Source organism: Eutrema salsugineum, unplaced genomic scaffold, assembly GCF_000478725.1.
Source record: "Eutrema salsugineum unplaced genomic scaffold, Eutsalg1_0 scaffold_5, whole genome shotgun sequence".
Lineage (NCBI taxonomy): Eukaryota > Viridiplantae > Streptophyta > Magnoliopsida > Brassicales > Brassicaceae > Eutrema > Eutrema salsugineum.
The window spans coordinates 4,536,980-4,606,158 of NW_006256612.1; the positions used below are offsets into that span (position 1 = coordinate 4,536,980).

General features: G+C 36.4%; 11 protein-coding genes and 1 long non-coding RNA gene across 15 annotated transcripts; 8 read left to right on the forward strand and 4 right to left on the reverse strand.

Moving 5' to 3' along the window:
* Nucleotides 1-6,090: 6,090 nt before the first annotated feature.
* On the reverse strand, nt 6,091-6,696 carry LOC18992076. Its single transcript, XM_006415433.2, has one exon. The coding sequence runs from the start codon at nt 6,618-6,620 to the stop codon at nt 6,333-6,335; it is 288 nt and encodes a 95-aa protein (XP_006415496.1). The 5' UTR covers nt 6,621-6,696; the 3' UTR covers nt 6,091-6,332.
* Nucleotides 6,697-10,815: 4,119 nt separating this feature from the next.
* Nucleotides 10,816-11,357, forward strand: LOC18992077. Its single transcript, XM_006415434.2, has one exon. It carries the CDS (start codon nt 10,904-10,906, stop codon nt 11,198-11,200), a length of 297 nt encoding a protein of 98 aa, XP_006415497.1. The 5' UTR covers nt 10,816-10,903; the 3' UTR covers nt 11,201-11,357.
* A 2,298-nt stretch (nt 11,358-13,655) lies between these two features.
* LOC18992078 (proline-, glutamic acid- and leucine-rich protein 1) lies at nt 13,656-18,710 on the forward strand. Of its 2 annotated transcripts, none has more exons than XM_006415435.2 (13): nt 13,656-13,984; nt 14,108-14,224; nt 14,312-14,376; nt 14,771-14,876; nt 15,335-15,406; nt 15,631-15,690; nt 15,783-15,915; nt 16,002-16,186; nt 16,478-16,662; nt 16,899-17,026; nt 17,114-17,391; nt 17,582-17,825; nt 17,913-18,710. In XM_006415435.2, the coding sequence occupies exons 1-13, from the start codon at nt 13,730-13,732 to the stop codon at nt 18,533-18,535; spliced, it is 2,451 nt and encodes an 816-aa protein (XP_006415498.1). In that variant the 5' UTR covers nt 13,656-13,729; the 3' UTR covers nt 18,536-18,710. The 2 variants fall into 2 exon arrangements, with proteins under 2 accessions (XP_006415498.1, XP_024009175.1); XM_024153407.1 differs by having other exon boundaries at nt 13,851-13,984; nt 14,112-14,224.
* A 281-nt stretch (nt 18,711-18,991) lies between these two features.
* Nucleotides 18,992-20,788, reverse strand: LOC18992079 (elongation factor 1-delta 1). Its single transcript, XM_006415436.2, has 7 exons — nt 20,710-20,788; nt 20,306-20,413; nt 20,084-20,200; nt 19,891-19,984; nt 19,684-19,804; nt 19,313-19,588; nt 18,992-19,207 (listed from the first exon to the last, which is right to left on the reverse strand). Coding segments are annotated over exons 2-7 (693 nt in total). The 5' UTR covers nt 20,389-20,413; nt 20,710-20,788; the 3' UTR covers nt 18,992-19,205.
* Nucleotides 20,789-24,176: 3,388 nt separating this feature from the next.
* LOC18992080 (probable inositol transporter 2) lies at nt 24,177-27,128 on the forward strand. 2 transcript variants are annotated; one of them, XM_006415437.2, is made up of 6 exons: nt 24,177-24,371; nt 24,495-24,565; nt 24,998-25,333; nt 25,641-25,748; nt 25,848-26,450; nt 26,535-27,128. In XM_006415437.2, exons 1-6 carry the CDS (start codon nt 24,236-24,238, stop codon nt 27,018-27,020), a joined length of 1,740 nt encoding a protein of 579 aa, XP_006415500.1. In that variant the 5' UTR covers nt 24,177-24,235; the 3' UTR covers nt 27,021-27,128. The 2 variants fall into 2 exon arrangements, with proteins under 2 accessions (XP_006415500.1, XP_024008746.1); XM_024152978.1 differs by lacking the exon at nt 24,998-25,333 and having other exon boundaries at nt 24,179-24,371.
* Nucleotides 27,129-29,872: 2,744 nt separating this feature from the next.
* Nucleotides 29,873-30,310, forward strand: LOC112083977 (glutathione S-transferase T2-like). Its single transcript, XM_024152207.1, has one exon. The coding sequence runs from the start codon at nt 29,873-29,875 to the stop codon at nt 30,308-30,310; it is 438 nt and encodes a 145-aa protein (XP_024007975.1).
* A 3,946-nt stretch (nt 30,311-34,256) lies between these two features.
* Nucleotides 34,257-37,984, forward strand: LOC18992081 (transcription factor TCP24). Of its 2 annotated transcripts, XM_024152659.1 has the most exons (4): nt 34,257-34,291; nt 34,478-34,661; nt 35,171-36,438; nt 37,779-37,984. In XM_024152659.1, the coding sequence occupies exon 3, from the start codon at nt 35,392-35,394 to the stop codon at nt 36,409-36,411; it is 1,020 nt and encodes a 339-aa protein (XP_024008427.1). In that variant the 5' UTR covers nt 34,257-34,291; nt 34,478-34,661; nt 35,171-35,391; the 3' UTR covers nt 36,412-36,438; nt 37,779-37,984. The 2 variants fall into 2 exon arrangements, with proteins under 2 accessions (XP_024008427.1, XP_024008428.1); XM_024152660.1 differs by lacking the exon at nt 34,257-34,291 and having other exon boundaries at nt 34,316-34,661.
* Nucleotides 37,985-38,257: 273 nt separating this feature from the next.
* Nucleotides 38,258-40,251, reverse strand: LOC18992082 (F-box protein At1g30200). The gene is made up of 2 exons (XM_006415439.2): nt 38,946-40,251; nt 38,258-38,646 (listed from the first exon to the last, which is right to left on the reverse strand). The coding sequence occupies exon 1, from the start codon at nt 40,118-40,120 to the stop codon at nt 38,972-38,974; it is 1,149 nt and encodes a 382-aa protein (XP_006415502.1). The 5' UTR covers nt 40,121-40,251; the 3' UTR covers nt 38,258-38,646; nt 38,946-38,971.
* A 6,328-nt stretch (nt 40,252-46,579) lies between these two features.
* Nucleotides 46,580-47,771, reverse strand: LOC18992083. Its single transcript, XM_006415440.2, has one exon. The coding sequence runs from the start codon at nt 47,708-47,710 to the stop codon at nt 46,835-46,837; it is 876 nt and encodes a 291-aa protein (XP_006415503.1). The 5' UTR covers nt 47,711-47,771; the 3' UTR covers nt 46,580-46,834.
* A 13,089-nt stretch (nt 47,772-60,860) lies between these two features.
* LOC112083978 lies at nt 60,861-62,771 on the forward strand. The gene is made up of 2 exons (XM_024152208.1): nt 60,861-61,718; nt 62,010-62,771. The coding sequence occupies exons 1-2, from the start codon at nt 60,861-60,863 to the stop codon at nt 62,769-62,771; spliced, it is 1,620 nt and encodes a 539-aa protein (XP_024007976.1).
* A 141-nt stretch (nt 62,772-62,912) lies between these two features.
* Nucleotides 62,913-63,439, forward strand: LOC112084133. Its single transcript, XR_002898119.1, has 4 exons — nt 62,913-62,955; nt 63,043-63,105; nt 63,252-63,311; nt 63,406-63,439. It is a non-coding gene; the product is annotated as an uncharacterized LOC112084133 (long non-coding RNA).
* Nucleotides 63,440-63,643: 204 nt separating this feature from the next.
* LOC112083979 lies at nt 63,644-64,423 on the forward strand. The gene is made up of 3 exons (XM_024152209.1): nt 63,644-63,783; nt 63,852-63,936; nt 64,022-64,423. The coding sequence occupies exons 1-3, from the start codon at nt 63,644-63,646 to the stop codon at nt 64,421-64,423; spliced, it is 627 nt and encodes a 208-aa protein (XP_024007977.1).
* The last annotated feature ends 4,756 nt before the right edge of the window (nt 64,424-69,179 follow it).

A 69,179-nucleotide genomic window follows, 5' to 3' on the forward strand; every position in this document is an offset into this window, starting at 1 on the left:
AATTAATTTCATTTGTATTTTGTCCTAAATCATTAGAAAATAACTCTATATATTTTTTCATATATATATATATATATATATATATTGGCCATTTTTTCTGACTAATCTGGTGACCACTACAAAGATAATTATGTGGTAAAACTAATTTGTAGTTGGAAATACTATTTTAAATAAAAATAAATTTAAAAATTATAGCTTATTTTATTAAATAAATAAGAATAATTCAAAGTTATTAACTCGTCAGATCGTGACACATATCAACTATGTTATAAACTATTAAAGAAAAATGGTTGTCTTAGGTTATGGTGTAGCCTCTCTCTCAGAGAAATATCACCAATTGTTGGTTCAATCTCGCCGGCAATAGTTAAATCTGTTGCGTTGAATCTCACCGGCAATAGTCAATACTGACCAAAATTAACCACAGGAAGTTCCGCTTCATACGCTTGATTAGCCACAACTACATTAACTTCACCTTCCTGACCAGGGTGAGCCATAGGAACTGCAACATTTCCTTCAGCATTAGCCAATTCTACATCAGCAACTGGAACATCAAAATAAGCATCGAGCAGAGTCTCATCTAGTCTTGGGTCATAGTACAGGTGATACAAGGCTTGGGTTTGGAATTGGTTAATGTTATCCTCCAATTGATTCCAGTATTCGCCTCTGGTTTCAATTATCCTCTTATAATAGTTTCAACTGTATAATAACAATCCTATGAAGCGGGATTTTTTTTTTGCCCTTGAATCATATATATAGGAGGACAAAAAAAGTAAACACTCACTACAAGAAAACAGAGATTTAACGACCTCATATACAGTTGCTAATTAGTCGCTAACACTAAATTTACGACCGAGTTCCGACTAATAGCATCAGTCGCTAATATTGAGTCGCTAAATCAATTAGTCGCCTATCAGTCGCCAAATACCGACTGAATAACGACTAAATGTTGACGAAGTTAATCAGTCGCAAAGTAGTCGTTACCTTAGCGACTGATTGACGACTGTTGTTGCGACGTATTTGCGACTGAATGGCGACCATATGGTTCGATAATTGAATGATATTTGGTGCAATTTAACGACTGTTTTGCGACGTATTTATGACTGTATTCCGACTGATTTACGACTGCATTGCGACGGCTTCAATAAATGAAAACAAAATCTAGTTTTACGATTAGATTCTTCCAAATCTGATAATTTGAATCCATTCTACATTTTAAATAACAATTTAACAGCAAAAAAATATTCAAATGCAAAATGCAAAAAGTCATTATATTACATAATACCATTGTTTTAAAAAAAGACATAAAACCATTGTTCCAAAAGGTACTAAACAAAGATCAAATGGTTACATACTTAACCATTGAGATAAGTTCAAAAGAGTGAGCCGAGATACTTAAAAAAGAGACATAGAAAAACCTTAAGAGTGAGTTTGATCACTTGGAAGAGTTTGATTTGCAGCCAAAAAATCCATGAAATTTGGATCAGTTTCAGTCAAATACTTCTCCACCATAGATAACTTGTCCAGCTTGGCTTGTTGCTCTGCTTCACGCTTGGAGTTCTCAGCCGCTTGTTCTTCTATTTTGCGATGAGCTTCTTGTAGCTCCTCTTCCAATCCCTTGTATGTTGAAGAGCTTCCTGGGCTTTTCCTCTTTCCATTGACATGTGTCTCTGAAAGACTTCCAATTCCATAAGGAATACCTCGCTCATTTATGAAAGTCGACTGCAAAAACAAAATAAGGATCAAAGCATCAATGCATATATATTAACATCAAAGCATCAAACAAAATAACAACTTGAAAGCTATAGAAGCAAAGCATAATATAAAAGAACATATCAAAAATAAAAAACGAAGACTTTACCTGAAGAAAAATCTCATTCTCCTCTTCTATGGTTAGCCCCAACGATGGTGAAGTACCATCTGAAGTCTCTGAGTCTATCCCGCGAGTTGCCAACTTGGATTCCAGGTTCTTCCTATAAGCCTCAGCCACAGTCTTGGACTTTCGGTCTACAAATGTTCCATCTCGTTTTGTATGAACCTTGATGAAAACTTCACCAAGGCTCACCGGTCTTCCCAACTCTTCTTCCTGAAATGATACCAATATAAAGAAAGAGTTAGTTCCCATCTGACTAAAGATGATATATAACTTATGAGAAAGTTAAAAATTGATATACTTACCATTTCTTGTTGGATTTGGAGGCATGACTTCTGCCCTGAGAAGTGAACATGAGGACCAAGTCCATTACGCTCAGACATCCGAGCAGCTGATGTGGTGGAACTCTTCTCTTTGGCTTCTTCAGTGTCCCAATACTCTGTCATTTGTTTCCAAGTGGTATCTCCAATCCAGTTTGGTTGTTCTCGAGAAGCCCTAACCTTGCTGACCATGTCTTTCATCCGGAGGAGACATACTCTCTCAAACCTTTCTTGAACCACACCGGTTAATAAAGGATCCCAAGTGTGGGTTTTCTACCAAAAAAATAGAGAAGATGATGTTAGTGAGCAATAAAAAACAAATGGCTCATATGTATCAACACAAAAAAGGAGAATATGGATAGAGAACCTTACCGCGAATTCAATAAAGAATCTTTCCTGTCTCTCCCGAGGCACACATGTCCAGCTATAAAATGGGCCATCGAACTTGTTACAGAAACTTTTTGTTATCTTCCGAGTCAGGGAAGACTTGTCACGCCCAAACCTGCAAGCACACAATAAAGTAAAGAAACAGTTACAATCCTAAACCCAATACTAAGATAAGAAAATAAACAGTCCATAAACAAATCTAACAAATCTAAGCCAAGTACCATAACAACTCTAAACCCTAAATCATAACAATTCTAAGCCAAGTACCCTAACAACTCTAAACAATCATACAAATTCTAGCCAAAAAACCCTAAACTATGCAATTAGATTACTTGAAATCATACCATGTTGTGTTCGGCTTCTTTATGGGAGAGAGGACTGTGGTGTATGCTTCCCTGCCAGGCTGAGTGAGCAAGGCATTGAGAATTCGTTGCTGGTCTTCCGCGAGATTCACCGGGCATAGAGCTTCTTCTTCTTCTTCCGGAAATACACGAGATTCACCGGGCATAGAGCTTCTTCTTCTTCTTCCGGAAATACACTTTGAGCGTCAGAAGCTTGCTCGTGCTGTTGTTGAGAGACAGATTGCTGTTGACCGCGTGGAGATGGTTGCTGTTGACCGCGTGGAGATGGTTGCTCGTGAGATCGAGATTCTGGTCCTCGATGTGGATTCTGCGAGTTCGGGAACAACTGCGCCAGTGGTGGATAATCCCTCACGGATACTGATGGTTGCTGCGTGGGGACAACCGGCGGCGATGGCGAGGGCGTGAAGTCGTAACGACCTGGCAGAGGCGACGACGATCTGGCTTGCGACGGTGCCACACATCCTCTGCCTCGTCCTCTCTTCCTTCCACCACGACCACCCATCCTCTAATCGTTGAAGAACAAGTTGCTAATTGGGGATTTGGGGATTTTTGGTGAGATTTCTGGGTTGGAAGAGAAAGGGGTTAGGGTTTCGTCGAAGAGATTTGGGGAATTTTTGTTAAGTGGTTAGGGTTCTCGAATTTTTGGTGAGATTTCTCGAGTGTTTAAATGGATTTGGGCTTTGTTTACATTTTTTTTTATTTTGGGCCGAAATGTAGTGGCAAAGTAGTCGCCAATTCTCGACTATCGTAAATTAGTCATTAAATTAGTCGTTAAATACTGACCCAGTTACGATTGTTTTAAGTAGTCGCTAATTAGCGATTAATTGCCGACTGAATTTTATGAGACGTAAATTGGAGGTAAATCAATCGCTGTCGTAACAGTTAGCAACTACCAAATCAGTCGCTAAATGTCGTCGCCAATTAACTGTTTTCTTGTAATGACTGTCAAGGTTTGGAACTCACGACCCGGTTAACGTAACCCAACTTTTGAACCATCAGAGCGAAGTTACTTTCAATGTAGACTGAAAACATGACCTAATAAATATATATTATGTAATCGTAACATGTTTCTTTTTCTACACCGAATAGTTACATATATCTTTTTTTTCTAAATTAAGTTACATATATCTCTCTGATCAAAATCTCAATATAGGTTAATCAGATTACCAATTAAGTTGGATTAACTAGCAGCGTCTCTCCAAATCCCACACTCGGATGACATTTTTTTATACAATATAGTTACACATAAACTTTGAGTATACAAATGAACTTAAAAGTATATATAATATATAATATAATAATACTATTAGACAAATCATATAAACCAATTCAATCTATATTTTTTAGAAGTTTATAATAGAAATAGAAATCATAGACACATTTCACTAATCCTTTCAGTGATGTCATCTTATCTCAGAAATGAATATAAGACTATGATCGCTATTTGGTTTTTGGATTTTGGAGGAAGGAAGAAGAAAGAAGCTTGCTGAGTTTGAAAATCCTTAAACGTATGTCCAAAACATGCATTTAACTCATAAAATTGTTACTTCTGTCTTTTTTTTTCTTGTCCTTCGCGTTGTACGTCTAGTCAAATTTATTGAAAGCAAGTGCATTTTTTTATCCAATTATCTCAGGAAAAAAAAAGAACAAGTTGGAAATAGATCTGGTCGATTTTTTTACTATATCCAAGGGAGTAAATTTTGAAAAGTGCATTCCAGACTTAGTAATTTTGAGTATATCATCAAGTGATATGATAAAATATCTACACAAAGTCTCTAATGTTATAATGTGGACTACGAGCGTTAAGAACATATGATAATAGATATAGAGGATTGAATAGTCTGAATAATTCCATTAATTCTACTAGTGACTATTATTTAGGAAGATAAATGAGGACAATTTTGTCTAATGCAAACTCCTATATAAACATAGATAAGCCTATTCAACATTACAACACCCAAAAAAAGATTAACTCCTCAAAGTCTAACTCTTTAGCTCAACACAAGGAACACAAAACCCTTTTTGTTGAAAAATGGTTGATACTCAAAATATCCATCCTTTTCATTTGCCCACCAGCCGAGCAGAATCTAGCACCTCAACCTCTGACTCCGTTCTCCACTGTGACCGCCCCGTGCCACAACCTCACGACCTCGCCGCCTCATCTCTGCCACAACCCTCGATCGATATGATCCTGGAGGAGGAGACGGCACCGGAAGAAGAAAATCTTCGAAGGACTGCCACTGCCAATGATTCTCTTGTGGTATTTCTTGCGACCTCTTGTTTCTTGATGTCCAAGAAACAAGTCTCTTTTCTTTTATACGGTAGCTGCACTGCAAGTGCACTTGATAATATTGAAGAAAGCTGTTTTTATAATAGTCTTGTAATAGTTAAGTTGGTGATTTCTGGTGATGTCAGATATATGGGTTGATGCTTTGTTTTTATAGAAGTTAATTAAATTTTTTCTTCTTTCATAGTTTCAACCGGATAATAATAATCATGTCAAACAGTTATTTTACATATGTTCTTATTAGGTTTCGCATCCAAAATATTTTTATGTTAGATTTGTAGAATTTACACATTTCTCTTGGTTCAGAGTTCAGACAGATCTCAGGTTACTGGATCCTAAATCAGGCATGACCTGTCACTTAGCGACCTTTCACAATGGCCATACAGTAAGATATTCACATGTCACAGACCGATTTGCTAATATATGAATATGATAAACGAAATGTATCGCAATATGAAAGTCGAGTTGCTTCATGTACTTCAATCTCTGATCTCCTTACAAGGTCTGTACAAATTCGAATCCGTTTAATTTGTAATCTTCATACTTACGTGTTCCGTATTTGATAACACATTAAAAAAGGTTTGTACATCAGATTGGTTTAGTTTAGAGAACTATGGATGATGTGCTTTCTGCAAAGTCTGTCTTCTTTTACTTATATTGTTAAATGTTCGATATTTGTTTAGCCCTCAAGAAATTGCTTAGCTTTTTCTAAACTTGAGAGTTTTCATATTGTTATGCATTGTACGTTAGTTATCTTTGTATTCATCAGACTCTTATATTAGTTTCTTTTTGTTCGACCATTTCCTTTTTTTCTATTGAATCAGGCTGTCTAGATTTTCCATCGATTAATTTTGTTAAAGTATGGATCCAGAAAAATATTTTCTTCTTCGATTTAATTGTTACAGCTTGAATCCGAGTTTGATGATCAACCCGTCGTGGATATAAAACCGATCATCGGAATCGTCGGAGAAATCAAAACCTACAAACACTTCCGATTACAACGGAATCCGAAGCAGTAACATTCGCAATCATATACATAGATACATAATTACATCTTGAAAACAAAAAAACCCATAATTGATTCAGGAGACAGAGGGAATTGATTTTCAGTTCTTGAAAACCGGAAAAGAGCTCCGGTTCTCTGTAACCGGGAAATTTGTCAGACCGGAACTGAATGAAGCAGAGGAAGAAACAGAGCAGGAGGAAGAGGAGGAAGAAGTAAACGGCGAGATCTTCGAATTGAAATTAGAAGAAGAAAATATGGAATCAGTCCCGATTTCTCTTTCTTCCTCCTTGATCGTGTCGAGCACCTTCGCCGTTCTCCGCCGCATCACCGTCACAAATTGCGGTGGTGCCACCTCCGTTATGAATCTTGCTAATCGTGAGCTCGCCATTTAATCGATCTAGAAAAGAAAGTTTAAAGATTTGAAAAGGGAAAGATTGGTTATGAGTGATGATGAGAGAAGAAGATTGACCGGGTTTGAGAGGGGTTTTATAGAGTAAGGACAATGTCTTTGCATTTCTTGAGTGACTTTGTAAAATATTAATTATTTTAATGATTTTTAGTCATTATTTCCTATGGTGGATACTCGTCGGAGAGTAGATAATTTGTTTTTTTTTTTAATATTGTTATGAAATTTTTAAAAGGACCTACTTCAAGAGTCGTAATTAAGTTCGTAACAGGTGTGTTTTTTCTAATGATAACACGTATTAAGGAGTAAACAATATATAAAACGAAGTTTTATGTGCTTCTCGATGATTGGCTCTAACTGGTGAATTGTTTTTCAGGAATAACGTCATGATATAGATAAGAAATTTCGTCCGTTGATTTTTGTCTTCTAGAATGCAAAAGTCATAGCAACTAAGCTACTAACAATGTACAACGGCTGAACATTTTTAAATGCAAACAAAAATCGTTTACTCGCTTACTTTCAGAAATCTGTAAAAAAAACAAAAATTATTAACCAATTTTAAAAGAAAATTATTGTTGTGTGACTGTGACCTGCTTTTCTCTTTAAAGTTACCAAAAAATCGGTGCACACTTGGGAACAAAAAGTTGTTGACGTCTTAACATTAGTTTTAGCAAGTTTTCAAAAAAAAAAAAATGGCAAGAGTTTAGAAACTTACAAACTTTTGGAAATTTTGATACTAAAAAAGCTTGCATGTTTTTTTTTTCTCTGTAAAAATTTGTCCACCTTCGTCATTGTTAATGCCAAAAATTTCATTTTTATTTATCAAAATCTAAATCGTGAATTTATACAAACTATAGAAAATATGGGGTCAGAAATCGCTTGATACATTTAAATTCAGTACAATATGGATCCAGTTATCGAAGAAAGTAAAGTTATACAAATTACCAAATAAAGTTTATATAAAAAAAAAACTCTACCTTTTTGAAAACTTTTGTTAAATCCTAATGCACTGAGAATGTATGTATAACCTGTAGAGTAATGCATTTAAGAATCACAGTGCCTGGAAGTCAAAAGAAATTTGGCGTCCACAATTGGAATTTCGCTTGCTTGCCTAACTTCATTATCAGTATGTTTATTTCTGTATAAACTCGGGACCACCTTACCCCATAAAGAAAGTTACAACTTTGTCAATCTTGTATTATTGCCACATTTATCATACAAAAGCTGGTATACGGATCCATATGCATAATGCATTCAGTACAAAATCCACTTAAATCTTGAAAGAGGTACAAATAGGGAAATGTAATAGGTAACACCCTGAAAGATCTAAGGACCACGCCATATCTATCTGATATATCCTTGAGCTTAAGTTTTATTTTGGCTTTCAATACTTGAGCTTAACTAAGTATATATGTCATTGGATATATACGTATATTTTGTGGCCTTATCTCATTATACGGCAGTGAAGACCAAAAACGTCACTGTTATTGACGGACCTCTCTCACGTTTGCCGTCAGAGACACGGCACAATCCACCGCCAAAAGAAAAGAGGGTTTTTGAGCTTTTTGCCGTCAATTTTTTGCCCTAATAGAGACAAAGGTTTTGCAGAAACCACCAAACAACTTCTTTTTTCTTTTCTATATATGAAGGGTCGTTTGATCCCAAAATATCATTCCTAAAATGAAAGCACATTAAAAGCGTAAAAAGAGCAAACCTTGTAATCTAGCCATCGGCCCTCATGTTCAAATTTCACGCGGTTTCTTTGATAATTAGACCGTACGTAAGCATGACGAGAATAGCAATCAATCTTGTCGCAACATCCTTTTTTTTATACCGAGTACAGTATTTTTGTATGTACATATCTATGATCAAGACGTGAACTATAGGCTAGATTAGCATTTAGCTTGGATAAATTAGCAGCGTCTCTTGAAACAAGATATTCACAAAAGATTAATAGTAGGACACTTGGAATCAGAGCCGTGCCCAGGATTATGGAGATCCGAAGCAATATACAAAAATTTAGTATAAGTTTTTGGCTAAAAAATAAATTAGTGCAAGTGTAATATTTTGTTCTAGAAAAAAGTTAAACATATTAATAATAAAATGATTGTGAGTATGATATATGCGAGTTAATTATCTTATTTTCACTATATTTTAGTTTTTTTATAATGAATTATAATTTTTTTTAAAGACTAAAATATTATCTTGATATATGTGACCTTAATATTATTATAATCACAAAAATTTAAGCATAATTTTTTATAAAAAAAAAAGCCCGTAGACCAAGATTTCCAATCTTCTTACATAGGCACGGCCCTGCCTGGAATGATGTTTATCTTTGTATTAGCAAGTTACACATAAACTTACAAAGTATCACAATGAACTTAAATATAGACACTCAAAGCAAAATAATTCTGATGGAGCATGCATGGGAGGAATCTGTTGAGATACAAGAAGAGAGGGATATGTCCTGGGAAGGAACTCATTGGAAGCTGTAATTTGACGTGGATAACCGAAAATAGAGGATAGCTGACGTTGCATTTGAAGCTATCAAGGTAGATTAACATGTTTAATTTATTAGAGGTGTCAATTTGAACACCAACACTGATAGTTTAGTATGTAGTGGTAAGCTTTATTCTTATGATGATATTACCTTTGTAGATTCTATACCGTCATCAATTTGAGTTTATGAACCGTTTTAATTATTTTTATGTGCTCAAATTTTTTTTTTTTTTTTTTTGGGATTACAACTTGAATATATGTATTCGTGGTAAAACTATGAATAATTCTTTTCAGCGTATGAGCATTAATACCTGAGAAATTAATAATTTATGCTAAGGTTACTAGCTTCTGGTTTTCGTTTAATTATGAGCAAGTAGAAGTTCATTCTAGGGAACAGGATTGTTTCTTAGGGAAATGTTAGTATTCTTAAGCTCGAGTCATGCTAAGAATATGTCAGTATGGAGATAAGCACCACGCCATATCTATCTGACGATCTGATATGTGCTTGAGCTTAATTTTATTTTGGTATTCAATTTTTCATCTCAATTAGTGTATATTTATCTGGATGTACACGTATTTGTGACCTTATCTCAATACCGAAGAGAGGGCCAAAAGCCGTCAGTGTTATAGATGGATCATTCTCACATTTGCCGTTAGAGTACGGCAAACGAAAAAGAGACAGTCATAAAGCTTTTTTTCCCATCAATATGTACCCCAATCGAGACAAAGATTTGCAGAAACCACCAAAGTTCATCTTCTTTTTTCCTATATTTGGAGGGTCCCTTGCCCACAAAATCTAATTCCCAAAAGGCGAAAATGAAACAACACTTAACGATAGAAAGAGCAAACCCTTGTAATCTAGCCATCGGCCTCTTGTTTTAATTAGATTACCAATTACGTTGGACTAACTAGCAGCGTCTCTCCAGTTACGACACTCGAATGACATTTTTCTATATATTATAGTTACACATAAACTCTTAGTATACAAATGAACTTGTATATAATACCAATCATAATTCATATACATATTTATTCAAACTATTTTTAGAAGTTTATAATAGAAATCATATACACATTTCACTAATCCTTTCAGTGATGTCATCTTATATATCTCAGAATAAAATATAAGTCTATCGCTATTTAGTTTTTGGATTTTTGGAAGAAGGAAGAATTGAAGAAAGAAGCTAGCTGAGTTTTGAAAATCCTTTAACGTATTTCCAAAACATGCATTTAATTCATAAAGTTGTTACTGCTGTATTTTTTTATTGTCCTTCGCGTTGGACGTCTAGTCAGATTTATTGAAACAAATGCATTTTTTTAATCTAATTATCTCAGAAAAAAAAAAGAGAACAAGTTGGAAATAGATCTGGTCGATTTTTTAGTATATCCAAGGGAGTAAATTTTGAAAAGTGCATGCCAATCTTTATAATTTTAAGTATATCAAGTGATATGACAAAATATCTACACTAAGTCTCTAATGTCATAATAAACACATGATAAATATAGGATTGAATAGTCTGAATTATTCCATTAATTCTTTTTTTTTTTGAGAAATAATTCCATTAATTCTACTACTACTATTTAGAAGAATAAATGAGGACAATTTTGTCTAATGCAAACTCCTATATAAACATAGTCAAGCTAGCTAGCCTATTCAATATTACAACACCCAAAAGGAAGAACAAAGAAAAAACTTCACTCCTAAGTCCTAAAAGCCTAACTCTTTAGCTCAACGCAAAGAACACAACCCTTTTTGTTAAAAAATGGTTGATACTCAAAATACCTTTTCTGTTTGCCGACCAGCCGAGCAGAATCTAGCACCTCAACCTCTGACTCCGTTCTCCGCCGTGACCGTGCGCCGTGCCACAGCCTCACGACCGCGCCGCCTCATCTCTGCCACAACCCTCGATATGATCCTCGAGGAGGAGACGGAAGAAGAAAATCTTCCAAGGACTGCCACTGCCAAAGATTCTCTTGTGGTATTTCCGACGACCTCTTGTTTCTTGATGTCCAAGAAACAAGTCTCTTTTCTGTTATACGGAAGCTGCAAGTGCACTTGAGGATTTTTCACCACAAAGAAATTGAAGAATAATAATTGTGTTTTTTGTTTTCTCTCTTCTTGTAGTAGTTAAGACTTAAGATAGTGATGTCTGATGAAGTCAGTTATCGGTTGATGCTTTGTTTTTATAGAAGTTAATTCAACTTGTTCTTCTTTCATAGTTCCATCGGATAATAATAATCAGGTGAAACAGTTATTTGAAATATATGTTCTTAATATGGTTTCGCAACCAAAATAAATATTTTTATGTTAGATTTATAGAATTTACAACTTTCTCTCGATTTAGACAAATCTCCGGTTACTGGATCCTAAATCAGGCATGACCTGTCACCTAACGACTTTTTAAAATGGCCATACAGTTAGATATCTGAATATCCCAGACCGACTTGGTAATACGTATATGAATATAAATATATGATGAACGAAATTTATCGCAATATAATGCAAAATTATGTTGAACAAACTTTCAAACGTAGACAACATAAGTTTTCATACAAATTTATCTTATATTTACTAATAATAACAAAATTTATCAACCAAATCTAACCGGTGAGATGGGTTATGGCATCAAGACATTATTAGTTAGCTAAAATAGTGGTCGGAAACAATATAAGACATGGGTCTTCTTATTTATTCCGTCCATATGGTTTTGTTGTTCCAATCTTATGGCAAGAAAACAGAAAATAAATACTGAAAAATATACATGAATTAGGAAAATAAATGTATATGTCAAACAAGACACCATATCGACACTTTCTTTAACTTCCTCAAACTCCTAACCCAAAAAGAGGACATAACAAAACTTTTAACAAGTAATTTAAAACAAAAGAAGGGGACACCAAGCAGCGGCGGTGCTAGAAAAAAAATTACGGGGATTGTTTTAATTTATAATGTATTATAAACAAATTTTACATAAATTATTTTACATTCAGGGATAAATTATCAATATTTTTTTATTTTTTTTATAAAATACAAGTATATATAAAAAAAATTTGGATTTCACCTGGGTCAATTGACCCCCTCAAAGCATGCTCCCTCCGCCACTGACACCAAGTCACCAACTAAACCTCAACTATAAGTCTATAATTAGTTAAATAACTTTGCAAATTAAAACCCAATCTAAAAAGAGTAATATCAATAGTTACTAATAGATAATAGCAAAATTAAAAGACAATATTGACAATTTTTTCAACAAAATAAGTAGGGGATTTTACCATATTATCTTTTTGTTTTTTAAACTAAAAACTACTCATTTATTCTCTATCTCTCTTCATTCACCGACAAACACTTTTTCTCAACTGTTTTTTCTCAATCTCTCTTTATTTTATCTCTCTCGTTTTCAATTTGTTTTTTCTTTTTAAATTTTGCATCACTTGATCTTCGAAAAGAAGATAATGGAGCAGAAGAAGAGGTACACTAACCATTTTAATCAGTCACCATCTAATTTTATATTCAATTAGATTATCATATACAAGATGGTGAATGTGAAAGTGGAGGTTAGAGATAATTCTATGATGATGTCGATGAGAACAATGGTGAGAGTATTGTTAGTATGTTAACTTACAATGTTAGCAAGTAACTACATAAACTTATTCTAATATAATAATAACTAGAAAACAATGATGGATTCACCGAAGACCAGAGAACAAGTATTATATATTAGCGTTAGCAAGTTAACATACTATCTTAATATGTTATAAGAATCATATATTTGTTAGCAAGCTAACATGCTATGTTAACAAATTACATGTATAAGATATTATTGTTAGCACGCTAATAAGTCAGATAACATGTTAACAAATATCAAATATTATCGTTAACTTTGTTAACATATTAACAAATATCAGATATTATTGTTAGTATTGTTAGTATGTTAACATATAATGTTAGCAAGTAACTATATAAATTTATTCTAATATAATAATTGAGTTAACACGATAATTGTGTTAGTTTTCAAAATTTTATGAGATGATAATGATGATGAATAGTGTCTTTAAGAAAGAATTAACCCAATGGAAAGATAATTAACGATAACTATGTTAGCTGAGTTAATTTAACTTAAAAAAAATATTGTGATGAATGACATTTTTATAATTAACATAAAATTAGAGGATAAATATGAGATAATTTTTTTCTCTCTCCCATAACTATCTAATTTCCAATTATTTATCTAATTTTGAGGTCAATTATTAGTTTTAATTAAACTTACCCATCTAAAAAAACCATAACACCATTTTACGTGCGTCATGGACTCATGGGCCCATGGTTACTAGTTCTATTTAGAATGAACTAGGGGTTGTTTTGTGATTCCTTTAATATATTCGGTTATATCTTGCAAACTTATTATAGTTCAGGGTTTTCTTTGCATTTTACCTTTTTGAAAAATATTGAAACAGCTGAATCTTAAAAATTATTTACCGACGAGCAGCCGCTACAAACAAGACGGCAATTTAAGCTTCAGTCCTAAAACCCTAAATTATCTCCCGAAAAACCCTTTCTCTATCTCTCTCTCTCGATTCTCACTATTTCAATGGCGTCTTTTGAGCGTTTCGACGATATGTACGATTCGAGATTGAAGTCGAAGATTCTCAGAAACCTTCTGTCCGATAATGTTCCCAACGAGAAGCAGCCTCTGACAAACTTTCTGTCACTCTCCAAGGTTGTATCAACTATCTCCACCCATAAGCTCTTATCTGAGTCAATTGACCAGAAGCTTCAAGCTAAGTCGAAATCAGCCGTTGATGATTGGGTTGAGAGGTTGCTGGCTTTAATTTCTTCAGACATGGTACGAATCTGTCTTAAACAGTGTTTTTTTTTCTATCAATCTTAAATTTGGATTGTAATTGAAAGAGGAAAGCTCTCGACTTTGGTGTTTAAACGATATTTGTTTTGTTTATTGCTGAGGTAGCCAGATAAATGCTGGGTGGGTATTTGTTTGATGGGAGTAACTTGTCAAGAATGCAGCTCGGATCGTTTCTTTAGTTCCTACTCTGTTTGGTTTAACAGTTTATTATCTCTTATCAAGGTATGTATGGCTTGCTCTATTGTGAGATTTATTCATTTTCTACCAGTTTTATTTTGAGAGTAAATGATTTGTATTTGTTTCAAGCAGAATCCAGGAAGTTCTAGAATTGTTCGAGTTGCTTCATGTACTTCAATCTCTGATCTCCTTACAAGGTCTGTACAAATTCGAATCCGTTCTACTGATTTTTTCCCTAATCGTAATCTTCATAATTACGTGTTCCGTATTTGATAACACATAAAAAAAGGTCTGTACACCAGATTGGTTTAGTTTAAGAGAAATATGGATGATGTGCTCTCTGCAAAGTCTGTCTTCTTTTACTTATATTATTAAATGTTCGATATTTGTTTAGTCCTCAAGAAAATGCATAGCTTTTCTATACTGAGACTTTTCATATTGCTATGCATTGTCCGTTGGTTATCATTGTGTTCATCAGACTCTTATATTAGTTTCTTTGTGTTCGACCATTTCCTTGGGTTTGCTTTTCAAGCTTTTTTGTAACAAAGAACTTTTGGAAATCTAAGATACTTTTTTTTTCTATTGAATCAGGCTGTCTAGATTTTCGAATACGAAGAAAGATGCAGTTTCACACGCCGCGAAAGTAATCCTGCCAATCATTAAACTATTGGATGAAGAGTCTTCAGAAGCACTGTGGGTAAGTGCCATATGTAGGCCTTGAGGTTTTTCGCTAAGTTTTGTTATTATGTCCTCTTGAGGGTGCCCTTTCTGTTGGTTGAGTGTTATTATTAAAGCCAGCCTAGAATTGTAAAAGACAGTGGTAGCTTCAATCCTACAACCTTAGTTTTGTGCCAAAACTGTTCTACTACTTTGATTTAGATGTTTTAACATGAAGAGTTATGTGTCAGTTTGAATCCCATGTAGCAGAATCTAAACCTTATATAATTGCTGATTGCTAGCAATAACATGAACGATATTCCTGTTTCGAAAAATATTTATGATAACTCAAAGTCTTGTAGCAATCAGCAATTATATGAGGTTTAGATTATTGCTGATTGCTACAAGACTTTGAGTTATCATAAATGATTATATAAGGTTTATATAAGTTATTGCTTATCGCTCAATTTGAACTTTTGATTGGTATTGGCTGTGCAGGAAGGAATCCTCCATCTGCTAAGTACAATTGTAATCTTGTTCCCTGCTGCAGTCCACAGTAATTATGACAAGGTCAGCTCTCTTCGGCTCTCCGCTGATTAAATCTATTTATATCTCATTTCATGAGTTTATTAGAGCATTTTTGATTACCTACATGAGAACAATTCATTGTCTAATGAATACATGCACATATGCCTAGGTGGTTACATAATTATTTGAAAAATGTCTAGGGATTGTGATATGTTCATATTTTATTACTGTTATATTGAGTTTATTTGAAATGTTATTCCTTTCAGGTTGAAGCCGCTATTGCCTCCAAAATATTTTCTGCGAAAACCAGTCCTAATATGTTAAAGGTATTCTTCTTTTTATATATTCTCTATTTTATATCCATCACTTAGCAATGAAATATTAACGTGCACTTCTTTCCGTCTATCTCAACCTTCAGAAATTTGCCCACTTTCTAGCATTGCTCCCCAAAGCTAATAAAGGGGACGCGAGCAGCTGGTCCTTGATGATGCAAAAGCTGTTGATATCTATAAACGTACATTTAAATAATTTTTTCCAAGGTCTAGAAGAAGGTAATTTGTTAATTTCCTTGCTTCTTTTTTTTTTGTATGCGTGCGGCTATAGTTTCCCTGATAGAACATGGTAAAATGTATTGCAGAAACAATAGGGAAAAAAGCAATCCAACGATTGGCACCTCCTGGAAAAGACTCTCCTCTGCCTTTGGGAGGTCAAAATGGGGGTTTGGATGATGCAGCGTGGAACTCTGAACAACTGATTGTATCCAGAGTTTCTGCACTTATGCTCTGCAGCTCAACGATGCTAACTAGCTCGCACAAATCCAAGGTAGTGGCATTTCTTTTTTCTTCTGTTGGATTTGATTACTCTTGATGTTGAAGCTGGAGAGAGTGAGCTTTTTCGTGTTTGGTCATAAATAGTTAAGTGTGCAATTTGGGTCTATAGATTAAGCATCCTTGCTTAAGCATCCTTGCTTAAGCATATCACTGCTTATACCGTGTCCAAAATCTGGATTGCTGCTTAGCAGACTCCTTACAGCTCTCTTGATGTGTGCTACAGTATAATCCAAACACGCCATTTGCCTTGAAAGATCCTGATATTCTTTTTTTCAACGTTCAGCTTAATATTCCAGTTCGCTCATTACTATCCCTTGTTGAGCGAGTACTGGCGGTAAACGGCTCTCTTCCACGATCCATGTCACCCTTCATGACAGGTATCCAACAAGAATTGGTTTGCGCAGAACTTCCGACTTTACATTCGTCGGCATTGGAACTTTTGGTCGCTACTATAAAGAGTATCCGCAGGTAAACCGATTCTCCTTCCATTCTCTTCAATTGCAGAATCTATTATTTCTATTTAACCTGTTTTGTCTCCATTGGCCCAAAAAAAAAAAATATATGTACATGTCAGTCTCATTAAGGCTTATATTTCAACTGAAAGTTTACCTCAATTCAATTGACATTGACAATTACGGAGTTGTTCCTTTGGTAGTTCATGTCTTGGCTGAAAACAGTTTTCCTCGTGTTGATTCATTTTGCAGCCAACTTTTACCATATGCTGCATCTGTGGTGAGCCTTATTAGTAGTTACTTCAGGAAATGTTTATTGCCAGAATTGAGGATAAAGCTGTACTCGATTACTAAAACCTTGCTCAAATCTATGGGTGTAGGTAAGTTTCACAAGATCTTGCCTTTGCCTGTATTTCCATTTCTCAGGTTGATGTGATGAATATCTGCTGACATACTTCTCTTACCAGGAATGGCTATGCAACTTGCACAGGAAGTTGTCAGAAATGCCTCATTGGATCTAGACCCGACAATTGTAGAAGAGTCTGATGCGGTATCTAGCAAAACCTTGTCACTTACTAAAGGAGCTCTTCTTCAGGCTTGCAGTAAAAAAAGGAAGCATTCAAATAATTCAGTAGTCGAGGCAGAGAACTCTGCTTTTGAAGTGGGAGTCCCTCACAATCACTCGAGTAGCCCAATTTCATTGAAGATAGCAGCTCTTGAGGCACTGGAAACTCTTCTCACCATCGTAAGCTCTTTTAACTTATCACTATTATATTTCGGCATTTTATTGACACTACTGAAAACTTAGTAGGAAGTTACACTCTGTGGATTAGTTGCTTGAATCTTACTCATAGTCACCATATTTCTTCTTTGTGATTCTGTTATAACAATATGATAGGTTATATAAAACATTCTTCGTTTCCTTCGGATTTCAGGGTGGTGCATTGGGGTCAGATAGCTGGAGAGAACGTGTCGATAATCTTCTAATGACCACAGCAACAAATGCTTGTGAAGGGAGATGGGCCAATGCTGAAACCTACCATTGTTTACCCAATAAGTCGACTACGGATCTGGTTGAGTTTCAGCTTGCAGCACTCCGTGCCTTTTTGGCATCTCTCGTTTCTCCTTCACGAGTACGCCCTGCATTTTTAGCTGAAGGGCTTGAGCTTTTCCGAACAGGTAACTAAGATTGTTGGCAAGAGTTAAACTAAGCTTTAAAAGCCAGAAACATTAAGTAGACTGATGCATTATCGGGGCTTTGAACAGGTAAATGTCAGGAGGAAATGAAAATTGCAGGATTCTGTGCTCACGCTCTCATGTCTCTTGAAGTTGTAATACACCCGAGAGCACTTCCACTCGACGGTCTCCCATCCATCAGCAGCCAATTCCCGGAAAGCAATTCTCTAGCTAGCCAAAGACACAACACACCTAATCTGAATAAGTTGAACGATATTGCTCACAATGGTGATGATCTATGCAACAGATGGCAGGCAGACGTTGATGTTCTTCCTTCTAACCCTGAGATTCAGAGAACCATAGACACAACTTTACATCTCCAAGAGACCAAAAGGATGAAACTTGGGAATGATTTAGCTACCGTCGTATCTCTGAGTGTCCAAAATCATTCAGATATGGTTGCATCAGAGAATGTTCAGCGAGCTGATGTGCCTGAGAAGGTTACTGAATCAACTGAGGAATCTCTGGGACATGGTTCAGACAAAGATGTTATGGTTTCCAAAGAGGAAGAGGATTTAGCGGTTAAAGATAGTCTCATGGAGGAAGCAACAATTGGTAAGAAGAGAGAGTCCTTAGGTGAATCTGATGATGATTCTATTCCAAGTCTTAAGGCAGATGATTATCTCTCTTCTGATTCTGGTATTGAATCATAATACAAGACAAAAGAGTTCACGAATCTGTCTTACGAGAATCTTTTTTTGTTAAGTTAAAGTTTTGACCATTGTTTTTCTTTTCTTGAAGATGTTCCATTGAATAGCTCCCTAATAGCTTCAAATTTTCAATATTCATGTTTTAAAATTTATCTTCTCTTTACCTTTTTGTAATGTAACACTGGTAAACAAAACAAAGAAAATAGAAAAAAAAAAACATTTTTGCGACATCTTAAATCTTGATATGCAAATAGAAAACAGAGTAATAGATACAAGACATTATCTACTAAGGAAATGTTTAACGTTTGTCATGGATATCTTCGTTTAGTCAGGGCTTGTTAAAAACAGTATAGTGGAATAAGATATAACTTCACAGTACAAAACATGTAATATTTGCAACAAACAAGGTTTTGCGTGGGTAACAAAATGGTTGTGATGATGTAAATGAGAATCAAAGTGTTGGACGAAGATGTTTGAGATTTGGTGGAAGAAACTTGAGCAAATCCTGAATTGCGCTCTTCATAAATATCAAAAATGAATCAGAGATGGCAATTTTGCCATAGCAGAATCAAAACAACCGTCTAAAGAAACTTGGGAAACTCAACAATATAGAAGAAGAAGAAGAACCAGACAAACACAAACACAGAGACCTTCCTTGAAGCTTTCTCCATCCTCCTGCGTTGATTCAATCCAATACATACAGTTAGTTACATACAGCATTATCTTAAGTAAAAAGATCACAGATTCTAAAGAGTTGAGGAAAGATTCATGAAAACTTACATATCTTGTTGAAGGCCACAATGTCACAGCTCTGGACGTATTCATTGATCGGTTCAACAGTGAGTTGCTCTTCGATCATGGTGTCGATAGACACAAGGTCATCAACAATGGTGGCCATGATCTGCAACTTCTTGATACCGTAACCAACCGGTACAAGCTTTGACGCTCCCCAGAACAACCCTTCCATCTCAATAGATCTCACAGCTTCCTCTAGCTTCTTCATGTCAGTCTCATCATCCCACGGCTTGATATCAATCAAAACTGATGACTTTCCAGCTGACGAAGAACAACAACAAGACCCAGATCAGAAAATTCCAAGAAAGCTTCATAAATCGTAAACTACAAGTATAGAACAAAAACACCAAACTTACATTCCTTCTTCTTTGTAGATGCCTTCACAGAAGCTGCTCTCTCTTCAGCAGCTTTCTTTTCCTCTTCGGTCTCCTCCCCAAAAAGGTCAACATCATCATCATCTTCTTCATCAGCCGCATCCTACAGTTGACAAATACCTATGAGCCTTACTGATATACAATCACAAGAGACATAACGAGATAAACCATAGAAACTATCTAAAGTACCTTAGAATCAGCTGCAGGGGGAGTAGCCACAGCCTCTTCTGTGATTGGGGCTGATCCCTCAACAATGACACCACTTCCTTCACCAGAGACACCGCTGCAAGTTTCAAGGAAACATATATTCGATTAATCCAATGTCCAAACAACAAAGAACCTTAAGTCCATATATAAGTGGGAAGACAATGATGGAGCTTACGAGATCCTCAAGAGGGCATCAATGTGGTTGTACCAACGAGATGCGTTCACATACTGTGAAGTTGGGGGCTTTGCAAGAGCAGAAAAGACAGTGATATCATCTTTTGAAGCCTGGTACCTGTAAAACACACACAAAAGGAATCTATTTGTTACTCCTACTGATCGCAAAAGGTTAGAGATTTCGGATCTAAATCTACATTAGACTATGTTCACAAAATCTTACCCAGTGATGTAACTGCGAGTGAGAAGATGCTCGTCGAGCTTCTTCAATCCAGCATCAGAGTTAAGATTGGGAAAAGCCGCCATTGTTTCTGAAGCTTGAACCTTTTCACTGATATAAAGCAGGCAGATCGTATCAAATCAGCTAAAAACCCAACGACTCAGCAAAAAACGAGAGTTTATATAGCTAGAAAAAACACCAAACAACAATTCAGCAAAACACGGAAACGTTATATAGCTAAAAGAAACACCAAACATCGATGACATCGCTTAAGAAAAGGAAGAAGACCATAAAAAGCCTCTTGATCTAGGGTTCCTAATCAACAAGATTCTGTTTGATAAATATACAAAAGTTGACTTTTCAATCAAAACTATTATAATGCTGTATACTTTGAGATCCAAACAAACCTAATCGGATTCGTATGAAAAACTGATCCAACGAGGGAAACTGATGAAGAAGAGAGCCAACTTGAAAGAGAGGAAGAGAGAGGACGGGAAGCAGGAGGAATGAATTTTTATATATACTGTAATTAACTCTAGTTTTTCCGTAGCGGGTTTGGGCCCAATAATCCATAGCTCAATAGCCCAATATAATCAGAAGATATTAAAAAAAAACTTTTACTAAAAGCAAAACCAAAAGTCTAGTTACTTTTGATATTTCTTTTTCCCAAAAACATAATAGATCATTAATATAAGTCATATCCTCACTTTCTGCTTCAGTTTCATGAATTAAATGTCAAAATCAATCCTAAGCCTCAACTTCATCTAATAGTGTGAAAAACAACTTTGATTCCACTTATGATGGATCAATGTCGTGGTTTTTGCTATATCTAAAGTGTTCATTCATGCTTTAATTATAATTAAGTAATCGAATGACAGTTGAACTCTCTGATGGTTTTGACAAGTAGGTCATTCAAACTTTTATGAATGTTTTTATTTTGATATTTCTATTTGGATGTGTATGATTTTAAATATTTGGTTTATGAAAGGGTTATGAATGTTTGTGTTTTGATATATATATAAATATATATATATATATATATGTTTATAGCACAAACTTTTGGTTATCATTAATTACTGATTTAAGTTAAGCTTTAAAATGTCGTTTCACTTGGGAATTCATTTGACTTTTAAATTTTTTTTCTTTGAGAACAAAATTTGTGCAGTCCAAATAGATTTGTATGGTTTTTGTTGAATATTAAACTAAGACTTAAAAAACTTTTAGCATCCATAACATTACACTTTACATGCTCAAATTATCTCAGCTATTACCTTGAAAAACTTTTAAAGTAAAACTTTATGAGAAATATTAAGGGAGTTAGGAGAGAAATCAACATGGAGTTGATAAGAAATGTATTTTGACTTAGATTTTGATGTAATTGGTTTATTTTTTAGCCCAACTATTTTTTGGTTTGCCCTTTAAATATATTTGTCTGATTCTATCTATTCTTGTTTTGTTTTGTTTTTTTTTTTTGGCATCACAACTAATCAAACAAATCAATATATCTAAAATTTGAAATAATAATTTTGGATTCATGCAACTATCCAGATCTGAATTACAACTATCTAGATCCATGGTTTTCATATATGAAATCTTCAAGATATTCACTCAAATATCAAAATATCTAGATATAGATCCATGAAAAAATAGCAAATTTTTATCATTTTGAAATTTCTATCAGAAAGTTCTTACTATATTGTAGTTAGTATTAATATTTCGGTTAGCAAGCAGACTTTGTTGCATATTACTCATATTTTTTCCTTTTTCTTCTTCAGTTGTATGCTATTTCAAAACATTTATTAGTCAATATACTTTTTTGATGAATGTTTTTTTCTTAATAAAGGAGAATTTTGCTCATTGTAATTATAATTTCATGTCACAAGCATTGGTCAGAATAGTCTTTGTTATTTCTGTGATATGCAGTTTTGCATATTAATGAAAGAAGATGTAAGCTTGTGAAATAATAAATATCAGAGATCATAAAGTACAATAACACGTTTTACAAAATAAATTGTAGGTCTAATCTTTAGATAGTTTAAGCGGTTCGAATCGAAATGTTTAACAGATCGAAAAAAATAATATCTCTTTATTAATAAACTATTTTTAAACAACATCGTTTTGAATTACTGGATCAAATATCCTTAATAATGCAGATGAAAGTCTAAAGTTTGGGGAACGTTTGTCGAATTTTTTATCAGGTAGCCTTTCAAAAGTAGTAGAATATATTCTATAGGTTTTTTTTCTCTATCTACTATTTTTTTATCTATTTTAAATTTTTTTATTTATAGATTCACATTAAACAATATTTTTATTAAGAATAATGTGTCATTATTAAATCTTAACTCCATAATGATTAATAAGTGAGGTGACAATACCAATATACATACATAATCATGTAGTGGATTATTTTAACAACACCCATAAGCCATAAATCGTTTTCAGTAGTAAAAGATAATATGACTATATTTTTTTAAAAATAAATATATGACTATATTTGCAAGTAAACAAGAGGAAAATATCAGCGTAAGTTATTTCATAATGTGAAATTAACCTATCAAATTTTATCAGAAAAACAAAATTTCTTTGACTTCGAGATAATTTCCCATTGTTTTTTAACCACAAAAATATTTTAAATTTTATAAAATAAATAAAAGAAAGTCTAAACTAAACTATATGTTCAGGAATATATTGCAAAGCAGAAAATTCTCACGTAGTGTATAGATAGACTACTCGTACTCATAAGGCATTTATACGACTATACGAGTAAACCCAAGAAAGTCTAAATTCGTGAGTCTATCTATAATATTCGGGAAAATAATATGATGTCACTGTTAAATTACGTATGTATGGGGTAGACTCAAATCGTATTCAGCTATTAAATTATTTTTCAAATTGAAAGACGACCATGTGATCATAGTTTACACGTTTGAAGTCGGGCCTTCACATCACTCTTTTGATTTTGGAAGAAAATATTCAAGATAACGTATTTTTAATTACTAATCCCGCATGATTAAGCATAGATAATTTTATTTTTCAAGTTTTTATAGAAATACTATTTAAAATTACATAAATGGATGACTAATCATATACTACATGCTTCAATCTAATCCCAGCATTTTCATGTCCGTGTTTTATATGTTTTTGTCTAATCAGAATGACACTGTCACACTGATCTTAAAATCCTCTTTCTCACAAAAAAAAAAAGAATGACAATGATAAGAATGACACGACCATGTGATCATAGTTGGTTACTTAAAAAAAAATTAACGTCTTTTCTCTTACAATATAAAAGCCTGTTTCCCACTATGAGCAGAACCTAAATTTTAGAAAAAAAATAACTTGGAAATTAAAGATATAATTACCAAAAAAATATCAAATTAATACAAAACAAGCTTTTATATTTAGAGAAAATCGATAAAATCCGCTTAGTCTACCATCAAATCACATAATCTCAGCTATCTATACTTATAAAATGATAAATTTAATGGGTCCACATAATACGAAACATTAGTTTTTGTTGAAATTAATAAAAAAAAATTGTGGTATTCGTTAGTCAAGATGACTAAATAGATAACACAAAAAAAAATGACCAAATAGAATACTGAGTAATTTAGTAATTTAGAAATAAATATAAGTAAATAAATACAATAGAAATAAGGAAAGCAAATAAATGAGTTATCTAAAAAGTAAAAGAAGAAAAATTTGACAAGTCAGTCATTGGATTTTTCTAGTAAGAGTGGTCGTGTGTACCATATCAATTCTCCAGTGATTAATAACCACTTATCATTTTCTCACTTTCTCATCATAAAGAAAATTACAAATAACAGAACGCAACAGAGAGACTCACACTCTTTATAGTTGGTGTTCCGTCTCATTCGACTAACACTTTAAAGAAAACTTATAAACCCAAAATAAAATAAAAATAAAAAAAAAATGGAAAGAGGAATACATGGAGGAGCAGATGAATCAGCGTTCAGAGAATGTTTCTCTCTAACATGGAAGAATCCTTATGTTCTTCGTCTTGCTTTCTCCGCAGGAATCGGTGGTCTTCTCTTTGGTTACGACACCGGCAAGTTTCTTAATTACATCTCTATAGATATTTGCGGTTTTAATTTGCAATTCATCACTATATAGATTTAGATTCACTCATGCATACATGTGTTTGATGGGCTATATGTATATAAACATGCAGGAGTGATATCAGGAGCTCTGCTTTATATCAGAGATGATTTCAAGTCTGTTGACAGGAAAACTTGGTTACAGGTTCTTCTTATATTTTTGCCTTTCATTTAAATTTCTGTGGAATCAATTACATGTGTGAATTTCAATTATTTTTTATCGGTATTTATAAATTTTCGATTATTTTTATGTGTTATTTGTACAGCTTAGAAGCAAGACAGAGATAATAATAGTGACAAAATTAAAGAAATCTTGTTACTTTGAGAAATTTCAAAACTCGTTAGAGTAATCATTATTGATTATAACAAATCAAACGCTCGAAAAAATGTTTTCACAAAATTTGGACAAGCATAAATAAAAAGCAGATCATTTCGGTTCTGTTGTTTTTGCGCATGCCGTTTTTGTATTTACCGTTAAGAAGCAACTAATTAACGACCTAAGTTTTCATGGGCACACGTTACATTACAAAAAAACACTAAACTCCAAGTAAAAAATTGAAAAAAAAAAAAAAAACAGGAGATGATAGTGAGCATGGCGGTTGCTGGAGCCATAGTTGGAGCCGCCATAGGAGGTTGGGCCAACGACAGATTCGGGAGGAGAAGCGCCATTCTCATGGCGGATTCTCTCTTCCTAAAAGGAGCTATCATCATGGCGGCTGCTCCTAACCCGTCCCTCCTTGTCGTTGGCCGTATCTTTGTTGGCATTGGGGTCGGTATGGCCTCAATGACCGCTCCTCTCTACATCTCAGAAGCTTCTCCAGCTAAGATCAGAGGAGCTTTGGTCAGTACCAATGGCTTTCTCATCACCGGTGGACAATTCTTGTCTTACCTCATTAACTTAGCCTTCACTCATGTAAGCAATACTAGCCCTGAATTTCGGTTTAGTAAATTCATTAAACCAAAACTCCGGTTATTTTTTGGTTTAGTTAGGATTCGATTACAGTTAGTTAGGTGAAGTTAACTAACTGAAATCGCAATACGTTTTGGTTTAGTTGACAATACGTTTTAAACATAATCTAAGTTGATTCAGTATATAAACTGGTTATTTCGATTGGTTTGAGATCGGTACACACGGATTGAAAACTTTTTAACCGCAAGAATCTATCATTTTGGCTTATTTTGAAGTTGTTATATAATGTTCTGTTTTTCTCTTGTTGTAGGTGACGGGAACATGGAGGTGGATGCTCGGAATCGCAGGAATTCCAGCTCTTTTGCAGTTTATCTTAATGTTTACACTTCCAGAATCACCTCGTTGGTTATACCGCAAGGTATTCAAACCGTTCAAGCCTAATCTCCGGTTTATGTCTTTGGTTCGGCCCGGTTTCTCTCCATAACAAAGTCTCTGTTTTTCCTAATGTGATGAACAGGGAAGAGAAGAAGAAGCTATAGCAATCCTGAGAAGAATATACTCAGCAGAAGATGTAGAACAAGAGATTCGAGCACTTAAAGACTCAGTTGAATCAGAGATACACGAAGAAGGATCTTCCGAGAAAATCAACATGATCAAACTATGCAAAACCAAAACCGTTAGACGAGGACTAATAGCTGGTGTTGGTCTCCAAGTGTTTCAACAGTTCGTTGGGATCAACACTGTTATGTATTACAGTCCAACCATTATTCAGCTCGCCGGTTTTGCTTCGAACAGAACAGCTATTCTCTTGTCTCTAGTTAGCGCAGGGCTTAACGCATTTGGTTCCATCATTAGCATTTACTTCATCGATAGAACCGGAAGAAAAAAGCTTTTGATCATTAGTCTTTTTGGAGTCATTATCTCTCTTGGATTGCTAACTGGTGTTTTCTATGAAGCGACCAATCATGCTCCTGCGATTAGCTCACTAGAGACACAAAGGTTCAAGAACATTACTTGTCCGGATTATAACACAGCTATAAAAACCAAAGTTTGGGATTGTATGACTTGTTTGAAAGCTTCTTCTCCATCTTGTGGGTTTTGTTCATCTCCCAGTGGAAAGGTAAAGACTTTTCGAAAACCCTGAAACGTTTTTAACTCGTAGACATTTGAAATTTTAAATCCTTTCTTATATGGATGATTTCAGGAATATCCCGGTGCGTGTTGGGTCTCTGATGACTCGGTTAAGGACTTATGTCATAATGAAAACCTGCTTTGGTACACAAGAGGATGTCCAAGCAATTTTGGTTGGTTTGCTCTTCTTGGATTGGGACTTTACATCATTTTCTTCTCTCCGGGAATGGGGACTGTTCCATGGATAGTTAACTCAGAGATTTACCCATTGAGGTTCAGAGGAATCTGTGGAGGAATAGCTGCAACTGCAAATTGGATATCAAATTTGATTGTGGCTCAATCTTTTTTGTCTTTGACTGAAGCTATTGGGACTTCTTGGACTTTTCTCATCTTTGGAGTGATCGCAATCATTGCTCTTCTCTTTGTTGTGGTGTGTGTTCCGGAGACAAAAGGAATGCCAATGGAGGAGATTGAGAAGATGCTTGAAGGAAGATCTCTGCATTTCAAGTTTTGGAAGAAGAGACCACAACCTGTTGAGAAACAAAACCAGAGTGCATGAGAGAAAACTATTTTTAAGGATTTCATTAGCAGTGTCAATAAAAAGCGCATGAGACTTGTAAATTAATATTGAAACTTGATGACAATTTCATGATCCTTTTTTTCTTCTTACAAACTAGTAAAGTATTTTGTTATGAATCAAACTGTTGGAGCCAGATCCTAGGAGTCTGACCATATGGTCATGGTACGTTCCAAGGTAATAAAAAAAATCGTTTTAAAGTAAAATTTTGACTCTTTAGCTGTTGAGCATGAAGCTGACAAGTACAAGTGTAAGTGCAGATAACAAATATGTACGTGAAACTTGAGTAATTTTACTTGGTCTTTTGCTCTTTTTGCATTAGAAATTATCTAATAATAAACGAATTCAAATACGACCAACTAAACCGCTGCGGAGGTTTTACAACAATTGAAGCAATATTTATATTGTATTCTTAACTCGGATCAAAACAAGCCGATATGTTTAATATATTTTACATTCGGAGTACATAAGCTAATATCAATACATTGGAGTAAATAAGTAATTTGGCAAAAATAAAGAAAAAAAAAATCGATGTGAAACAAAATAATCTGAATGTGCATCAATAAATGCCTTTAGACAGCGACACATTCCTCAGAGTCTAGAGCCCGTCGTTAGCTCTGTTAGACCAGATCTAGTAGTGGTCCCTTGGACGGATTTGGCTCGAGTTCATAGGCAAAATGGATTTAAAAAAAAAAAAAGTCCAAAATCGACGGATCAGTCCGTCCGGAAGAGGTTGATGAACCTGCATCCCAGACACGTGGCAAAGCGTGAGAGGAGGAATTTTCCCGTCAATTTTGGGGAAGAGAAAAAATTTTTGCCCAAAAATTCATTTCTCCTTCGCGAGTTTTTTTATATTTTCTCTCTTCCTCTCCTACGGCGATTCTCGTCGCCTCCGTCAAATCCGTCGAAACCGTCGACTTTTGCCGGTGTAGTGGACAACCGAGGGTCGGGCTTCCGTGATTATTGCCGAGGTAAGCGTTTCTTCTCTTACTTTTGCCCGATTTCATTCGATATAGGGAAATTAGGGTTTTGGTTTTCATGGCGAAAAATTTGAAGTCTGTAATCGGTGGTTTAGGTTGGGTTATTAGTGTCGATTTCGAGTCATTTCACCTCATTGAAACACGAAAACGAATTGAAGTTAATATTTTGGGAGATTTGAATGGAAATTGAAATCAGTGAAATTAGGGTTCATATGAAAAGGGGATAAATTTTGGGGCTTTCATTTGGGGTTGTAATTGGGGTGTAATACAATGAAAGTAAACCGTTTTCACTTGCTTTCGAATACGAATTCATGTTATACTGTCTTTCGGTTAATTGTTTTCACTTGACATTGCCTTTTTTAGTTAGTTATTCCACAATATCGATTGTAAAGTGGTCGTTATTTTTTTGTTACAGATAATGCCAAGCTATAGCAGCGAATCATCTGAGGAAATCCCGTACTGGGCTTACGCGGATGCCACATACGGCATATCGGAGAAGTGCTTCTGCGGGTGGGTTGTGAAGTTGAAAGCAAACGCAGCTGGTCGCAGGTACTATGTCTGCCCGGAATGGGTCAATGAGGTATTCATTAAGTTTGTATTGGTTTGTTAAAAGATCATTCGGTTTGTAATGTGTAGTTTAAGTTCTTGCTAACGGTTTGTCATGAATGTAGGGAACGTTTGATCACATCCACCAATGGTGGGATGACGGAGTCACCGAACAGTTTGAGATCCTCGCGAGCAGGATAGAGCAGCAGAAGGACCTGATCCTCAGTGTTGATCGGAGTAGAAGCAACGTTCTGGATCCAGCCATATGACAAATCTGTGAAGAGCTATCAACAATTCAGGGAGAAATCCGTGAAGAGATATCAACGCTTAAGGGAGAAGTCATGCGTTTGAAGGAGCAGCTTAGTACTCAAGGTGATAGTTTCCTGATCCTTTTTTTCCTTTCTGTGATCGCAACTATTGCATATACGTTTAAGGTTTAGAAATATCTCAAGTACTGTAGTTGGTTAGTGTTTGATGTTTAGGTCGGCTCAATCAATAGTTGTCTAATGGGTATTTTTTAATTTGTTTGAGGGTAATTTTTAATGGACTCCACGGAAACATGGTTCAGTTCAAGGCATATTCCTCACCGAGTAAAGGTTAGTTCCCTTGTAACTTGCCTAGTCGTCTTTAATGTAGTTGGTAAATGGCTTTATGATGTTAGCTTTAGGACTGGTTATCTATGCTTGATATGACATTTTAGGGTTTAGGGTTCGTGTGTTAATTGATATCTAAATTTGCTCGAAAAAGACACTCAGGACATTAAGACACAATGATAAGACAGTCAACCATAAAATTAAAGATCCTCAACCATATTTAAAACTTAAATACCTTTTACTTCAGACATTCAACTCACTCTCTTCTCTCTACTTCATTCATTCTCTTTTTCGTGTAACTTTTTCAGTCATTTAAGTTACTGCCTGAACTCACACTCTTCTATCTACTTCATTCACTCTCTTTTTTTCAAACTCTTTCACTACCTTCTTCATTCGCTATCTCAACTCCCAACCATCAACTCTTTCACTCTTTCTATGGATTCCCAGAACTCTGTTACACCGTGTGAAGGGTTTGTCAACCTTTTAGCCAGTCAGTACAACACTGACTCATACTCACCGTGCATAGACTTAGGATCATCGGAAATGCCTTCGTTTAGTACGCAAGGCACAGAAAAGCCAACGGAGAATGCATTGAAGAGAAAAATATGGTCGCCGAAAGAAGACTTGGTCCTCATTAGTGCCTGTCTGCAAATTTGTGGGCTCATACGCTGCTGCACAAAAGGAGAAATCATCGGGTCAGAATGAAAATGGCGTGATGAAGCTCGCACATGAGATCTTCTTCAATGACTACAGCATCAAATTTGGCCTGGAACATGCATGGAGAGAGTTGAGGCACGACCAAAAATGGTGCACGAGTGGCAAAGCTCCGGACGGTGCGTCATCAAAAAGAAGAAAGGTGGCAGACTCGGCTCAGTCTACAACCTCCATGCCTGCAAGCGAGAACGACGAAGAGGTCGAGGCTCGTCCGCCTGGAATGAAAGCTTCTAAGGCCAGTGCGAAAAAATCAGCAAGCGACAACAAGGACATGAAAGAGTTTTCGTCCATGTGGAAAATGAAACAAAGGGATCTAGAGCTCAAATATAAGATTAGAGACAAGAGGATACTTGAGAGCCTTTTAGCTAAACCTGAACCACTTAATGAGATAGATATGGCACTCAAAACCAAGTTAATTAGAGCTATATATGATCTTTAGGTATGACATAAAGTAATTTTTTGGGTGCACTTTGTTATTTTGTTTTTTTTTTTGTCATTGGCCATATGGTTTTGATTGCTTTATTTATTTTGTTTTGTTATCAGTTATGAACCATGTTTTGTTTTGGGTTATTTTGATTGCTTTATTTATGACCTTGTTATTTTGATTGGTTGTGTGTTGTTTTGATGTTCCATTTACTTGTCTGACTTACTCATATAATTGTTCTGACCTTCACGGTTTTTTTTTTGGGCAGGTTTATGGCTGACACTTCCGTGACCATATGCAACAAAATTTGAGGGGCCATATGATTTTGTTGTATTCTCTACTATCCACATATTTTCTGTTGTAATTTAGACCTTATGTTTCCCACTATCTTGTTATTGCCACTCCTCCTGTATTTATATGCTCTCAAAGACTTTTTTCATTATCACAAGTCTCAAGCAATCGTTTGCAAAAAATCTTCATTATCAAATTGTACACATCTCCCTCTCTCTCTTTTATTATCAAAATCTCTAAGGCATCGGTTGAACTTTTTACCCAAATTTCTCAACAAATTCTACACATCTCTCTCTCTTTCATTACAAACATTTTAACACCTAAACACTATGGCATCTTCAAGCAATCGTTTAGAGGATGTGTATGAAGATTCAGTCGATGATGCTGAAGATGATGCATTTGATGACATGTTCGATCAGAAATTTGATGACAAGTTTGATTCTATGTTAAATCAGCTTGCACAAAAAAAGCAAAAGAAAAAAAAAATTCATTGAAAGAAAGCGGGAAGAAGGCCACATCCGCTTATGGAACGATTACTTCAGTGATGATGCAACATATCCTCCACATACATTCCGACGCCGTTTTCGTATGAACAAGGATTTGTTCCTCCGTATTGTTTACCGCCTATCCAATGAAGTTCCATATTTTCAACAAAGAAGAAATGCTACCGGCAGATTAGGTCTCTTCGCTCTACAAAAATGTACGGCAACCATTCGTATAATGGCATATGGCACAGCAGCTGATGCAGTTGACGAATATCTCCGACTTGGTGCTAGTACGGCCTTGTTATGTTTGGAAAATTTCACTGAGGGAATAATATCTTTGTTCGGAGATGAGTATCTAAGAAGACCCACACCGGATGATCTCTAACGCTTATTGGACCTTGGCGAAGAACGGGGCTTCTCCGGGATGATAGGAAGCATTGATTGCATGCATTGGGAATGGAAGAATTGCCCAACAGCCTGGAAAGGACAATATACACGCGGATCAGGAAAGCCGACTATCGTTTTAGAGGCTGTAGCATCACAAGATCTTTGGATATGGCATGCATTTTTTGGACCTCCAAGTACATTAAATGATATTAACGTTCTTGATCGTTCTCCCGTTTTTGATGACATATTGCATGGTGAAGCCCCAAAAGTGAGATATTAGGTTAACGGTAACGAGTACCGTTTGCCATACTATCTAACCGACGGTATTTATCCGAAGTGGGCTACTTTTATACAACCAATTCATCTTCCGCAAGGAGAAAAAAATAAGTTATTTGCAACAGCTCAAGAATCCGTCCGCAAAGATGTTGAACGGGCTTTTGGCGTTCTTCAAGCTCGATTTGCAATAATTAAAAATCCAGCTCTTTTTTGGGATAAAGGAAAAATTGGCAAGATTATGCGGACTTCTATCATATTACACAATATGGTAGTAGAAAACGAACGTGATAGCTACAGTCTCGCCAATATAGAACAATTCCAACAAGATGAGGGAAGCAGAAATTCGTATGTCGATATGTCGTATTCTACAAATAGGCCGACAAATGTCTCAAATTTGATGATGGCGAAACGAAACGAAATCCGTGACTATCGAATACATGAACAATTGAAAGCAGATTTAATCGAAAATTTTTGGAATAAGTTTGGTACTTCTTAAATGTGTATAACAAATGTTTAAATATTTCTATAATTTAAAAAATGGGTGTTTGTATTTTTTTATTAATAAATTGTATTATTCTATAGTTTGCAATATATTGTATTTTTTTTTTTAAATAAGTGATGTTTTATTTTATTTATAAAAAAAATTCCCAAAAAAAAATATTAATATAATATTGCGGATGAACCCCATAAACGGATTTACTACTGGAACTTCAACCATAACTTAAATTCATTACAAAAAAAAATAAAATTATATATTATTTTAATCGGATGAACCTCATAATAGGGTTTATTACTGCACATGCTTTTACTACCGAAACCCAAATCTCAGTTACTTTTTGCTTTGGCCTTTTTTTTTTTTGTTGTTAAAACGAAACTCTATTTTTAATGGAAGCCACACATGAATATTTATTCATATATTAAATAAAGTATTGAAGAAGTATTGAAAGTTTGAAACATGCAATGTAACGATATCCTAATTCCTAAGTACATCTGCTATCTGCACATCAACAAAGTTAATGTTTGCTTTATTTTCACTCATTGCATCTCTCAACGCCACATCATGAATTATTTTGATATTTTTAGAATTCAATGACTTTTATCGTTTTCAAGATTTAAACCTAATAACTGTATCATTCTGTTGGCACTTTACAAAGCCATAAAGATCTATGGTTAAGTCAGGTTACTCGATGGCACACATTAGATTAAATTCGGCTGAGAAAAAACAAATCATGTAGAGGCCGACTGTATCACTGTTTCATCCCAATTGTGGTAGTACAAACATTTTCGAAGCTTTAACAATATATTCGACACGTAATATCAGATTGTCTAGCGTTCATAGCATAACTAGCGTTTAATCTTCGGTTAAATATATAATAGTACTGACACAGTCGCGATGTTTAGTGCCTTCGATGTGCTAATTAAGGAGGAGAGATCAATTAAGCAATATTTTTGTGTTCTCCCACATTACACAAACTTTGGCACTATCAATGATTCCATCAAGTACTCTTCGATTGTTTTTTCTGTGGATTCGGTATACTCGAGTCTGGACTAGTCTATGCTTAAGAGAGAAAATATTTTCGTGGATTTTCTGGTTCATTTGGAAAGAGAAAAATTGATAAAGTTTTATGAATTAGACCGATCTTTTATTGCATGTAAGAAGTGCAGCTTCTGCCTTTTTCTAAAGCTCACATGTCCACTTTGTCACCTCGAGAGGGCTTTTCTTTACCACTAATATTAAATCAGCATGAAACATGGTGCAAGTTTGATGGTTCCTGAAAAGGTAACAATCCTTTTACAAATTTAGGCTAGCATGAAAAAATTTAGGCAAACGTTTGCATCAAAAATGAAGCATGAGTGTATTTCATAGAAGCCAAAAGTCAAGTACGAAATCTATTACCTAGAACCGTTAGTGTACATGGGTTATGACCATATACATGCTGGAGCATACTGAATTGTCGGTAGCTTCTTGTATACATTGTTCAGAACTGGTAAAGATGACGTTAATCCCCACATATTAGTGTTTTCCACACTTTCAAATGAGTTGGATCGACTAAAAATTTGTCAATTAGCTTCTTTTTTTTTTAATTTGTTTGTTTATCCCACGTCTAAGTAATTAATTCTAATTGACATTATATGTTTGGACATTTTCGTTTTAAACTATGTAGCGACTATAATGTAATTACTCTTTCAATATTTTCTTAATTAAGAGCATTTACTATGTTAGGCTTGCTTAATTTTGTGCAATTTTCTTATTCTTGTTTTCTATCATTTACAGCTAAACAAAGAGAATATACGGATACTACCTGTAGGAATTTAGTCCTAGCTATAATCGTATCAGAATTTTATAATTAACAACCTTATACAAATGGCTTAAATAGACAACATTATACATCATAATTCCAATTGTAAGTAGGCAACAATGAGTGGCAGATATGTAAAAACGAGAAACAAAGAAGGGTAAAAGAGAGAGAACAACACAAGGAAAGTACTAAATAGTCCGAACGCTGCACTTGTCTTCCCTTGTCCGAAGGCAACTGTGGATATTTTTCTCTAACAGGTAATAAAACTTTCTCTCTCTAGAGTCTCCCTCCAATTCCCATTTTTCGCCAATTTTCTTTCACTTTCTTGGTTGATTTTTCTAGAAAGAAGAAATAAAAAACTATCCTAAACACTTTACCTCAAACTCTCCAGAAACGAATATTTGATGTTGTATAACATGACCCTTTTCATTTGATTATTTCAGATCTGTGGATCTTTACACTCTATGCTTGTTATGATGAGATCTAAGCATGAGAACAATAATAAAGGGAGAGAGAAGAAGCTCTTGACAAGAATCTGAGGAAATTCATTTCTTATTTTCGTTTATTTCTTCATCGCCGCCATTGTTGCTCTACAGTGAGCTTGGACAGTTGACACCTGTTATTCAAGTGAGTTTCTTTTGTTGGTGATTTTTGAGGCAAAACCCTTTTGAGGACTTACTAGTATTTTTTTTTTATAAATTAAATCTATGCTTTATTTAATGTATCTATTTGTCAATTTCTGTGATTGTTTTGCAACTTCCATTTTTAGGGCAAGTTTCTAGCTTCGAAAAAAAAAATCACTAGTCTTGTTCTTCTTCTTCATCTTCTTCAGCTAGAAAAATCTCGTCTTTATCTTCTGGGTACTTATTATTCTGGTAAAACTTTCGACCAAAGCGCATAATTTTTAGAAATCCCTACAGTATAGAGCCTATAGGTTTTTTCTTTTAAATAATGATTTAGGGTTTCTGAAAAGGCTCTTGAGCTATGAGGCTATATGCTATATGAACATGAATATTGACAGATAGGCCTTGCAGATCTACATATTGCTAATTTAATTTTAATTTGCAGAAATTTTTTATTTTATTTTCAGCCTTTCAGAAATGACTTTAATTTCGTCTTCCTCTTCCTTTTTACAGATTCAGAAGTCATCACTGCAAACATACTCAGGCTTTTGCTCTATCATAGCTCTGCAACAATTTCGCTTCAGAAACCAAAAAAGAAAGAGAAAGGTGAATGCTTGATTAGAGCTTAGCTGGCTTCACCTGTACACTCTCTCTCCGGCGACTATCTTTTCTTCTCCGGTAGATTCTTCGACCTTTGAGCTAAACCGGAAAAGTATCATGAGAGTAGCGTTACAATGGAGGTTGACGACGACATTGACGCACAGCAAAAACAACAACAACAACCACAAAGCAGAAAGCAGCAGAGAATCTCCGACGAAGACATTACCGGAATGAGGAACTGGAACAACCCATCTTCTCGAATCATTAGGGTTTCTCGAGCTTCCGGTGGCAAAGACAGACACAGCAAAGTCTTGACCTCGAAAGGTTTAAGAGACCGGAGAATCCGTCTCTCAGTCACTACAGCGATCCAATTCTACGACCTACAAGACCGTCTCGGATTCGATCAGCCAAGCAAAGCCGTTGAGTGGCTAATCAACGCAGCTTCTGATTCAATCTCCGATTTGCCATCGATCAACACGAATTTCGACCAAGCACTCTCGCTGTCCAAATCCGCTTGTAGTAGCGGCACATCTGAGAGTTCGTTGTTGTCTTTGTCGAGGACAGAGATTCGTGGGAAAGCGAGAGAGAGAGCTAGAGAGAGAACAGCTAAAGAGAAAGACAAAGACTTGCAAAACGCACAAAGCTCCTTCACTCAGCTTCTCACCGGCGGTTTCGACGAACCTAACCGAAATTGGACCGGTGGTGGTGGTTCTGATTGTTTCAACAACCCGGTTCAGCTCATACCAAACTCGTCTTCTTCTTCTCTTCCTCATTTCAACAACAATCATCATCGTCAAGAGACGTCGATGAATCAGTTCTCGTTTGTGCCGGATTACAACTTTGGAATCTCTTCTTCTGATTCTCCCGGAGCAGCCGCCATTAATGGAGGTTGTTACAGCAGTAGGGGGACCCTTCAGTCCAATTCACAATCTCTCAGCTTTCTCAACAACAACAACATTAATCAAAGGTCGATTTCTTCGTCTTCTTCTTCGTCTTCTCCAATGGACAGTCAAAGCATTTCCTTTTTCATGGCTACACCTCCGCCTCTTGATCACCATAGCCACCAGCTTCCGGCTGCTTTTGACGGCCGGTTATATCTCTACTACGGTGAAGGAAACCGGAGCTCCGAGGATAAAGGAAAGGATCGGAGATAGGAAAAAGCTTCAGAAGTCTCCATCTTGGTTAGTATTTCTACCTATTTACAATCTCAATTCTTTAAGAAAGTGAGTTATTGTTTATTTATATTTTGAATGTTTTATGGATTAGTTAAATTGGTAATAGTACCATGTTGTTTGCTTTTATCAAAATTTTGGTTTCTTGATTTCGTAAAAGAAAGATGGTTTATTGGGGCGTGGGTGGCATTGAGTCTTATCTTCTTCTTTTTTTTTTGGTGGATTTCGTATTTCGTCATTACATTTTGTGTGTCTCGAAATAATGAGTTTAGATTGTAATTTATTAATTGGCATGTGGATGAAATTTGAAAAGAGAGCTATATCTTCTGGTTGTCTCCTTTTGTGTTCTATGTTGGGTTCCCTTCTTCATCAGCATCACTTTGTTCCACTTGTGACCGTTAATTAAGAAAATAATATCCTATTATTAGTGATTGTTGCTTTTTGATTCATAACCTTTGGCTTCAAAGTGCAAAAAAAATACTTTCTGAAGTTATGCTCACTAAAATTCAAATTATTTGTATAAATTAGATAGTGTAGTATTCAAGTTTTGGGTTTAGGAATCTTTGACAGAATATCATTTTATACTGGAAAAATGTAGTGAGTTGATGAACTGTTTTGTATAAAAAAGTAGTTAGTAGTAGACATTTAATATTGGTATGAAAGAATCAATTTTTTTGGATAAAGACTTTGTTGTGAAAGAATCGAAGAAACTTTTGTCCTTTTATAGATAATAGTTTATTTTTAGACAAAAGATTGGAAGTTGAGTGTGTGTCTGGCAAAAATGGAAAAATTGTTTTAAACTTCTTGGCCTCCTGAAATGGCACCACATGCTGTGTGTCGGAATCTAAACCCATCTGTTCATTGTTGTCCCATGAGCTACTTCCCTTTACTTCGGAGCAATCACTCACATTTTAGATGTCTTTCACATCACATTACATAAGGCAATTTATTTTAGCTGAATTCTGAACTGATTGAGCTTTTCTTTTAGCTGAATTCTGAACTGATTGTTAACCTTAACCAAAAAGAAAATATAAGCAAAGTAATGGAGCTTGGTTAACCTTCTTTTTTCTTAAAAATCTTACTTTTCTTTTGGTTTTGAGATTATGAGCATTGAACTAAAGGAGATTCTTTTATAAGCATAGTACAGAATTGTCAAGGTTGAATTTGTTTTAGTAATCAGGAATTGTAAGGCTGAGTAAATGAGTTTCTTTGTGTACACTCCAGTGCTTATATAACACATGCACATTTCGAGTCTCTGGTTTCTTAATAATGGTTTTTCGCAACTGGGATCATACTTTCATCAATAAAATTGGCTGATCGATGAAATGTTACTTGAAATTAAAATGCAGGAGAGGAAGTGAGAGAAGACGTTGGATGCGCAGCCTAAAGCTTATCTTTTGATCCTCCATCACGATCATAAGCCTGATTCTCTGTTCACAGAGTTGTGCCTCTTTGATACCAATAAGGCAATTTGCCTTAGGCCACTTAATTTGTTTGTAAAATTAAGAGCCACATTTGACATTTCTATGCAAATGGTTTGTTTCAGTTGGTCAAATTATCCTCACTTGTTACTTGTTAACCATATAATCGTAAATTTTTGGTGATATTGTCAACCACTTCTTACTTTGTTTGTAAAATTAAGGGCCACATTTTTTACGTTTAACCAATATAATCGTAATTTTCTTATTCTAAAGTTTGATATGCATTTCGAGGACAAGTATTGATGATTTAAACCATAAATCAAACAAGAGCAGAGATCAAAATTAAACAGAATATCAATGGCTTCAGTAAAATTAGCTTTCAAGAACAGAACATCAAAGTCTCGAAATGAAGCTGAAAAATATTTATTACAAACTCTCGTGTTACATAAATACATAATCCCTTCCCGGCGATTCCCATCCTAATATGTGTCTCTTTAAAGTCTTTAAACACAAGACAAACAACACATGTTCTTGCTCATTAACAGACTTCTTTTACAAGAGAGTGTATGTACAATTGCGTTCTTCTGTTCCAGAGAAACTCCTTTACTCCTGCATCCCTGCAGATTCGATTGGAAACTCCGCTTCGCATGAATCTGTGATCTCTCTGTACAGTTGCGTTCTTCGCTTCCAGAGTTGTTGCGGTTTTTTAGCTTTAAGGACATTTGTGATCTCTCCGTCTCTTCTCTTCTCCTTACTCCATTCTCCAATAAATATGGATTGGCGTTGCTCCCACCATCTGGAAAATGTCGTGTTAACACCATCTTGTCTAATAATACTCTTTCCAGACTTAAGATTTGATTCTATGTATGAAAAGCTTTTCAAGTTTTATCCTTTTTGGCCACAAATCAACCGCATTTTCAGTGAAGGTACAGGAAAAAAAGAAAGAAAGAGAGAGAATTTATCAAGAACATGGAAGCTTAGCTCAAGAAACATCACTGTGGAAGCCAAAACAATTCAAAGGCAAAGATAGCTAATTCTAACGAGTAAAACAGAGCAGTATACAAAAGCAGAGACTTGGCACTACGCATTTTGTACCTGAAACCAGCATAATGCGAGAGAAATCAGAACGAGTTCATCTCCAAACAATAAGTCCTCCTCTTGATCAACATCTTCGCCGCAGACCCAAACGGCTCTTCAAACGCATCAGACAACCAAGAAGCATCACAGACTTCCTTCTTCGACTCACTCGGCCTAATAGCCACCAATGTAGCACCTTTCAACACAGTACCATCAGGTAAATCCAATTCCGGCGCATACCAAAGCCTCATGTTCAGTGCCGGCACAAGGGTCCTCTTCGAAGCTGAAGAAGCAGATAAAGGAGTAACTCTAAGCTCTTCGAGCTGTTCTCTGTTCATAGACAACACACCTTGCCCGTCTGCATCGGAGAGAACCAGACGATCTAAGCTCTTGTGCTCCGTGATGATCGGCTGAAGAAGATAATGCCGAGCCGAAGCTGCGATTAACGAGCTTATCGTCCATACCACACGGAGCTTAAGTCCTCCATTGGTGTAGAACGCCTCAGGTATGTTACCATTGTCGTCATCGACGGGATTCTTGACAAGATTCGGATTCGAACGAGTCACTGAAGATGCGCCGAGAATCATGCAATTGTCGAGCGTGGATCCGAAATCGGCTCTCCATTTCAGCAGAATTCCGTCGTCGATCCCTAATTCCCCCGTCGGTAGTTCGATCCTCAGTAACCGAATCTCGGCGAAGTTTTTCAAGACCTGCGTCGGCGAGTGGTGCGTTACGCCGATCTCGCTTCCGATTTCGTCCTCGAGTGCTGAGAACGATGCGTGGAACAGCGAAGAAGACGATGATGATCGCTTCGGACCTAGAAACTGCCCTAGAGCTTGAAACGGCTTGAAAATCGGAGCGAATACGAGACGGAACAAGGCGGAGAATGAGCCACCGGCGGTGGCGTCGGTGATCGACGCGGAGTTGAGAGAGAATCGACGGTCGGCGGCGGAGGAATCATCGTCGGAGATTACGCAATCGACGCGGACGAGTACGTTCTCGACGAAAGGGACTAAGGAGTGAAACCGACGGGAGACGATGGAGCAACGGCCGAGATCCTTGACGTCGGCGACTTTATCGAAGATGAGGAGGAGGAGAGAGTCAGGGAGGAGGTCGAAGTGATCGGAATTTTCTAGGGATTGAGGCTCCGGGTGAATCCGAGATAGGGGATCGGCGCAAAGGAGATAAGACATGGGTTTTTGCTGGGGAGGAATCAGAGAGTGTGGAATTAGGAGAGATCTGAGGAGAAGAGAGAAGAGAGAGACTCCATGGATGCAGAGATTGAAGAAGGTCTAGTGATTGTTTTTGTCTTTTAGTGAGAGCAAAGAGAGATAGCTTATTATTAAATGACGGATCTCACTTGTTCCCTGAAAGCACTGATTGCATGGTTTTATCTAATAATTATGGATTAGGATAGTTAAACACTCTCTCAATAATCAATTAGTTTTGAAATTACTGTATGTTGGTGTTTACTATTTACCAGTTACTATACTAGTAATTTCTATTTATTTATTCAGTTTAGTTCGTGTTTTTTTTTACTTTGTTTATTGATTCTGCAAAATCACTAGAACTATTATTAGGTTTTCGGTAGTTCTGTAAATTTTAATAACTAGAACATTTTTTTTTTCTAAATGTCATTTTAACTTGTTTACAGTTTCGAAAGTATGCATTGCAATCAATTCGAACTGGTAATTTGTTGGGAAACGAAACTGATACCTTCCTCTTAAATTGTTTATTGGAGTTAAGTGGGAGTGTACTGTTGTATTTCTGTCTCCGTCATTTGTGGTACTGGTACCACACTGTTTTCCTAAATATTTATGCATTGTTCCACTTTGTGAGATACATGTTTCTTCAAAAAATGAAAATTTTCATTCCATAATGGACCCAAAATAATATTATTAGTTAAAACAAGGGAAGTGTTCATTTTAAATGAAGGTTATAATAACTCTAACAAAATGTTAGGTGTTTTGACTAGAAAAAATGTTAGGTCTACATTCCATCGCATGACTTTTCGTAGTTTTCTCATTATTCACACAAAAAGGTACATGAAAGCAAAATCTTACTTGTAAATCTACCAATATCTTTATCTTTAATCATAATATAATACTGTATACTTTATAAAAATATCATCCTTTCCACTATTTAGTTTGGTAAAAAGCATTCTTCCAATCATTCGTTTAATTGCTGCGTTACATCTCCTTAACAAACAAAAATGATGTGTTGTATAATACTTGCAAAATTATGTTAAAACTTATAACGATACTCAAGAGTTATAACAATACTTTAGAAACTAACAAAAGATTATTAAAAATTTTTCTAAATTGTTTGAAAAATGTTTCCTAATAGTTAATTTGTAAGGTTTCCAAGCGTTTATGATTTCTGATAATATAAGCATTTTTAAAAATTGCAGTTTTTTGGTACTTGCAAAAGCATGTTAAAAATCGCAGTTTTTATAATACTTGCAAAAGCATGTTAAAACTTACAACGATATTTAAGACTTATAATAATATTTTAGAAATTTACAAAAGATTATTAGAAAATTTTCTAAATTTTTTGAAAACTGTTTCTTAATAGTTAATTTGTAAGATTTCGAAACGTTTATGATAATATAAACATTTTTAAAAATTGCAGTTTTTTAATACTTGCAAAAGCATGTTAAAAATTGCAGTTTTTATAATACTTGCAAAAACATATTAAACTTACAACGATACTTAAAACTTATAACAATACTTTAGAAACTTACAAAAAAATATTGGAAAATTTTCTGTATTGTTTAAAAAATGTCTCTTGAAAATTAATTTTGTAAGGTTTCGAAGCGTTTATGATTCTGATAATATAAGCATTTTTAAAAATTGCAGTTTTTTTGACAAAATGTGATGAACAGTAGTATAACAACATTTATATGCGAAACATTCTAAAAGGTTATTTTATTCATATATAATTAAAATGGTATTTCATAAAGTAATGAAAGGAAAGAGACAATGGAGCTAATTTTCCTTATAACTTATTTTTTACTTTTTCCACGTGTTAGTATATAACATTTGCATCTTGACAATTATAAGGACACAATTTACTTTATCAACAATCTCGGTTTTGATAATAGATTCGTAGCCACCATCTGATACGATTAGGGATTAACATAATGTTATATAAAAGTATGCTTAGTGTACGCAAACGAAGGTTGGAACACCTTTCCAACTCATTTCAAAAGTTGTATTGGTAATCCAACCGCCTTAGAATAAACGGATGGCCCAACATAACTTTTGTTCGGTTTTTTTTTTTTTTTAAATCTAAAATGTTACTAATCAAAAGATAAGATTTATATAAATGCTTTATTATAAACCGAGTTATAGAAAAACAGACTAAACAACATGTTTTTGAATTCAAGAGAAAAAAATCATAAATCTATCTAGGAGTAAACCAAGCTCATTTATGATGTTGGAGAAAGCGGGTCACTCATTAGAGGACTGTATTCGTTTGACCAACTCGATACAAAACGTGTTGAAATCCTCACAAACTATTCCACACGAGACGATATTTGACATGGTTCAAATTAGCACTTCTATATATGAGTGAAGAAGCGAGAGTCTTTGTCTCTTACATTTAAGTATATATTCCTGTCATATGTATATGTAAGCAAACTCCTAAAAGTAGCTTTGAAGTGGGATCCATACTCTTCAAAGATCCATCCATTTGACAAACCATTCTTGAAAACTTGTTATCAAAAATTTTGTGTTCCTTGATAATTGTTTGAGCTTTCTCCCATACTTTAAATTTGCTTATTGTTAATAATGTCCGGTGGTTTCTTTTGAATACTTTAAAATACCCTTTGTTTTTGATTAAGAGCTTTTAAAATGAAATATTAAACTTTGAAAACAAAATTATTCGACTTTAGATCCGCAAAAGTATAGATTATCAAAAATTGTAGTCCAATTCCATGTTATAATATCACACGTGATTTAGAACTATATCCCCGTAAAAAATATATAATTATAGCAATGTAAGAGCATAAGTATATTTGAATAAGTACTTTTGATTTATTTCTTTTTCTTTTTTGCTAATAATAAGTACTTCAGTTATTAATCAATTATCAACCAAATCTACGACAATTTGCGTGTGGATATTATAGTATATTTTAGTTGATGTCACAGTCGTCCCTGGTGGACGTTTCTTGTATTGTCCATGGATATATTAGGCTATATACATAAGTATGTGCATATCCACATAGAATCATATTTTGCAGTCTTGATTTATAAATCGCAATATATGGGTCTCCACCAAGTGACCACTTGGTGCAAGTTGCAATTGTATCGGTTTTATAATCATATTCGTTTGACGTAAATGAACATATTATAACTAAACGAGGTTAGATATATTCGCAGATTTATAATAGATAAGACTGAAAAAAATGCATGAGACAACTAGTCGTAGTCGATACTCGATATTTAAACCTAAGAATTTAAGCTAATATTTGATTTGATTTTTCTTTTTAAAAGTCCAATCTAGATAAATAGATAATATGTTTTCTTTTATTCTCCCAGTTAGAATACTAATTACATGACGTTGTTTCTTGGCCGCCTGTTTTTGTGTGTGCGTGTGGAAAATAGCTCCTTTTTCTCCTTGATATCCTTAGGATAGCTATTTTTTATGGATGCAGTAAGAACTTTATAAAACTTTACACTTTTATAAAATCAATAAACCGTAAAAAAAAAACTAAATCGAAACCAAACTAACACACTTACCCCTATTTTTGCGATGCTCTTTAAGAGCGCTTATCTTTGGCAACAGCAAGACAAAGGACAATTCAACGTAACCAGAGTGTTGATCAAAGTTTGGAGCTGCGGAAGTATATCAATAAATATGAATTTGTATGTATATACATAATATATTTTAACAGTATATATATATATATATAGATTTATGTTTTTATAATGTGAATTCATATCTTGTGATTTGGAAAAATGCGAGATAATAATTGGTTGGAAAGATTCGCCAGATCATATTTGCTACACTCAATAATCTTAGATAGTACAGAAATGCATTTGCAAGCAAATTCCTGTCATTAATGAGGCCTTCATTTAATACATTTTACAAACAAATTTGATCAAGCATTATATATATATATTGTTGAGAAAAGTCAGTGCATTGACCGGACGTAGCAATCCATTTCTACTTCATTTCCTTTCCATTAGTATTTGATTATTTGCGCTCCATCATATACTACAGCAAAATGCTAATTATATTTAGAAACTTTGCAAAAAAAAAAAAAAAAAAAAAATGACAAATCCGAGTACCATTCAAGAATAGACTTTTTGTTCAAGTAAACAAGAATAATTTAGACGGTTTTACCTTCTTTCATTTAATTATTACGAGATGGATTATTTTTTTCATAAAATATTATTTTTCTATCTAAACATATTAGTTGATCTAATGGAGCTTTTCAAGTTTACACATACAATTTAACTGTTGTATAACACATGAGTTTATCCCTTATCATGCTATTTTGCTATGTAAACAAGATAAATTATCTAATAGATTATATTTCCGTTATATTAATATGTACTTTTTATTATTATTTTTTTTTGTGATTTTACATTGTTGCTGTCGGATCTTACAACTGACCCGGTGACCCCGGCATATCTCTTCGAAAGTCCATCATCATCTCATTGAAAAATATTCACATGCTTAACTTGAAATGGTCAAATAATCAATAATCAAATGGTCTAATCGTCAAATCTCAACATTATTTTGTGAAATTTAGTTTTCAAATTAGTGATCATGGATAACACATAAAGAGGAGAAGAAGCTATATAATTAGAGATGGAGGTCACCATGCGATATGATACTTTTTTCTCTCCAAAGTCCCTACAAAAAGCGTCGATTCATTTGAATACGATACTCTATTTCTGAATAGTCATAATAAAACACATTTTTTTACTTCATTCTTTATTAATTTCTTCTCCAATTCGATTACGTGCTACTAAAGAGAGCTTATCTCCAAATTTAGTTTCAATCACACGATTCTCTCTCTCTCTCTCTCTATATATATATATATATATATGTCCACGCATGCGTATATGCTAATGTATGTACGTGTTTGTGTTGTCTTCGCGTGTCATCCGCCATAGATCAAGTGGAATTATTTCTCTTAACTAACAAGAACCTTTTTTAATTTTAAGAACATTAACTTTCCATAGTTAAAATATTTGAAAATTATATTGAAATGTACGTATTGTTTTTGTTTGCTGAATTATTTTGTAACGATTAACCGGAGACACGGCGTAGCATGTGTCATGTCGATACCTTTTACCGGGAAATTCGTACGGAGATTCACTTTCTTTTATTTGTATATTTTTCTTTTTTACTTCCGTCTTCTTTTATAATTAACCTTAATCATAGTATCAACTATGGATGGATTATCTCAACTAATTAATACGTCACCGTTCAAGAACTAACTACTCAATATACATATACAACATCCCACTGTAAGATTTTAGTCATGGGACCAATTGCTCTTGTAATAATTCAAAAGAAAGCAACAAGTAATACTAAAAAGGTTTCAAACATTTAAAGCCTTGTCTAAAGCCTGTTTTTGTTTTCTTTCTTTAGTTTTCGCTGAATCACATATTCATTCTCAATTTCTCCTTTATTCGGAGCCTTGAAAAGATAAATTGTTTTTGAAGAAAATCAAGGTTTTGAAAGAATCTGTAGACTTTTAATAGTCTTGTACGATTATTTCTACATTATCAGAGAAATTTGATATAAATACATACCAACCAAAACTAGTGGACGAATACTTTCATGCATCAAGAGATGCCTACATTTCTGAGTCATCTCCCATAGTCCCATGACATTTTTGACTTTGAATATTTGTAGGACAAACTCATAAGGTCATAAGACTCATAACTAACGATACCTTTCTGCCATCATTGTTAGTAATTATTTTGTGGTCCTTTGTTTGTAGAAACGGTTTTACAAATCTGATCCGAATCAAATTTCACCATTATTCATTGGCTCTTTTTATCTTCGAGTCATTTTCATATCTGACTTCAGCATTTGTATCAAACTTATTAACATTATTTATTATCAATATTTATAACAACAACAAACGCATTAATGTCGGGGATTCGAACCAACTTCTTTTACCCAAAACTAATCTTACCAATTCACTACGCTGGACGGGAGTTGGAGGGTACTGATGGGCCTTAAGTTCGATGACCCAATTAAAACCCACAAAAAAATTAACAGCTCATCGATGACACTAAATATATTGATAATCCCGAACTTTGATTACAAGTTCAAACGGATTGAACCAAAACCAAATACCCCTCAAAGACCATGCGTTTATGTTTCATATATTCCACAATACCCATATTGAAAAGAATACGAGGTCTCTAACTAATTCGTGCATCCTCTCTCAACGATATATAATATACATATAACTTTTGGTAATATCCAAATTTTGTATTTTAACCAGAATATTCCAAACGGTATGGACTCTCTATCTATATTCTCTTGGACCTGCGATACTAAAACAGGCTAAACTAATTATTCACCGCAGGCGGGGGTCTTGTCCAATTTTCCCCCGAACTTGATTTTAAATTAATCAACAAGATTCAAAAAAAATATAGTTCTTCCTTTTAAATCTAGACAAAGTTTAATTATACATGCATTATGGTTTTTTTGGCATTAAGCTATTATTAATATGATATAATATATATATATATATATATTCTTTCTAAGAACAAAAGAGTGTAGTTATCAGTAACTATTATCATTTCCACACCGACGACTGCAAAAATAGTCATCCCATCACCAAGTCTTCAAAAAAGAAAAGAAAATAGAACTCCAATAACCAAAAAAAAGAGAAGTTCTTACTAACTTTGTCCTACTATGAGCAATTCACATCAAGTAGACGAAACTCGTGATTGCAATCTGATCTGTCTGTTGAACTGTTGGATAAAGTCTTCGACCCTTCTGTTCAATTCCTCGTTCGACATCTTTGAGAACTCTTCCGATTCTTCTTCAAGATTCTCCCATTTCTCCGGAACAACCATCCACTTCGAGCTATCCGATTCGCTTCGATGATAACTTATACGTTTGGCCTTTGTATCTTCGGTTATCATCACCCGTCTCGGTTTATCTGATTTGGTTCGTCCGTATGATTTACGGTTCACATGGTTTCTTGCGTTGCAAGTTTCTTTGTTAGAAACGGTTTGCTCAATAGCCGGTTTGTATTTCTCGATAGCTACATGGTCTCTCGGTTTCTCCTCGCTCACCACTCGCACTATTTTCTCAGGAGGTGAAGAAACGCATACAATATCTTTCACCATCGGTTCTTCTTCATCAGGCTTCTTGATTTCAACATCTCTAGGGTTCTTGATTTCGACATATTTAGGGTTCTTGGTTTCTGCATCGATGGAGTTTTGCTGTTCAGGGCTTTCTTGGTATGTTAAGACGTGAATCGGAGAGTAGTTATCTGCACGGCTTCTCATCGCTGCCGCCGCCGCAGTATATTCACCGTAAAAGTCGTGACTCTTTTTATCAGTGAAGGCGCCATAATCGGCGGCGATTATGAGGATGAGAGTGTTGGAGATCAAGAACAAAACCTTTGTGTCTTTGAAGATCGACGATGGAGATAGTTCGAAAACGTAGAAGATCAAAACGTAGGTGAAGATCGATAAGAGGGTGGAGAACATTGGGAAAGAACAAAAATATCGGTTCTTTGGCTTGTAAGGCTCGAACTTAGGATTCTCGATCATGTACGAGGGAATTTCTGTCATTTTCACGTGTCGGAAGATGAATTGAGACCTTGAGAGAGAGATATATAGTGGTGAAGTGTTATGTGGTTGTTTTGATCATTTGAGGTGTTGTAGCCTTTATATAGTGGCTTATGGATCTAAATCATTGAGTTTTGTGAATTGTCGAAATTACCCTTGGGACATACATTAATTTATTGATAGAATCTTGACACGATTTAAGATTTGTCACGTCATAGTGATTTACGTGGAAACTAAAGGGCACTTGTTTTTTGAAACATCCTGGTAGGTGCCCGGCAATTCTTATTTAGTAATTAATATAGATTGCAATATCTTGTCTACCTGAGAAATTACATATTATAAAAGAAAAATAGGCTGGGATAGATACAAAACTAAATTAATTCAGGAAACATATTTGGTCAAGGCACCAATCGCGGATTCGCGAGCACTGGTACAGCAGAATATCGACATGTCATCGTTAGACAACACAACACAATCAGATAGATATTCTCTGCTTCTTTAGATAACGGAAAACTAATTTTAGAGACTCATTTACAAAATGAATGAAAGAGTTATTTGGAAATTGGCAAGTTTTACTTGATTTATGAAAAAAAAAAACAATTCTGAGAAAAAGATAAACTTATCTTCTATACTATTTAGCGAAATCTATATATTGTCTAAAGTCTAAACTCTATCTTAGCGCTTTCAGTATTAAATGCTAATCCAATATATGACTAGCATCTATCTTTTCTTTTTCGAACTTGGAATTAAAGTCACCTCTTTAGATTATTGAGTTCGTAATGACTAATAAATGATTTTTCATTACTATAAACAACTTTGTGTACACAGTATCAATATCATTAGAAACTTCTCCAATGTTACTAAACTAAGAAATGGAAAGTTTTAGAGATAATCGTGCAACATCTGTCTTTGAAACTATGCTTTAGCAGATATTATTTTTTGTTAAAGCAGATACCTTTTTTTTGTTATACTCTTGTTAAAGCAGATACTTAGCATAGATTTTATAGTCCATGTCCTGGTCATCACCCGTCTTTCTTAGAATCATTACTGTAATTAGATATTTCCAATTATGTCATAGTTTTATAATTCCTTTTGTTAAAACAAAGTTTTATGATTGACGTGGTAAGAATGAAATGCACCGTCAATAAATATACAAACGATAAAAAATAATTTGTCGTATTCTGATTGATATATATTTCCAGGCATCTTCTCAATCTATTTTTATCTTTCTTGTTGTTAATCTTCATAAATCTCATGTGACAGGCCTGATGACTAATCACTACTACAACTGTAAAATTGTGTATCCCTTGATCGATGATATAAGCGACTAAACCATTTGTTGACGTTTTTGAGCGATAACATGTACTTAAAACCATGGTCTAAGTTGTCTGTGAATTTCTACGAAGGTAACTTCTCGTTGAACACTCGTCTTCTAATAACAAATAATAAATAAACAAATGTTTTTTTTTAATTAAGAAAAAGACTGTCGGGAGTTATATGCCTTCGAGAACAATATATATTTGTAAATAAAAGGACTTCCGATAGTTTCTAGTTCACATTTTAAGATAGGATAATTTCCTAGTGCCTTCGACTCAACCACTACATATATAGTAATAACCATACAATTTGTGAGTTGGGCCTAATCTAAATAATACATTACTTAACCCAAAAAATTAGAGTGTTAATTACATTCCGTCAAAATTTCTCCAATATCAAAGAAGATGTTTGATTTGAAATCCAGGTTTGGAAATTGAAGATTTTTTTTTTTGTTTGACGTGATGATGCCTTCACCTACGAGATTAAATATCTGTCATTAAAACAGTTATGAAAAAAAAATATCACACGAATCTACATGAGGGAGCATTTTATTTGAATTTAGCTGAGAGTATAATATAACTCACCAACCATCTTTTCAATAAAGTTCATGTGGTCATTAGATTTTATGACTAACCACAAAAAAAATTTCATGCATTTGTTACTAATGAATCACAGAGTTCGTAACATCTTGAAACTTAAAGAATTCCAATTTAGACAATAGTTAAGCTAAATTAGTAGCAACTCAAATATAATATCTATTTGATCAATTAGTAGGAGTAATTCTTTTGAAAGTCAACTATGAAAAATACATTTACGTTAAAGATTTATAGCTATAAATATTACCAGTAAATTGCAATTGAAAAATAAAATCTAGAAAGACAATTGGTAATTTCTTGGAAATCTAAAAAAACAAATGTTGGAATTCGTCTTTAATTGTTTGGACACAAAATCTTTGGTAATTTAATCTAACTTTTTTTTTTTATTATATATATAGAGTCGAACTCATTCTCCAAAATATATAGATAGAGAGAGTCGAAGTCAAGCGTTTGTAAGCTTCGTCGTTGAAGAAAAGATACTAAAGCCGATTGGTCTTAACGTGATTAATTGCTAATAAAACGTTAAAAAGGTTAAATACAAATGCATATAGATGATTACGAAACGATCTTTCTTTTTTTTGCTAAATGATTATGAACCGATCGATCTATCTTTGTCAATAAAGATGATTCTCGAATGAGAAAGAAGAAGCAGAAGAACAAGCTGCATTTATAGTTTGTGTTCTTGGTTGTATTATGTTCCTCTTTCCCGCAACACGTGACTAGTTGTTCTCCATCCGTCATTCACCATTTCATTTTCATCTTTCATATTCAAAATTCATAGCACCATTTTTATTGATCATATCTCTGTTACATGCACAAATCACTTTAAATATAATAAGTACTGAAAAAGCAATCTGGATGAGTTCGAGTGAAGAAGGAAAACAAAATTGTTTGGTACAAAATATATTTATAGCAGCAACTGATGGAAAAAGATTTAGAACAAGATTTTACTACTTTTATATACGTGGTTTGGAAAGATTTGTAATAATATATTGGTAATGTCTTTGAGATATTATGTAGAGGCAAAATTAAGATGTCTAGAGATAAGCACATGTCTTTAAACATGATAAAGAGTTGGTTATTAGGTTGTAGCCGTTTGCTTGTCACCGTTTGGAAATACGGCTAGATAAATTGAAACGCGTGTGTTATTAGTATATTCTTTTATGAAATTTTGAAATCTTTGAGTTAGCTAGAAATTTATCGGTTGATTTACGGTAAATCATTTACCGACCTTGACTTTTATCTTATTAACATAGTTACAATTTGTACGTCTGGTCTAATATAAATCATACATACTAAAAGGTTAAATAAAAATCAGATATTATGAACCGATGACCGATCTATCTTTGTCAATAAAGATGATTTTCGAATGAGAAAGAAGAACAAACTGCATTTATAGTTTGTGTTCTTGGTTGTATTATGTTCCTCTTTTCCACAGCACGTGACTAGTTGTTAATTTCATTTTCATCTTTCATATTCAAACTTCAAAGCACCATATTTCTTGATCTTATCTCTATTACATGCAGAAATCACTTTACATGAAATAAGTATTGAAAAAGTAATCCGGATGAGTTCGAGTGAAGAAGGAACAAATTTGTTGGTACAAAATTTTTAGAAACAAATGATGGAAAAAAAAAATAGAACAAGTTGTCACTAATTTTGTATACGTGGTTTTTTGAAAGATTTGTAAAGATAATATTGGGAATGTCTTTGGGATATTTATGTGGAGGCAAAATTAAGATGTCTAGAGATAAGCACGTGTCTTAAAACGTGAGAAAGAGTTAATTAGGTTACAGCCCGTTTGGTTGTATAACCGTTTAGAAATTCGGCTAGATAAACTGAGATAACACGTGTCGTATTAGCACATTCTTTGTTGAGTTTTTTATATCTTTGAGTTAGTAACACGTGTCGTGTTAGCTCATTCTTTGTTGAGTTTTTGATATCTTTGAGTTAGCTGTAAATTTATCGGTTGATTTATCGACTTTTGACTTGTATTTTATCAACTCCTTGTCAAAACCTTTATATATATAGTCTTTATTGTAATTTTCGATATTTCCAATAATATTATGGGTTTTTTACTTTTTATGATTGACGCGGTGAGAATGAAATGAATCGTGCATTTAGATACATAAAAGGTGTAAAACAATTGTGGCCTTCTGATTAATCACGTTTAAAACAACAATAACATTAAAAAATAATAGAAAACAACAACAACAACAACAACAACAACATGATGCAATTTAAAAAAAAAAACGACTACAACATAAGTAAATTAAACGACAGAACAACAACAATAAAAAAGTCGTTTTTTAATGTTGTTGTTGTTTTACCCGGAGGAGGGAGGGGACGCTGAATCTCGGAGAGCAACACGTCTCCACCCATGTTGTCTTCTTCTTCATGTGTTTTGATATGTGTGCGGAAGATCTTGATTTTCCCACTAGCTTTGACGACTTGATATAGTGTCTTGGTCAACACAGGTGGTTGCTTAGCTTCTTTTCCTTGCGGTGGAGGCATGGGAGTGTTCTCCGTGTGTGTGAATTGTGCCGAGACCCATCCGTTGTGGATGGGTAAGCGTTTCACCTCATCAGGGGAGACATCAAACTCCACCGCTGCTGCTTTTGCAATTTCATAGACCATGCATTTGCCTGGACCACCGTAAATGTTGGCTCCGACGAGTTGGGTCACGGTGTTTTTGAATTTTTGGTGGTTCTTACTCCTCACTTCGCTCATGACTTTTGCTCTTGCAGCAATGATCTGACGGAGCTTTTCGAGGGTGGCTTTGGAAGAAGAAGAAGCCATGGTGAGAAGAATGGAAAGTGGTGGTGGTGTATCTTGAGAAGAAAGAAAAGAGGTGGTGTATCTTAAGAAGAATGGAAAGAGGTGGTGTATCGTTTCATTGGTGAGGGTGGTTTAAGTAGAAGAAACCCACCAACCATTTCTCTGAGAAAGCTTGCTAAATTCAATGTTTCATTGAATTACTTCGTCACTATCATATAGCACAGAGGGTGACGATCGAGAGATATCGCCATCTTAGAATTGAATTGATATAATGATGACCGAAGAGTAGAGCACAGCTGCACAGGCTACTACGGTACAAGAGGGAGAGAAACTGTTCTTCGTAAAGAAAAAGAGAGAGGTGAAAAGATCTCTTCTAGTTTTTCTTTTTTTCTTTCTCAAATTAGTTTTCAGAAAATTGATATATTGTTTTTCTTATCTTTTTGTTTCTGAAAGATTATATGTTCTCTTCTCCGCCGCTTCCCTTTGCCGTCGCCGTTTCTGTCGGATTTTATTATTTTTAAAATTATTTTCTTTGGATGAGTCGTGTGATTCGTGTGGGTTTGTGTAAAAAATTTTAAAAATGTTGATTGCTTGGTACTGAACATGCAGGACGTACGTAACGCACCGTTCTGCTAAGTAGAGTTTTGTACTCTAGTTTCATGCTGCCTTGCCTTCCACGATAATTGTGTCAAAGTCATCTCCCTTGCCTTCTTAATTGTATTTTATGTTTTTATCCTATTTCATGAAATTATTAGAGTCAGTATTTTTGATAGCTACATGAGAAAAGCTCATTGTCTAATGGATACATGCACATATGCGCTGGGTGATGATATGAAATGGTCATGTGATCTTTTCATTCTTCCTAGTAGCAGATACCAACTCTAAGTCTCTAACCCTACTGTGGCAAATCATTTGAAGGGCCCCTTAGTCCAATATTGTAATTAAGGTCCAAGGACTACGTGAAAAAAGTCTTTGGAATTGAAGAGTAAAGGCTTATGCTTAATCAGCGCATGAGTTAAATGAACTCTTCGTTCTGCAGAACGCGTACGTACGTGCTCCTCCTTGGAAAAGGTTATATATCTTTCTACCCAATCAAATTCTATATAATAGTAACACATTTTTTCTTTCTAGTATGACCACGACTATTTTTCGAGTCATCTCCGGGCTCCACCTTCGCCATTAGTCTATTACAACAACCTACTTGGCTCAGTTTATCTATTTCGTTAGTAGTATTCATTGATTTCAATTTTTGTTCAGACTCTGTTTCACCATATATCAAAAATAAAAAACTGCTAACAAAGAGTTCCGTTGCCTCAATTTGGATGAGTTATTAAGTATATAAGCAGAACAGATGAACTTCTGGCTTGTCCAGAAGGTTTGCTAAACGAGTCAGGGCCAAAAGAAGCCCGCACCGCAAGCTTAAATGAAATGGGCCTCGGAGATAAAGTCAAGCCCAGTGCTGTTCAATCATCTTCTCTCTGCAACGGTAACAGAGCAATTCAATCTCTGTACTCTCGTCAAAAAGCAACCTGCTGTACGGAGAAGACAGCTCATCCCATACAGCTACACAATCGATTCATGCCCTTAAAGTTATGTGTTGTGTAATCTGGTTAAATGGTCTTTTCGTTTACTAGGGTTTATGAAAGTTCCTCTATATAAACAAACTCTGTCTTTGTAAACTATTATCTTTTGAAGAATCAATATAAAGTTTGTGTCTTTCTTTCGTTTTTCTCTTCTACTCTCATGGTATAAGAGCCATTCGGTTCTAGACGACCACAATGGCTAGCGACGCAACGATTCAACAGACCTCTTCCCCATCTCAGAGCTCTACACCATCTTCGACTCCAGCGCCTCCTCTGCGAACTTCATCTGACGAGACTCGAGCTCATCCGCCTGCAACACGAGTTCAACAGAACTCAAACACGCTGGCTCCTGCAACTTTCCGAGCTCCAACGTTTCATCCGTCAATGTCACAGGTTTCTGCAGTTCCTGTCGCGACACCTCTCAACATCTCCCAGTTCGTAACTCAGAAGCTGTCAGACAACAACTATCTCATGTGGAAGTCGCAGATGGAGTTCTGGCTATCCAGTCAGAAGCTAGTCGGTCACGTCACTGGAGGAACACCGAGACCAGCTCCCACAACCACTCTTCATCTTGGAAACATGGTCTCTGAAGTTCCAAACCCAGATCTCATTGTCTGGATTCAAAATGATTAGACGGTTTTGGGCTGGATTATAGGTTCCCTCTCTGAAGATGCGTTTAGAACTGCTTACGGTCTTACCACCTCTCACGAGGTATGGTTTGCTTTGGCTCAAAAGTACAATAGGATTTCTTTAACTCGGAAGCTTGATATCCAATGCCGCATCCAAACTACGGTTAAAGGAGATAGATCCATGGCTGCCTATCTCTCTGAGGTTAAAGACCTGTGTGACCAACTTGCATCTATCAACACTCCCATCTCTGAGCAGGAAAAGATTTATGCTGTCCTACGGGGTTTGAACCGTGACTATGAATCTATTGTCACTTTCATCGAAAACTCCATGGACTCTCAGTTTGGTTTCTCTTATGAAGATGTGGTTCATAAGTTGATTGGTTTTGATGAAAAGCTTCAGGCTCATCTTGCTGCAACAGCTGCGGTCTCGCCTCATCTTGCGTTTCAGACTGAAAAGGGAAACTCATCTGCAACTCGTGGAGGTTTTTACAACAACAATCGTGGTCGTGGTTTTGGAGGCAACAACAATTGTGGAAGAGGATCCTACAGCACTCGGGGCCGTGGTTTCCAGCAGCAGTTCCCTTCTGGCTCGTCCAACAACAATGCAAACAGACCAACCTGTCAAATCTGTGGTCGCTATGGGCACTCTGCTGTGAAGTGCTACAATCGCTTCGATCAAAACTACCAGTCTCAGGACAACTACCAGTCTCAGGATCATTCCACTGCCTTTGCTGCTGTCAAGCTGTCGGATGATCACTCCACTGGAAATGAGTGGTATCCAGATACAGGAGCAACTGCTCATATTACCAACTCTGCCTCTCAGCTCAACAACTCTCAGCCTTATTCAGGTAATGACTCGGTTATTGTTGGAAATGGAGATTTCCTTCCAATAACCCACATTGGGTCTGCAACTTTGCCAACTTCTCAAGGTACCCTGCCTTTAGAGGATGTATTTGTTTGTCCCAGTATTACAAAGCCATTACTATCTGTTTCCAAACTAACCTCGGATTACCCTTGTAAGTTTGTCTTTGACTCTGGGTCTATGGTTGTGAAGGACAAGAGCACAAGGCAGAAGTTGCTCCACGGCAGTAGACATAAGGACCTTTATGTGTTGAAGAACCCTCAATTGGAAGCTTTCTATTCGTCCAGACAGCAAGGAACAAGCTCAGAAGTGTGGCATCTGCGGCTTGGGCATCCTAATGTGGAGGTTCTTCAGCAGTTATCTAAGACTAGTTCAATAGTAATGAATAAGTCAGCCTCAATGTTGTGTGAGGCTTGTCAGTTGGGAAAGTTTAGTAGACTACCGTTTCTTTCTTCTGAGTATGTAACAACTAAGCCACTTGAGCGTGTTCACAGTGATCTATGGGGACCTTCCCCTGTAACATCGACTCAAGGGTTTCAATATTATGTTGTTTTCGTTGACAATTTCTCTCGCTTTACCTGGTTTTATCCTTTAAACCACAAGTCGGATTTCTTCTCTATATTTTTGCTGTTTCAAGCTTTGGTTGAGAATCAGTTTCATACTAAGATTCAGATGTTCCAAAGCGATGGAGGGGGTGAATATGTCAGTTCTGCATTTCTGCATCACCTTCAAAAATGTGGAATCAAACATTTGTTGTCATGTCCTCATACCCCACAACAGAACGGCTTGTCTGAGAGAAAACATCGACATATCACTGAACTAGCTCTGTTTATGATGTTTCATGGAAGTGTTCCTCAACGTCTGTGGGTTGAGGCTTTCTTCACGACCAACTTCCTTGGAAATCTTTTTCCATCCTCTGTTACTGGTGATCGTCAAAGTCCATATGAGAAACTGTTTGGTAAACCACCACTATATACGGCTCTACGAGTTTTTGGTTGCTCATGTTACCCATATCTGCGTCCATACTCGAAAAACAAGTTTGATCCTAAGTCTTTGCACTGTGTTTTTCTGGGATACAATGACAAATACAAAGGATATAGATGTCTACACCCTCCAACAGGAAGGGTCTATATCAGTAGACATGTTTTGTTCAATGAAACTTTGTTTCCCTTCACTGGCATCTATAGTTCCTTTCGATCTACAGCCACCACTCCTCTCATGTCAGCTTGGATCAAAGGACAACCTGCTTCAGTTACAAGTTCCACGTCTGCAGACTCTGAAAACTCTGCACCTCTTTATGCGTCTACAAGTGCAGATTTGTTACCATCAATGATTTCTACTTCTGGTGTGACAAGTAGTTCTGAGTGTACGGCGGCCTTTGATGCTGTTCCTATAAGCAACAGCTATTCTGTCACACCAGCTAGGACAGAATCATTGGTACCTGCTTCACCAGCTCCTACTCCCATGTCTGCAAACGAAACTTCAGAAAGTCTAAATACAATCCCTTCAAGCCCAGCCACAAGTGATTCGTCATCTTCTTTACCTCAGTCTTCCGATAATCCTGCTCCACCCACTGGTCATCCAATGATCACGAGAGCAAAAAGTGGGGTTTTTAAACCCAATCCCCGGTATGTTCTTCTTGCAGTAAAAGAAAACTACCCTGAACCAAAGTCCATCAAGTCTGCCTTAAAAGATCCCAACTGGAATAAGGCCATGGAAGTTGAATATGGAACTCTTAAAGAAACGAATACTTGGGATCTTGTGCCACCTGAAATGGCTGACAATATCCTTGGCTGTCGCTGGGTTTACAAAACTAAACTAAAGGCTGATGGCTCCCTTGACAGATTGAAAGCTCGTTTGGTTGCTAAAGGTTATGATCAAGAGGAAGGTGTTGATTTTCTTGAAACCTTTAGTCCAGTGGTTCGTACAGCAACAGTTCGTTCAGTGCTTCATGTGGCTGTTACACAACACTGGGATATTAAACAGCTTGATGTCCAAAATGCTTTTCTTCATGGTGACTTGAAAGAAACGGTTTTCATGGTTCAACCTCCTGGTTTTGAAGACCCCGAGAAGCCTGACTATGTCTGTAAACTCAAGAAGGCCATCTACGGCTTAAAGCAAGCCCCAAGAGCATGGTTTGACAAGTTCAGTACCTTTCTTATTCAGTTCGGCTTTGTCTGCAGTATACCTGATCCATCTTTGTTCGTATACATCAAAGGACAAGATGTTATGCTCCTGTTACTCTATGTTGATGATATGGTGTTAACAGGCAACAAAATACGTTAATTTCACAGCTTCTTGATCATCTAAGCTCATTCTTTAGAATGAAAGATATGGGGCCCCTCCACTACTTCCTTGGCATTCAAGCTCACTTTCATGATGACGATCTATTTCTTTCTCAAGAAAAGTATACTCTTGACCTTCTTACTACTGCAGGAATGGCTGATTGTGCTCCTATGCCCACACCTCTGCCTCTGCAACTTGACAAAGTCTCAGGTCAAGACGTTTTGTTCACTGAGCCTACATACTTTAGAAGTTTGGCAGGCAAACTTCAGTATCTGACATTGACGCGACCAGATATACAATTTGCTGTCAATCTAGTGTGTCAGCGAATGCATGCTCCCACCATGGCTGATTTCAGCCTTTTGAAGAGGATACTCCGGTATTTGAAAGGTACATTTACAATGGGAGTAAATCTTACCTCAGACACTGATTCTTTTCTTCGAGCATACAGTGACAGTGATTGGGCTAACTGCAAAGAAACAAGAAGATCTACTGGTGGTCTGTGCACCTTTCTCGGCTCTAACATAATATCTTGGTCTGCAAAAAGACACTCTACGGTTTCAAGGTCCTCTACTGAAGCTGAGTATAGAACCCTGTCTTTGGCTGCCACAGAGGTCAAATGGATCAGTTCTCTTCTCTCTGCAATTGGTCAACCGCAACCTGATGTTCCTGAGTTGTATTGCGACAATATCTCAACTATATATCTCACTGCAAATCCTGCTTTACACTCACGGTCAAAGCACTTTGATGTTGATTTTCATTATGTGAGAGAACGTGTTGCACATGGAGCTTTGGTGGTTAAACATGTTCCAAGTAAGCTCCAGTTGGCAGACATTTTTACGAAGTCTTTGGCTCAAGCTCCTTTCTGTGATCTCAGGTACAAACTCGGTGTTGATGTTCCACCAACCCCAAGTTTGAGGGGGTGTATAAGCAGAACAGATGAACTTCTGGCTTGTCCAGAAGGTTTGCTAAACGAGTCAGGGCCAAAAGAAGCCCACACCGCAAGCTTAAATGAAATGGGCCTCGGAGATAAAGTCAAGCCCAATGCTGTTCAATCATCTTCTCTCTGCAACGGTAACAGAGCAATTCAATCTTTGTACTCTCGTCAAAAAGCAACCTGCTGTACGGAGAAGACAGCTCATCCCATACAGCTACACAATCGATTCATGCCCTTAAAGTTGTGTGTTGTGTAGTCTGGTTAAATGGTCTTTTCGTTTACTAGGGTTTATGAAAGTTCCTCTATATAAACAAACTCTGTCTTTGTAAACTATTATCTTTTGAAGAATCAATATAAAGTTTGTGTCTTTCTTTCGTTTTTCTCTTCTACTCTCAAAGTACTGTGTTATAATAATTTTTGACGATCAATAATTCAATCCATGCATCTCTCAAATTTTAATCAGATCATGCATCAATTCCCATATTTGAAAATTATATATGAAGCAAAGGATTATGCATTTTAGGTTGAATCATTTGCTTTTAGATGTAACTTCTATATTTCATTTGCTTGGCTTAAAATCTTTAAAAAAGTAGATCTATAAACCATTTCTCATAATTACGAATAAAATCGAGATTCATAATTTACGCAAAACGATAATGCATGAGAGCTTTTACGAAATAAAAAAGAATATCCCTTTCATTGCTTAAGCCTCAGTACGACCCAGTCGGTCTTACACAAACGTATAATTGAATTGGATTCCCTATGAAATGTAAATGTATTCTTCGATCCTTCAAGACGATATCGACTGGCTCCAGTTAGCATATATAGTTCTTATTTATCTTTTATTGGGTTTAAATTGACGGGACAGATAAGTTCAGGGTCAGGTTTATGGTGTGGGGTCGGGTCTGGTTTTGTTTTATTTATATTTTCTTTTATTTAAACATAACGGTTTCCTCTACAGACTACAGTGAGATACAAATTTTAGACATCCATTGTTATGTTATTGGTTAAGCATGTGACAACATTGACAGTGTTTTTGTGTAGGTGCTAATTTGCTTTTTCTTAACAATATTATGAGGCCAGATCTGTTAGGCTCGAGAGAAACAAACTAAGAGCATCCACAACGCTGAAACGCAAAATATGTTTCTTGTTAATTTTTATATTATTAAATTTGAGGAATACTAAAAAGGAAAAAAAGGAGAGAGAAATTGGTAAGAGAAAAAAGAAGAAAGAGAAAGGAAGAGTTTTTTTTTTGCTGACTAATTAAAAACTGACACGTGACAGAAGAAACGTTTTTAATTGTTCCCAGAGAAGAAACGTTTCTACATTTTATCCAATCCATTTCAATTATTATATTAATAAATTTTTGTTAGAGACGCTTAAAAGACAGCGTTGTGGATGCTCTAAGAAACCTTTTAGCATTGTGTAGAAAACCAATCAGGTGATGTTTCTTTTCTTTTGAGAATATATTCTCATAGATCATATAATATAGATCCAAGCAAGTAAACAAAAAAAATAACAAAGCAAACCAATCGTAGCACTAGCTAGAAGATGGAGGTCACCATGGTACTAAAGAGACCACCATGCGAGATGATCTTTTTTTCTCTCCAAAATCCCTATAAAAAGCTTATATTCATTTTTTTTACTTATTTGCTTTTATGCTTTATTAATTTCTTCTCCAATTTGATTACGTGATACTAAAGAGAGCTTATCCCCAAATTTACTTTCAATCGCACGATTCTCTCTCTCTCTCTCTATATATATATATATATATATATATATTTATATGAGAAATTGCAATAAAGGGTATGTGAAGTTCGTGGAATTAAGAGGTACCTTTTAGGACTCGACCCCACACACTCGTATAGGGCAAAAAGACCGAGTAACCCTTACGAACTTCAAGCGCTTTCAATTTGTCCTACATGCTAGCGTGTGTCAGAACCGACAAGGATATCATTTGAATAGATTTAGACTCCTTCGTTATACCCACGAAAAAAAAAATATCGAAGAATAGGGTTAACAGACCATTATTCCGTTTATCGGACTCCTCATCGTCTGCCCTTCCCTATTTTCTCTATTTTCGTGGGGGTTCCATCCTTTTTCATTCTCGAGAACCGTCGAAGTGTAGAAATTTCTCTATCAATCCTCTTTTCAAACCTATTTCCGCCATGAGTGAGTTAAATCTCCCGAAGCGAATCATATCGGCTGGAGATGAGCCCTGGGGTCAGCGAGTGATAACTTACCAAAAATTTAGCATCATTTCAGATCTCGTAGCGGCGCTTAATGAATCGGAAATCGACTTTATCCGGGAGTCCCCTCTGGGGATGCTACTTGAGATACCTTCCAAACCGGCTTGGTCAGGTACGTTTGGGTTGTTTTTACTCTCGCGACAACTCGAAGTTGATCGGAAGAACGAGATTTGGTTCGTTTTTGCGGGACGTCCGATTAGATTCTCTCTCCGCGAATTCAAAATCATTACTGGTTTGAACTGCGGGAGGCTGCCTTTGACCGAAGCGAGAAAACGGAAGTCTTCGACATACCCAAATTTTGCCAAACTCTTTGATGGAAAAGACGATGTTACTATCGTGAGAGTTATCGCGATTCTCAAACGCCGGCGAGATCTGGATAAACAAGTCCGCATAAAAATGGTGTGTCTTGTCCTCGTTGACGGAATTCTCCTACCAACTGTTCATTACCCACGAGTAAAAGTGGTAAAGGAACATGCAGAAATGACGGAGGATCTGGTCTCATTTGTTGAGTACCCATGGGGTCGGCTTTCATTTGACATGATGATATCTTCCATTAAAGAGAGGGAACCATCGAAGCTAGTGAACGCGAATGTAGCGATCCAAGGTCTGTTTGCAGCTCTTCAGTTTGTTGTTTTGGAAGCTGTCCCATCGCTTGCAGATAGTCTGAACCAGTCTGTCTCCGCCGAAGTGGATGATGAAGATGACTTCCTCCCCCAACAGCGACAGGTCCTCCAATTAAAGTTAAGTCACGCACGCGACATCGACGAAGCGGAAAAGGTACAAATGAACTTCGTTAACGTAGTTAACAGTTAATTACATAGCAAATGGGTTAACTATCTTTTTAGAGGTTAATAGAGTTAGCAGCACTTAATTTGTCATATAAACAAAGTTAACAGACAACTGACGACGTTTAGGTAGATGGTAATAAGAATATCTGTCTACTTAATTTTCGTGTAATTAGTTATCGGATTGTTAGTCATGTACAACAGAGTTAACCGATAACGTCGCTTTCCTCCTCATGGGTACTTAGGTGACTATAGAGGTAACCCCGATCTTAATTCGTTGCAGGACACTGTCCACTCCGTCATTCGTCCGGATCTAGTATTCGATGAGGAAGAGGACCTTAGCTGGGCGGACGATCCTATCGATCCGAAGGTTGATGAGATGTTGAAACTCATTGACGAAGGTTTTCAGTTCAAGGGCGAGATGTTTTTGGGTGGGTGCAAACCAGCTGTAATTCCACCAAAGTCAAAGTCAAGAAAAGGCAAATCCGGTAAAGGCGTTGGCGGAAGGAGCGCGAAGAATAAGGGTAGAGGCGCTGGTCCAAGCACAACTATCTTTGACGAAACTCGCATTGGGAATATAATAGAGGCCAAGTTGTCAAGTTACGAAATCGCCTTGGAGGAAAAATTTGCAGACATGCTATCGAAGAACAACAAGGTTGTCATTGCTGCGTTGAAAAAACTGATAACGAAAACCGCTGTTAACCACGAGGATATCCCAACGAGGTCGGTTTCCGTCGATAATTCCTCTGCAGATGGTACTGTCTCCGAAAGTAGCCAAACCACCGGCAACGGGGACGAAGACAATGCGAGCAACCAGTCTGCTGCAGAAGGTGGCGACGCCGAATTCGGTGTTTCTATTGGCAATCAGAACGAACGGCTGTCTACGGAGGATATTATAGCCTACTATGCGGTCAATAACGACGAAAATGGAGGCACGTCCGTCTTACCTGAGCAACCATCCTCTCCAGTCGTCGATCACCAAAAATCGGGGGATTCAACCTATGGAGGTGAGCCGACAGAGAGGAGAACTATAGAGGTAATATAGTTAATAGATATGTTAGGGTGCAGATAACCCGAAATACATTTTGGTATATACCATTTTTCGCTCAAAATTTTCCCCTTCTGGTTGTAAGCAGGGGGAAGCCATTGACTCTCAGCCGCTAAACCGGTCCAAAACACCTATGGAGGATGGCTCTAACTTACCTGGCGAGAAGTATGAAGGCGATAAGGTAATCAGCTTATTTACAAATAATCATGGTTACCCTGCAACTGTATATGTGATGTGTTATTCCCACGAATTTTTTCACTCGGACCAGGACCAAATGGAAGTCGTCGATGAAAACGAGCCTACCAATCGGTCTACCCCAGCCCCTGTAGTGGTATGTACTTATTTCGAACTTTTCATGGCTAATATCATTACCTAACAACCCTCGTTTTGTATTAACAATGGTTATCACGAACCCTCAGATACACTCGCATTTTGTTAACAAAATTTCTTTTTTTATATGCCCGACCTGATTCGCAGGAAGAAGATGTCCATTCCAATGTTGCTCACCAAGCTAATCCATTGGGCCAACATGTCCCGGTTCGTACTGTGATCATTCTAGTGTTTACGTGTTTTAAATTGCAGTCATTTTGTACATGCAACCATTATATGTATTTTTTTTGAACCCGAGTAGGTTGCATCTCCAATCCCTGATGATGATTGCCCGGAGGAAATAACTCATTCACAGATAAACGTCGCCGACGCACCTGGCGTAAGTTACAATCATCTGGATATAGGTTATATATCGCAAACCAGTACGAGGGCTAAATTATGTGTTAAATTTTGTATCTTCTATCTAGGGTGATGAAAACATTGTTAACAACCCTGACGCTAACCACAATGACGTCACAAGGAAAAGCAAACGTCCTAGGATGATATCTTCTCGGCTAGATGAGCGTTTTGAGTGTGGTAAACGATTGAAGACACGCATAGGCCATGAGAAGGAGTCAGACTTGGATAAGATGCGGAGACTAGACGAAAAGGTCCAAAACGCTATCAACAGCGTAAAAAGGTAGATCATGCAACCTGATTTGGGTATGGTGTCCACACGCGTATACTTATATGTTCATTGATCTGCAGGGCAATTAGCCTAGGGAATTGTATATCTTTATCCGCAAGGGAGTTAGCGGATTTGCTTGAAAGGAAGAAAAGCCCACCAGCTAAGGTAAGTATCTCAAACGGCAGGCTAAACGCAGTGTTGTCACTATCCTTATTGAGTTAACTAAATTATCGTGTAAATTATTTTTCAGGTTATGGATGCTGTACTAAAATTTTCACGGCACATGCTGCGTAAGGATGTTGAAGATGGCGTCGGACTAAGAGTTGATATTCTGGACTCCAAGTTTGTGTCGCAGCTCACCAAACTCTATCCTAGGTTCTCTAAGTGCGAAAACTGGGAAGAATTTCGTTTCAACAGAGCTGTTGTGGATCTTTTAACTGGGAAGGATGAGCCAGATCGGGTGGAACTCTATGCCGAAGCAGATATCATATACCTACCCTTCAACTTTGACCAGCGCCATTGGGTGTCCCTTGCGGTGGATTTGGTTGAAAAGAAGATCGGAGTGCTGGATTGCAACGTCAGTCTCAAGCCGGACCATAGACTCGTGAGCGATCTTCAACCTATTGCAACAATGCTTCCTTACCTTTTCTAACAGGTTTCACACAACCCGGAGATGAGCCAGATCAACCTAACTCCATTCACCATCGAACGTATAACTGGGCTTCCTCAAATTTCATCCACCCCCGACGCTGGCATGTGCTCTGTCTTCCTTCTTCAGTCTCATGCACTCGGTGGCGTCGAAGCTGCAAGGGCTTTTGACTTGAGTTCGTTCGAGACGGAGCTTAAGAAGTTCATAACAGCATTGGTCAAACAGTACTCTATTTGATTTGCTCTGGGAAACTCTGTTATCAGACTATGTTATGTTTCTTGTTCTCCTTTTCTACTCTCGGCGGTGTTAGCTTTGTTGAACTTTATTTGTGTTTTCTCAAAAATTCTGTTATCCGCTGTGTTTGTTGTTCGATGCTAATTTATACTTGGTTCTTCTAAGTACCTCTAACAACAGTCGATCCCCTATGTTTTTTTTGTCCAACAAATTTGTTAGTGGCGGTACCAGGTCTATCTGGTAAAGTAGTTGTATGTAAAATCAAACATATATTACCCTCTTACAAGTTAACCATCTAGTTGTCGTCCAACATATATATCTGATAACTTGGTTGTATGCTATATTAATTATCATTACCAAGTAGATATGTTAACCCATTTCTACACACCATTTCCTTTCTGTTTCCTCGTTGATTGAATTTTATCTTGTCCTTGATGTTCGATGGTGTCGATTTTCTCAACCCATCAATCCTATGATAAACAATCTAGCAAAAACACTACATCCACAGTTCTCTGTGTTCAACTACAACAATAACACTTGATCCCCTAAGTTTTTTTTGTCCAATAGCGTGGTTTGTGGCGGTACCTGTTCTATCTGATTAAGTAGTTGTATGTTAAATCAAACATATATTACCCACCAACAAAGTTAACCATCTAGTTGTTGTCCAACATATATATCTGATAACTTGGTTGTATGCTATATTAATTATCATAACTAAGTAGATATGTTAACCTATCTCTACACAACATTTCCTTTCTGTTTCCTCGTAAATTGGATTTTATCCTGTCCTTGATGTTCGATGGTGTCGATTTTTTCAACTCTCCTAACTTACTGCAATAACACTACATCCACAGTTCTCTGTGTTCAAGTACAACAACAACACTCGATCCTCTAAGTTGTTTTTGTCCAATAACGTGGTTAGTAGCGGGACCTGTTCTATCTGATAAAGTAGTTATATGTTAAATCAAACATATATTACCCACCAACAAAGTTAACCATCTAGTTGTTGTCCAACATATCTATCTGATAACTTGATTAGATGCTATATTTAGTTATCATTACTAGCTAGATACGAATAGGTCTCGTGCTAACGAAATTAGTGGTAACACAAATACATCCTAACATTCATATATTACACAAGTAGGGATACATTACATGGTTTTCACAGTGGTTCACTATCCTTACCCAAAACTAACGACATGGAGCTAAACTCTGTTTGCAACTGGACCCAAATGCAAATACAAATGCGACGAGGGTCTGGTTCAAACCTATTTCAGACGTACCGCCGAAACAAAAGTGATCGTCTTTATAATACAACAAAATGAGATCACGGAAACAAACTTAGCTAACAACGACATTATTTATCTCACACGGTTTCCTTTTGCTTTCCTCCGTCCAGACCAATCCCCTCTTCAAGGTTCCTACATTTGAAGTTTATTGGTATTTAAAGACGTTGATCCAACGAACTTATAAATAACTCATTCTTACCGGTATTGGACCTTTACAGCTTGATCGATTATGTCCTAGACCACGGCATCGGGTGCATCTGCGCCTGTTCACACGCTGCAACGGGAAGGATGGTCACACTGCTGGTAAACAAAATCCTCAAGTATGTAACTGAAAATGGTATTACCACTCTTTACCTTGAACTCCCCTTTCGAGAAGATGCGACTTTTTTTCGGGCGTCCTGGAGGTCTGCGAACCTTAGGCGGACCCATCTTGACAGCCCCATCTTCACCAGCTACACGTTCCAAAGTGTCCATGTCTGGAACAGGCATGATTAGGCCCTCGTATGCCTTCTTGCGATACTCAACAGTGTAATGGACGCCAACCAGAGTTTCAACTCGGACCCCCTCCCGAATAGCAGCCGCGACAGCATGTTCGCATGGAATGGCAAGTAACTGAAACTCTCTGCACGATTGTTCCCACAGATGAACAGCGTAAGAGACGTCCGTCGCATCACGGACCTCATATATTCCATCGCCGATTTTCATAACAAAATACTCAGACGATCTGTTGAAATTTTTAATCACCATCTCCTTAACCTTTGGGTTGATTACATCTGTGTCTGAGTTAGCTGCTTCACGTCTGAGTGCAAACCACGTTACCAGTGTTGTACGGATTGATTCTAGGATGGAAATGACGGGGAAATCGCGGGCCAATGTTAGCACTTTGTTGAGGGATTCCGAGATGTTACTCGTCATGACGTTGTATCGTTCCCCCACGAAGTGGGATCGTGTCCAATGTTCGAATCCAACGTCTTCTAGGTAATCAGCGCACTCTCCATCGATCGCCCGAATCTCGCTGAATAACTTGTCAAACTCACTTAGGCGATAAGCTCGTGCTGCTTGGGAGGTCATGTAGCTCAATGTATCAGATTTAAAGTGGGCGACCACATTTCGTTGTAAATGAACTATGCAGGCAGCGTGAGAAGACATCGGGTAAACCTAGAGACAAGCAACAAAACATGGATAGCAGTTAACTCAGATTAGCAGACAACTGCATTATATACTAGCTGATAACAATGTTGTAGTCAACAATTAACACGCTAACTAAAGTATTATTAACTTTCGGGTTTGCAGAAAAAAATCTATAAACTTTTGTGTTCGCAGTCAACTACATTATCTATGAGAACGTGTTACACTTCAGATTATTTGTGGTTGAATATCGTACCTTGCGAATGGCAGAGTAAATTGACGAGTGGCGGTCTGAGACGAACACCAACTCCGGTTCGTCTGGCACTATCTCAGTAAGTTTCTCTAAAAACCATTCCCATGCCTCGTCATTTTCGCTATTAACTATCGCAAACCCTATTGGGAATATCTGAAAATTCCCGTCCTGACAACTCGCGGCAACTAGACAACCTCCATAACGATTACGGAGATGTGTGCCGTCTATGACGACGACTTTGCGCATGTATTGGTACCCCCTCGCACTGGCATCCAACGAGAAAAATAGATATTTAAAGCGCTCCACACCAGTGTTATCTACCTCTGTTTTTAGACCCGTAACAGAGTTTGGGTTTGCTTGTTTCAGTAACTTGAAATAAGTTGGAACCAAAGCATAGCTCCCCATAGCTGAACCCAAGGCTTTGTCCATCGCAATCTCCCTAGCTCTCCACGCTTTCCAATAGCTGATGTGGAGGCTAAATTCCTGTCTGCACAGACGCCGCAGTTCAAATGCGCGTGGTCCCCTTCCTTCTACTCCATATTTAGAGCGCATCAGTTCACCAATTACCGCAGTGGAAGCTTGGCGATGAAAGTTCCCGCGTGCATCCACGCTGCATGTGTGCTCTTGTTTTGCAGAACGAACCTCGTACCGGCTACTTTCCTCCATTTTCGTAGCGTAAACACGCCAGGGGCAATTGTCACCCACGCAGACTACAATGATAACATTGGGGCAGGATCTGGCGTACCGAAAATGGAATTTATGGTTAATTGCGTGGATAGCCAGCTTCCTTTGACAATCTTCTTTGTTTTTGAAAATGCGACCGACGAAGATGTCATCTCCCTCGTAATTCACATCATGTAGTGCTCGTTCCAGCTCATCTATATCACACGTAGCCATATTAGCACGCTAACATCCATAAGTGATTATCACGGTAACCGTATTTCTGGATATTTGTTTCAGAAGCTATATACCTTCGCCAATCGGGTCGTCAAAATATGGGGGTGCGTCGCGTTCATGCATCGTTGGCGTCACCCTTGGCTCTTCAGTCATTACAGGATTTCCGTCAACTCGGATCACAGGCCTGCATGATGCCGTAGGAACAATCTCACCGCCTGCGATGGATTTCCCTTTGTCACGCAACCCCTCACTAGGGAAATACACTGGTATCCCGGTGAGTGGATTATTTGAGCTCCCAGGTAAGTTTGTTTCATCAGCAATTACTCGGGGTTCCATATTATCACCTATACACAGACCCGCACAGTTATCGTTCCACTTTAAACCATATATTGTATCGTAGTTTACGAATGTATTATCGTTTGCTATACCTATTAACGAGATAGCAATGTTGGGCCCAATTACATAGTCAGCGCTCTCATTGCTTGAAGTCGACATGTTACCGGAGTTGGAGGAAGATGAAGAAAGTCCAACTCCTATGGCGTTTTTAGTTTGCGGTAACTTGCTCCCAACGAATGCTCCAGCTAATGTCAACTGTAAGTTGTTGTCAACAGTCCCTGAACGGACATGATGATATTCTGGTGCAGATTCTTTACTCCTCTTCTCTTGCTCTCCAATATCACGTATCATCAACGTCGACTGACTCGGAATATAAGCCCGGTGTGTGGACGTGGTTGCTGCGGCAGGGTTACTACTCGCCCCTGAACAGAAATATCGCCACAGCTCCGCCAACTCCGCAGGCGTTTCCACACTGGCCCTCCGGGTGCTACAAGGTAACCCTGTTACCCAATAATACAAGTTAACTTTGCAGACAGCACATAATACGTCTTCCACAAAAGACATAATTAGTATCAATTTTTGTTACCGAAAACAGAGTTAGGCGAGGATACAGCACTCCTGG

Excerpts from the sequence above, each read along its gene's own strand:
- LOC18992076 (XM_006415433.2), bottom strand. The coding sequence starts at position 6,620 with ATGGCGAGCTCACGATTAGCAAGATTCATAACGGAGGTGGCACCACCG.
- LOC18992077 (XM_006415434.2), top strand. The coding sequence starts at position 10,904 with ATGGTTGATACTCAAAATACCTTTTCTGTTTGCCGACCAGCCGAGCAG.
- LOC18992078 (XM_006415435.2), top strand. The coding sequence starts at position 13,730 with ATGGCGTCTTTTGAGCGTTTCGACGATATGTACGATTCGAGATTGAAG. Across the intron at positions 16,663-16,898 it reads ACTATAAAGAGTATCCGCAG|CCAACTTTTACCATATGCTG; the intron begins GTAAACCGATTC and ends TTCATTTTGCAG. Across the intron at positions 17,826-17,912 it reads GCTTGAGCTTTTCCGAACAG|GTAAATGTCAGGAGGAAATG; the intron begins GTAACTAAGATT and ends GGCTTTGAACAG.
- LOC18992079 (XM_006415436.2), bottom strand. The coding sequence starts at position 20,388 with ATGGCGGCTTTTCCCAATCTTAACTCTGATGCTGGATTGAAGAAGCTC. Across the intron at positions 19,805-19,890 it reads CCCCTGCAGCTGATTCTAAG|GATGCGGCTGATGAAGAAGA; the intron begins GTACTTTAGATA and ends TGTCAACTGTAG. Across the intron at positions 19,589-19,683 it reads ATCTACAAAGAAGAAGGAAT|CTGGAAAGTCATCAGTTTTG; the intron begins GTAAGTTTGGTG and ends GTTCTTCGTCAG.
- LOC18992080 (XM_006415437.2), top strand. The coding sequence starts at position 24,236 with ATGGAAAGAGGAATACATGGAGGAGCAGATGAATCAGCGTTCAGAGAA. Across the intron at positions 25,749-25,847 it reads CTCGTTGGTTATACCGCAAG|GGAAGAGAAGAAGAAGCTAT; the intron begins GTATTCAAACCG and ends TGTGATGAACAG. Across the intron at positions 26,451-26,534 it reads GTTCATCTCCCAGTGGAAAG|GAATATCCCGGTGCGTGTTG; the intron begins GTAAAGACTTTT and ends GGATGATTTCAG.
- LOC112083977 (XM_024152207.1), top strand. The coding sequence starts at position 29,873 with ATGAAGCTCGCACATGAGATCTTCTTCAATGACTACAGCATCAAATTT.
- LOC18992081 (XM_024152659.1), top strand. The coding sequence starts at position 35,392 with ATGGAGGTTGACGACGACATTGACGCACAGCAAAAACAACAACAACAA.
- LOC18992082 (XM_006415439.2), bottom strand. The coding sequence starts at position 40,120 with ATGTCTTATCTCCTTTGCGCCGATCCCCTATCTCGGATTCACCCGGAG.
- LOC18992083 (XM_006415440.2), bottom strand. The coding sequence starts at position 47,710 with ATGACAGAAATTCCCTCGTACATGATCGAGAATCCTAAGTTCGAGCCT.
- LOC112083978 (XM_024152208.1), top strand. The coding sequence starts at position 60,861 with ATGAGTGAGTTAAATCTCCCGAAGCGAATCATATCGGCTGGAGATGAG. Across the intron at positions 61,719-62,009 it reads ACATCGACGAAGCGGAAAAG|GACACTGTCCACTCCGTCAT; the intron begins GTACAAATGAAC and ends AATTCGTTGCAG.
- LOC112083979 (XM_024152209.1), top strand. The coding sequence starts at position 63,644 with ATGATATCTTCTCGGCTAGATGAGCGTTTTGAGTGTGGTAAACGATTG. Across the intron at positions 63,784-63,851 it reads GCTATCAACAGCGTAAAAAG|GGCAATTAGCCTAGGGAATT; the intron begins GTAGATCATGCA and ends ATTGATCTGCAG. Across the intron at positions 63,937-64,021 it reads AGAAAAGCCCACCAGCTAAG|GTTATGGATGCTGTACTAAA; the intron begins GTAAGTATCTCA and ends ATTATTTTTCAG.